Raw genomic sequence first — 72,089 nt, 5'->3', positions numbered from 1 at the left:
TTCGAAAATGGGAAGTAATGATTACTACTTTTTGGCCATACCTCGGTCCCCATAAATACCTTCTTCTTCTTCTTTATTAAATTTTTTCTTACCATCTTTGTCAAGAGTTTCAAGAACTTTGCCTTCAGAATACAGAGCTTCGAAACCAGTCAATCGTCTAGCCGACGATCTTTCCGACTCGAACTTTTTCATTCTCTCCCGAATCTCCATCTTCGCCCAGGTAATCACTCTGTCTTTTTAAACTTTTCATTATGCCATGCACGCCGTTTCTATGCTCTGTGATTTTTGTGTTCTTGAGTAGGGTTTTATGAGGATCTTTTTGTATAAACCCTCCATTGCTTGGCAAGAGAGCGTCTTTATGCTTTGTATAGGTTAGGACTTAGTTTGATAGTTAGGATCATAGGCTTGGGGCGTAAGGTCGACGAAAAATTCAACCTTTAAGCTAGGTGAAAAAACTGAGTTTTTTCCCGCCCTTCAGGAGTCGAAAAAGTTCTCTTTCAGAAAATAGTTTTTCTTCCCTTCTGATCCGTTTTTCAAACCATTAATGTCGAACTTAGTGTAGGAGTAGGATGCTGCTGGTTATGTAGACGCGAGCAACGTTATCCCCATCTTCCACACTACTTCGCAGACTGTGTCTTATCTCCTCCATTGTCTGTTTGTAGTTCATATGCAAGACCCTTGGGGAGGAGAAAGACTTATTGAAGACGACCTCTTGGCCCAACTACTTGAAGGCGAAGAGAATCCATCTACTTTGATACCAGAAATCCCTTTTTCTCGCCCTAGCTCAAACCATCCTCCAGTCCCCAATCAGAGAATGGCCTGAACGAAAACAAAAGCTCGAAAAAGAAAAAACCCTAACTCCTCAGGCCAGGCTTCTGCTGATGCCCCCTCGACCAGTGGTCGAGGCGAATTCGCTCCTGAGACCAATGTCCAGAGGCATGCCCGTCCTCGTCATGCTGACCAGCCAGCTGTTGAGTGGCACGTCGTCCCTCAAAGAAAGGTGATACTGCAGATGATTTCCAACTACTTGAACAGATACAATCTGACGGGGGTGACCCTGGTCAGACCTTCTATTGACCAGCGAACCAACCTGCCAGGCGGGGCTTACAGCGCCTTGTCGAGGTTCCACATCGAGGCAGGTGCTACCTTGTCTTTTCACTCATTTTTTCAAGGGGTGGTCAATTACTTCGACGTTGCCCCTTTCCAGATTACTCCAAACGGGTATAGAATGCTGGCCGCACTCTATATCCTTTACAAACTCAAAAAATGGCTAGTACCTTCTCCACACGAGGTCAATTTCCTTTTCGACCTTAAGTCCAACCCCAACCAAGATGGCACGGGGTTTTTTCATCTTTGCCACCAACAAACCGGGTGCACTTTTTTGTCCGACACTACTCATATCTCTAACGTGGGGAGATATCATCACGAATACTTCCTTACTCCTGACCTAGCCGCAGACAACCTGGCCTTTACTCGAGGAGGTAAAAATTCTTATGCCAGTAGCTTCTACACTTTAATGTCTTCTTGTCATAATGTCTCGACATTCCACTGTGTTCCAGGCCCATGGTTACGCCCAACCCCTACTCCACGAATGGAGTCAAGGGCAACACTCTTAGCCAGCATGCCAAATGTTGATAATAGTGTCAAAAACTTAGTCAACGAGGCTAACCTTAGGCTGGTCGGCCTTTAGGGCTCCCAATCTGCGACGAATGAACCCTTGGCGGGCGGTGTCCAAGACGACGCGGAACCTGAGCAGGAACCCGAGCAGCAACCCCAGGCACCCCCTCTACGGAGGAGGCCAACTAGGGTTACGATCAGGGAACCTGCCGTCCCCCATCGAGCGGAGAAAACCTCGGTCCCCGAGGACAAAGGAAAACAAAAGGCTGCCGAGCCTGCCGAACTTTCTGACGATTCGTCGGATGTAAATGGTACAATATTTTCGCTTTTAAATCATCTGCCAATTCCCTCTCATCTATTTAATGGGGATGGAAACTTTAGGAATGCTCCCTCTTTAAACTCATATTTCTTCCAGGAACTAGGTAGTTCAGTAAATAATGCTACGACCAGTAGTTGTAGCCCAGGTACTTTACTTTTATTGCTACAAGGGCAGCTTTTTTACTTATAACTGAACAATTACATCCGAGCAATACTGCTCGTGGTGCAAAAGCTTTTTACTTTTAATTAAACAATTACATCTAAGCAATACTGCTCACGGTGTAAAAGATTACCTTATTGATATTATAATGTTTCTTTTTATTATAATATATGTTCGCATGACCGAACTTAGCATAGTACTTTGGTTTGATTTAACAAAACATAAATTTTGAAAAATACTCTAAGTGTCGTAGCATGCTTTCACTCATTTTGTTCATGTGTTTACATACCCTTTGGTATGCTTTGCTATCGATGTATCTTATATGCGCCCCAAGTGATCAAGGAGCTTTAGGTCCTTGGTCACTTGCCTTGACCACGACCTGTGCGAACATTGTTGCTCGGTAGGAAACGTAACACTTATAATACAGCAAAACAACACACGTAATGAACAAATACTTGTAAAAATAAATTTACAAAGGTTGGCAAGAATGACTGGCTGCGCACAGTCCCTTATAATCTCGTATTAAAAATGGACTAAACATGTCTTTACGAGTGATCTTAAAAAGATCGTACACTTATAAGCGATTAGCCATACAATGTGGCTAACCCTTTTTCCGAAACTTGTAAAAAGTAAAAATTAATACAAGCCCGTTCTTTAAAAAGGAATGTTCATTGGTAATACTTGCGCAGGTGTTCACCGTTTCAATAGCGTGGAACGAGATCTCCATTTAAGCGTGCAAGTTTGTAGGTGCCCAGATGAAGGACTTCTTCAATCTTGTAAGGTCCTTCCCAGCTTGGTCCGAGTACTCCAGCAGTGGGGTCGCGGGTATTCAAGAAAACTCGTCGTAGCACTAGGTCGTCGACGTTGAATTGCCTTTCTTTCACCTTTGAGTTAAAATACCGGGCGACCTTTTGCTGGTACGCAGCAACTCGGAGTTGGGCCATTTCTCGTATTTCTTCAATTGAGTCTAGGGACTCCATCATCAGTTGGCTATTCTGGCTCTAGTCGTATGTAATGCGTCGGTATGAGGGGGGATCTAATTCGACAGGTAACATAGCTTCATACCATTATGCCAAGGAAAACGGGGTGTGACCTGTCGCTGTTCAATGAGAAGTTCTATACGACCAGAGGGCTTAAGGCAGCTGTTCTGGCCATGCTCTTTTAGCATCTTCAAGTCTTTTCTTCAGGGTGTCCTTAAGCGCTTTATTCACTACTTCGACCTGCCCGTTTGCTTGTGGATGCGCGACTGAAGAAAAGCTTTTAATAATCCCGTGCCTTTCGCAGAAGTCTGTGAATAAGTCACTGTCAAACTGGGTTTCGTTGTCTGAGACAATCTTTTGAGGTAAACCATATCGACAAACAATGTTCTTAATGACAAAGTCAAGAACTTTCTTGGTCGTTATGGTAGCGAGTGGTTCAGCTTCGGCCCATTTAGTGAAGTAGTCGACTGCTACAACTGCGTACTTCACTCCGCCCTTTCCCGTTGGCAGGGATCCAATCAAGTCTATACCCCATACTGCGAAAGACCACGGACTCTGCATCTATTTTAACTCGTTGGGAGCTGCGCGTGGAATCTTGGAAAATCTTTGACACTTATCGCATTTCCGCACGAACTCCATTGAATCTTCGTTTATAGTCGGCCTGAAATAGCCCTGCCTTAGAATCTTTTTCGCCAAACTTTGCCCCCCAGCATGATCCCCGCAGAACCCTTCATGTACTTCCCTCATCAGCTCCTTAGCTTTCTCTGGTGTAATACATCTGAGCAGTGGCATGGAATATCCCCTTCGGTACAGAACACCATCGACCAATATATACCTAGCAGCCTGCCTTTGAAGAGTTCTGGCTTTGTTCCTATCTGCCGGTAGTACTCCATTTGTAAGATACTCTAAGTAAGGCGCCATCCATGTGTCTTCCATCCGGATTTCCTGCCGGTTTCATTTGCTCGCATGCTCGGCTCGCTCAATCTTTCTACTAGCACAATATTCAAAGTGTCAGCATCTTTTGCACTTGCAAGTTTGGCTAAAGCATCTGCATTCAAATTCTGATCCCGAGGAATTTGCTGGAGGGTATACTTCTGGAACTGAGCCAACAGATCTCTAGTTTTGTTCAAGTAGGCCCCCATTTTAAGGCCCCGTGCTTGATATTCCCCTAGAACTTGATTCACTACTAACTGTGAATCACTGTAAATATCGAGCACATTTATATTCATGTCTTTTGCCAATCTCAATCCAGCGAGGAGGGCTTCATATTCTACTTCATTATTCGATGCTACGAAGTCGAACCTAATGGCGCAGTTAAATCGATTCCCTTCTGGTGTTAACAAAATTATTCCCGCTCCAGCGTGAGACTCATTAGACGATCCATCCATGAATAATTTTCATGAAGGAGCTCCATCTTGGGGCTCTGGCGCACTAGGCTTTTCGCATTGATCGTCGTTTGGGAGCTCAGTGAATTCCGCTATAAGATCGGCTAAGACTTGTCCCTTCATTGCTGCTCGCGGTGAATATGTGATATCGAACTGCCCTAGTTCGACTGCCCATTTTAATAAGCGTCCAGCCGCCTCTGGCTTTTGCAGAACTTGTCGAAGGGGTTGGTCAGTTAAAACTGTAATGGGATGGGCTTGGAAGTAAGGACGTAGCTTCCTCGAGGCCAAGATTAAACAGTAAGCTAACCTTTCAATGGGAGGATATCTCAGCTCTACTCTGATTAGCCTCTTGCTTACATAGTATACCGCCTTTTGTATGCCTTTTTCCTGTCGTACTAGTACCGCGTTAGCAGCAACTTCGGTGATCGCCAGGTAAATGAACACAGTTTCTCCTTCGATAGGCTTTGATAAAATAGGAGGCTGTGCCATATGGGCTTTTAAGGCCTGAAAAGCTTGCTCGCAGTCTCCTATCCATTCAAACTTCTTGTTGCCTCTAAGCAGATTAAAGAAAGGGACGCATTTATCCGTTGACTTGGAAATAAATCTACTTAGGGCTGCAATTCTCCCAGTCAAACTTTGTACATCCTTGATCTTCTCTGACGATTTCATGTCGATCAGGGCTTTTATCTTGTCGGAGTTGGCTTCGATTCCTCTTGAATTAACAATGAACCCCAAAAATTTCCCTGATCCAACTCTGAAGGAACATTTGAGAGGATTTAGTTTCATCTGGTACTTGTTCAATACATCGAAATACTCTTGTAAATCCTTCACATGTCCTTCTGCTTTTTTCAACTTTACCAGCATGTCGTCTACGTATACTGTTATATTATTTTATAATATAATGTTTTAGATTAAATAAATGTGACATGGAGTGTCACATATTGTAACATATAATAGAGAGTTACATTATTTGGATATATGTGAAATATCCAAACATGTAACATATTTGGTGTTACAAATTCATCACAAATTTGTAACTCCTAAATATCACCCATTATTGTGTAGATTTGTTGTTACACAATATTGAGATGAATTTCTTAAAGCCATATGAGAAATGGTTGATAGAGATGTGATTTTAACTCCCATATTGTGTATGGAAGTTACAAAATCAAGTGGGAATAAATTGGAACGTTTTGAAAAAACTTAAAAAATTAGTTGCTGAAACTGACCAAGGGCCGCGGCGCTTGAAACAAGCGCCGCGGCGCTAGTGGTTGACAGATTCATACTAAGTCGGTTTTTATCCAATTTTGAACGTTTCCAACAGCCAAGTAACTCCCAAATCTCTATTTTAATTCCATAAAACACCCAATTTATCATTGGTAACAGCCATTGGGGTTGGTGGAATTTGAAATTCAAAGGGTGTCTCTAAACTCTATAAATAGGAGCCTAATGCTCACTTGTAAGACACACCATTTCTATCCACTAGAGCACTTGGCTAGAAACACCTTGAGGCTTGATTATTCCAAAAAGCATTTCCAAAATCTGTGAGAGATCCCTTAGTGCTTGAGTTAGGGGGAAATAAGCTTTTGGACAAAGGTTTCAAACCTTGTTCAAGTTGGTGATCCCCAATACTCTTCACTTTGGTTGTGTGAGTGAGAGTTCTTTGTTCATTGTTCTTATTCTTGTTCTTTTATTATATTGCCTTTCTTTTCTTCTATTATTCACTCTTTTACATGTATCTTTTGTTTTAGAGTTGTAATCTCATCTATATCTTTTCATTATACTACTTCTAGTTTATTTGTATATTTTGTCTTAGAGTTGTATTTTCTATTTCTATCATCTTCTACCTCTTTCTCTATATTTACATGTACCTTTTGTCATAGAGTTGTAACACTTTTAATCAATCAATATTTATTTGTAATATATTGTTTAGAGATGTAATATTATCTTACCATTTCCATTGAGGCAATATTATTTTTCCTAACATTCAAAAGCTTATCCCTTTTTGTTTCAATGGAAAGGGAGACAATCAAAATCATGAACCAAGACTTAGTGAGATTGGATAGGTTTGATGGATCCAATTTTACTAGGTGGCAAGACAAGGTGAGGTTTCTTTTAACCACTCTTAAAATCGCCTACATCCTTGAGTCTTCCTTGGCACCTCTAGCCGAGCCATCCGAAAAAGACACTCCCGAGGAGGTGGAGAAGAAAAGGAAGAGGGAGGAGGACAATCTTCTTTGTAGGGGTCATATCCTCAACGCCCTATCCGATAGGCTCTATGACCTCTACACCGAGACCAAATCGGCAAAGGAGATATGGGATGCACTTGAGAAAAAGTTTAAGGCGGAAGAGGAAGGTACCAAAAAGTTTTTGATATCTCAATACTTCGATTTCAAATTTTTTGGTGATAAACCTATTCTTCCTCAAATTCATAAATTGCAAATTATTGTTAATAAATTGAAAGTGTTAAAGATTGAGCTTCCCGAGGCCTTTCAAGTTGGTGCTATAGTGGCTAAATTACCACCAACTTAGAAGAGCTATAGGAAAAGAATCCTTCATAAAAATGAGGATTATTCTTTGGAGGAGATCCAAAAGCATATTCGAATCGAAGAGGAATCGATATGTAGAGATAAATTTGTGGAGGGGTCTAATGGAGAGACTTCCAAAGCAAATGCGGTGTCACAACCAAAACATCCCAAAAACAAAGGGAAAAAGGGTAATGAGAAACCTTTGGGTCCAAAAACCAACCCAAACAAGTTTAAGGGCGAGAAAGGTCCTTGCTTTGTGTGTGGGAAAAAGGGTCACTATGCTAGAGAGTGTAGACATAGAAAAGACCAACAAGGACCTAAGGTGAACGCAACTCAAGAGGAAAACATAGTTGCTACCCTTAGTGAGGTGAATGCGGTCCAAGGCAAGGTGAAAGGGTGGTGGTATGACACATGTGCCACCGTCCATGTCACCTATGACAAATCATTGTTCAAGACCTTTGAAGAGTCAAAGGGCAACCATGAGATACAAATGGGCAATGAGGGCAAATCCAAGGTACTTGGCAAAGGTACTATTGATGTCTACTTCACCTCCGGCAAGAAAGTTACATTAGTGAATGTACTTTATGTTCCCGAAATGAGTAGAAACTTGGTAAGTGGTGATTTTCTTGGCAAGCCCAGCATTAAAGCCGTTTTTGAGTCCGGTAAACTTATACTTACCAAATCAAATGTATTTTTGGGAAAGGGGTACTCTTGTGAGGGTATGGTTAAATTGTGCACCAATGATGTAACTTTCAATGTTATCAATAAAAATGCTAATTCTGCCTATATTGTTGAGTATGATTCTTTATTTTTGTGGCATCTTAGACTATCACATATAGGTTTTTCAACCATGAAAAGAGTAGTAAAATGTGGTATGATTGCATGTAATATTAAAAACTATGGTAAATGTGAAACATGTGTTAAGGCAAAAATGATTAAGAAACAATTTCCTAATGTAGAAAGATCATCTAATTTACTAGATTTAATCCATAGTGATCTTTGTGAATTAAATGGTGTTTTAACTAGAGGTGGTAAAAGGTATTTTCTTACTTTTATAGATGATTTTAGTAGATATACCTATGTGTTTCTTTTAAAGCATAAAGATGAGACTTTTGATGCTTTTAAATTGTATAAATTAGAAGTTGAAAACCAACTAAATAAAAAGATTAAGGTGCTAAGAAGTGATAGAGGAGGAGAGTACTTCTCTAATGAATTCAATACATTTTGTGAAGAAAATGGTATAATTCATGAGTGCACTGCACCTTATACACCACAACACAATGGTGTAGCCGAAAGGAAAAATAGGACTTATCTAGAGATGATAAATTCTATGTTGGTGTTTTCTAAGTTGAACTTTAACTTATGGGGTGAAGCGCTTTTAACCGCTTGTCACATTCTTAATCGAATACCGATGAAGAAAAATGAGATATCTCCATATGAGTTATGGAAAGGAAGAAAACCCAACATAGGGTACTTCAAAGTGTGGGGGTGTCTTGCATATTGCAAGAAAACCGAACCTAATAGAACAAAGTTAGGTTCAAGAGCCATAAAGTGTGCTTTTGTTGGTTATGCCAACAATAGTAAAGCTTATAGGCTACTAGACTTAGAGTCTAATATTGTGATTGAATCTAGAGAAGTTGAATTCTTTGAGAATATGTTATGCGACAACAATTCTCAAGCTTCAACATCTCTAAAGGAGAATTTGTTATATGAGAACAATTCTCAAGTTTCTACATCCAAAGTTGATTCTCAAGAGGAGAATTCTCAAAAGGATGTAAAGCAACCCTTTGAACCTAGAAGAAGTCAAAGGCTTAAAATCATAAAAGTCTAGTAGTGGATGAGATAGATTCTCAACGAATTTCATTCTACATGGTAGAAGGAAATAGAGAGGAAGTCAGTAGGAAAATTCCTATTGTACTTCTCGTTGAGGATGATCCTAAGACTTATAGAGAAGCTATGCAATCAAGAGATAGTGCATTTTGGAAAGAAGCCATCAATGATGAGATGGATTCCATTCTTTCCAATAACACTTGGGAATTGGTAGACCTCCCATCGGGGTCTAAGCCAATTGGGTGTAAGTGGGTATTTAGGAGAAAATACCACACTGATGGCACTATCCAAACCTTTAAAGCTAGATTAGTAGCTAAAGGGTTTAGGCAAAAAGAGGGTATCGATTATTTCGATACCTATGCGCCTGTTGCAAGAACAACTTCTATAAGAATTTTGTTCGCTTTAGCTTCTATACACAACTTGTATGTTCATCAAATGGATGTCAAAACGGCATTCTTTAATGGTGACCTCAATGAGGAGGTCTATATGGAACAACCCGAAGGGTTTGTCCTACCAAAATATGAACATAAAGTTTGTAGACTTGTAAAATCCTTATATGGATTGAAACAAGCTCCTAAGCAATGGCATGAGAAATTTGATCAAGCCATCATGTCTAATGGGTTTAGACATAACAATGGAGACAAGTGTTTGTATTCCAAAACTTGTAAGGGATATGTGATCATTGTTTGCTTATATGTGGATGACATGCTTATTCTAAGTAATAGCATGAAAGGGATAGAAGAAACGAAGAGGTTTCTATCATCAACCTTCATGATGAAAGATCTTGGAGAAGTTGATACCATACTCGGTATCAAAGTAAAGAAACATAGTGGAGGTTTTGCGCTAGGGCAAGCCCACTACATTGAGAAAGTATTGAACAAATTTAACCATCTCAAGGTTAAAGATGCCAATACTCCATTCGATCATAGTGTAAAACTAGAGAAGAATGAAGGAAGAGCGGTGGCTCAATTGGAGTACGCTAGTGCTATAGGGAGTCTAATGTACGCTGCCCAGTGTACTAGACCTGATATAGCATTTGCGGTAAGTAAACTTAGTAGGTTTACAAGTAATCCAAGTGTGGATCACTGGAAGGCAATTGGAAGAGTCCTTGGTTATCTCAAGAAAACCAAAGGACTAAGCCTTCACTACTCCAAATTTCCTTCGATATTAGAAGGATATACAGATGCAAGTTGGATATCCAATATTGGGGACAACTTGTCCACAACTGGTTGGGTATTTACACTTGGTGGAGGTGCAATTTCTTGGGGTTCCAAGAAACAAACCTGTATATCTCATTCCACTATGGAAGCGGAGTTCATAGCTCTAGCTGCTACTGGCAAAGAGGCCGAATGGTTAAGGGATCTGTTGATAGAGATTCCCCTAATCAAAGATAATGTATCTACTATATCGATACATTGTGATAGCCAAGCAACATTGGCTAGAGCATACAGTGGAGTGTATAATGGGAAGTCTAGACATATTAGTCTAAGACATGGATATGTAAGAGAATTGATTCAAAGAGGAGTCATCTCAATATCCTATGTGAAAACAAGTGAAAATCTGGCGGATCCTTTCACTAAGCCACTAACGAGGGATTTAGTCGCTGCATCATCTCGAGGGATGGGACTTAAACTCCCTAAAGAGATTCACGATTGATGGCAACCTATCTTAACACTAGTTACTCAACTAGTGTTAGGTTCAATAGGTAAGAACAAGTCAATCAAGTGAATATTAGTTGTACTCAAAACAAGTCCCATCTGAGATATTGAGTACTTGTGTGTTACCAAGAGGAGGGTTAAAACCGAAAGGTTTTTTAATAGAATTCAGTCTTGTAAAGACAAGTATTTTTGGTAACAAAATACTGTAAGAATTCTACCTATATGGACCTAGGGGTGGTGCCGCCTCTCATGAGAATTGGGAGTATTCTCAAGAAAGTCCATGAATGGAAAGTGCACATGGGCATTAACGGTGCAAAGCGAGACATAGAGGTCTCAAGTGAACATCGCAAAGGTGTGTGTATTATCACCGATTTTTCATCATGAAAAGGTGGTTCAATGCCTAGTGCAACCAAATTTTCGACAAATTTTGTGACAATTACACTATAGTAAAGTTCAAGTTGAAAAACACTTTACTTTATGCATCAATGCAATGACTCCTATAAGAGAGAGTTCTTATTTAATCAAGTGGGGGATATGTTATATTTTAAATATAATGATTGATTAAATAAGTGTTACAATAGATGACTATTTAATCTAGTGAGGGAATGTTATATTATTTTATAATATAATGTAATATTATATTATTTTATAATATAATGTTTTAGATTAAATAAATGTGACATGGAGTGTCACATATTGTAACATATAATAGAGAGTTACATTATTTGGATATATGTGAAATATCCAAACATGTAACATATTTGGTGTTACAAATTCATCACAAATTTGTAACTCCTAAATATCACCCATTATTGTGTAGATTTGTTGTTACACAATATTGAGATGAATTTCTTAAAGCCATATGAGAAATGGCTGATAGAGATGTGATTTTAACTCCCATATTGTGTATGGAAGTTACAAAATCAAGTGGGAATAAATTGGAACGTTTTGAAAAAACTTAAAAAATTAGTTGCTGAAACTGACCAAGGGCCGCGGCGCTTGAAACAAGCGCCGCGGCGCTAGTGGTTGACAGATTCATACTAAGTCGGTTTTTATCCAATTTTGAACGTTTCCAACAGCCAAGTAACTCCCAAATCTCTATTTTAATTCCATAAAACACCCAATTTATCATTGGTAACAGCCATTGGGGTTGGTGGAATTTGAAATTCAAAGGGTGTCTCTAAACTCTATAAATAGGAGCCTAATGCTCACTTGTAAGACACACCATTTCTATCCACTAGAGCACTTGGCTAGAAACACCTTGAGGCTTGATTATTCCAAAAAACATTTCCAAAATCTGTGAGAGATCCCTTAGTGCTTGAGTTAGGGGGAAATAAGCTTTTGGACAAAGGTTTCAAACCTTGTTCAAGTTGGTGATCCCCAATACTCTTCACTTTGGTTGTGTGAGTGAGAGTTCTTTGTTCATTGTTCTTATTCTTGTTCTTTTATTATATTGCCTTTCTTTTCTTCTATTATTCACTCTTTTACATGTATCTTTTGTTTTAGAGTTGTAATCTCATCTATATCTTTTCATTATACTACTTCTAGTTTATTTGTATATTTTGTCTTAGAGTTGTATTTTCTATTTCTATCATCTTCTACCTCTTTCTCTATATTTACATGTACCTTTTGTCATAGAGTTGTAACACTTTTAATCAATCAATATTTATTTGTAATATATTGTCTAGAGTTGTAATATTATCTTACCATTTCCATTGAGGCAATATTATTTTTCCTAACATATACCTCCATGTTTACTCCTATCAACTCTTTAAACATGTGGTTAACCAATCACTGGTAAGTCGCACCTACGTTTTTCAGTCCAAAGGGCATCACTTTGTAACAGTATAATACCGTATCAGTCCGAAAGCTAGTGTGATCCTCGTCAGAGGGATGCATACTGATCTGATTGTAACCTGAGTATGCATCCATAAAGGAGAGGATCTCATGTCCTGCAGTCGCATCGACCAGCTGGTCGATCCTTGGGAGTGGGAAGCAATCTTTCGGGCAGGCTTTATTGAGGTCTGTAAAATCCACACAGGTTCACCATTTTCCATTGGGCTTGGGAACCAGCACTGGATTAGAGACCCACGACGGATAAAACGCCACCCTGATGAATCCATTCTCCTTTAATCTCTCAACTTCTTCTTTTAAGGCCCTTGACCGATCCTTATCGAGCAACCTTCTTTTTTGTTGCACTGGAGGAAAACTCTTGTCTATATTCAAGACATGGCTGATAACTGCACGATCTATCCCAGCCATATCCTTGTGCGACCAGGCAAAGACTTCTTGGCTCCTCCTCAAGAACTCCACCAGTGCATACTTCGTGGTTGGCTCTAAGTTTTTCCCGACCTTCACGACTCTGGTCGGGTCTTTTTTCGTCAAGTTAGACCTCTTCCAGGTCCTCAACGAGTCCAACATTTTCCTGAAAATCCCCAAAGTGAGGATCTAAATCCCTATCCTCACTTTGGGAAACACCCTATTTGGTGACTCCATCACCGGATTGGGCTTGTACATCAATAGCCATCTGCAACCAATCTAGGGGGGTGCTCTTTGATGTTCCCTTCTTCGCCTTCGTGACCGAGGTGTTGTAACACTCCCTGGCTTCTCTCTGATTTCCCAACACGTGTCCTACCCCTGCGTCTGTCAGGAATTTCATGGCTAAGTGCCATATAGAGGTGACGGCCCGTAGATCAACCAGTATAGGCCTTCCAATGATCGCATTGTACGCCGAGAGACAATCGACTACTATGAAAGTAGCGAGTAATGTCCTGGTAGCAGGCGCTGTACCAGCTATCACGGGAAGTCTGATTGACCCTGCGGGGGCGATTCCTCGTCAGAGAAGCCGTATATTGTTTGGTTGCAGGGCTCCAAGTCCTTGATGGACAACTCCATGCGTTGCAGAGAAGACTTATACAGGATGTTCACTGAACTTCCTGTGTCGACTAGCACTCTTTTCACCATCATATTGGCCATTTGGATATCTACGACCAGCGGATCAGAGTGTGGGAACCGGACATGCTGAGCGTCGCCATCAGAGAAGGTTATTTTGCCCTCCTCTGATCGAGCCTTTTTCTGTGCGCGGTCCTCCACAGTCATCATCTCGATGTCCTGGTCGTGGCGTAGAGTCCGAGCGTATCGTTCTCTGGCCTTTTCACTGTTTCCCGCAAGGTGCGGGCCTCCACAGATGGTTAATAAGGTGCCAGTTACGGGATCAGGCTGCAAAGGTGGCGAGCGTTGGCGCGTAGGCGCTTGCTCGTTGCCACCTGGAGCTTCTCATTGGGAACTTCCCGAGGCCCGTACGTACCTTCTTAAGTGTCCTTGTCTAATAAGGAACTCGATCTCATCCTTCAACTGGTTGCATTCATTGGTATCATGTCCGTAGTCGTTATGATAACGACAAAAATTGGTAGTGTCTCTTCTTGAAATATCCTTCCGAATAGGGGCAGGTTTCTTATAAGGCACACTGGAACTCGTGGCCTGATATACCTCTCCCCGAGACTCAATAAGGGCAGTATAGTTAGTGAACTGAGGTTCATAGCAATTACCCTTGGTTCTTTTATTGTCAGAGGTGGAAGGCTCGTTGTGTGGTCGTTTCCCACCATTCTTGCCACCGCCATTGCCGTTCCCGTTGCCTTTGCCATTGTCATTGGGTTTTGATCCATTGGCGGCTTTGGCGGGCTCGGCTGTCTTCTTATCTTTGCCCGGGGGCTTTCCCTCATTGGCAATGGCATCCTCGAGCTTGATATAGCGATCAGCTCGATCTAAAAACTCCTGGGTTGTTCTAACCCCATGCTTCCTGAGGCTCTCCCAGAGAGGCGTACGGCGCTTAACTCCTGCTGTTATGGTCATCATCTTGCCTTCGTCTCCCACCGTTTTTGCTCCGGCAGCTGCTCGCATGAAACGCTGAACGTAGTCTTTCAGCGATTCCCCTTCTTGCTGGCATATTTCGACCAGGTGATTCGCCTCAGTAGGGTGCACACGACCCGCATAGAATTGTCCGTAAAATTCCTTCACGAACATTTCCCAGGAAATTATACTTGCAGGAGGGAATTTGAAAAACCACTCCTGTGCAGCGTCAGAAAGTGTTGCAGGGAAGATCCTGCATCGAGCGTCTTCGGACACTTTCTGAATGTCCATTTGTATCTCAAATTTGTTGACATGAGATACCGGGTCACCATACCCGTCAAAGTTCGGAAGCGTAGGCATTTTGAACTTTCTAGGAGTTTCCGCCATGGCTATCCTCTGGATGAAAGGAATGCCTTTTCTCCTATCATGTTCGATATAAGATGTTCTTCCCCCGACCAGCTACTGCACAGCCTGGTTGAGGGCATCTATTTGGGCTTGCACGGCGCTAGGAACTACTGAGGCCTCTGCAGTTGCTGGGGGAATGTACTCATCATGTTGCTCCTGGCGATCATTGAGTACATCTCGCAAATCCTCATCTCTTCTCCTCAGCTCGCTAGCTCCGAGTCGATCAAAGACGTTGTTATGTCTGGGCTGCCCCCCAGCATCGCGTCTTTTAGGGTGGTCGTCCCTAAGTGGTGGGCTTCTACCCCCTCCTCTTTCTTCGTTCCTCCGACCGGCATTACCTCTGCCTGAGTCGGCTTCGTTATAATCATGACCATCCCTAAACCTCGACTGGCCACGATGGGATCGACTGTTCCCTCGGTTGCCTTCCCGGGCTGGTACCTCCTGAGCGTTAGAGGGTGGCCTGCACTGGTCGGTAGGACCCTGTGCATTATCATGCCGTGGGGGTCCCCAGACCGCAGAGCCTGTCTCTGAGTTCCTTCTGTTTCCAGAAGGACGCTGCCCTCTGTTCGGTAGATTTGGCTCCTCGCCCCTATGGCGTCTAGGACTGCAGGGATGCTGCCCGGTCGTATTCTGCCTTGGCCGCGGGGGATTGTCGCGACCAGCCTGGGAAATAGGCTGTGCTTCAGGATCCCTTGGTGGGAGATCATCCTGAGGCATTGTAGGCTGCTCGGGCCTTTGCGGACTCGAGGGCTGGATAGGCAGGCTAGGATTAGGACCTCTTTGGGGAGGTCCATTTGCAGCCTGATCAGGCTGCGAAGCAGGTATAACCTGACTCCTAGCCAACTGTAAAGCAGCTTCGAGGGCTGTCATGGCCTCCCTCTGACGGCGGTCCATCTCCGCCTACCTCTCACTTAGCTCCAGGCGCTGCCATTCGATTTCTTGTTGCTGCCGCGCCATGTTCTCAGCAGCGCTTTCTTGGCTGGCTCTTAGATTGGCCAATTCATCCTGCAATACCCCCAGGGTACTCCTTAGCGTCTCGGAGTCCAGTTCTTCTTCATCTAATTCCAGATGTGGCTCATTCTCTGCCACGTTGGGAGGAGGAGGAGGTGGTTGAGATTGTGCAGCGCCGGCCGCCTATCCAGTTTTTTTGGTAGTTTTCTCCATTGATCTTTCAACGATAATGTATCAAGCTCTCAATGAAAAGCACCAGAATGTTGACCCTGATTTTGGTCAACTGACACGGAGTCAAATACGCTTGATGTGGACAAATATATTGAAATGAATGTGATGACAAAAACAATAAAAACACAGGAATTTATAGTGGTTCGGCCCCAAAGTATGGTAATGACCTACGTCCACTTGAATTGTTATTGATGTGAGATTCAAATGAGTGATCAAAGAACTAGGGTTCAATGAGTTTCACTAATCTTTGAAGAAGAAAATACAATTATTCTAATGTAATCTCTCTAATCTCAAATAATTCGCTAGCCAAAAGAAAAGTCCCCCTCCCGTGAGCTCTCTTCCTCTATTTATAAGCTCAGGGAAGATTTACATTAATTTGTTACAGATATTATTTCCTAAATAATCGGATACTCAGGAAATCATGGGAGATAATTTCGGATACTATCATAACTGCATAAGATTTCCTCTGTGTATAGCGTGTATACGACTAGACTGGTCGTATGTAGTGATTGATCGTTGCGACAATAGATGTCTTCCTGGTCGATAGTCGAGCATGAATTCTGCCAGATGTCAGCCACGTGTATTTAATGTCTCCCATGTCATCCATGTCTGATTTTTGGGATAACACCATCATCAAGTATGAGCAGCTTACTGTTGTGCATAAGTTGTTATCTCCAAAACAACTTTCCGATTTTGTTGATTCTTGCTTTTGACATTTTTTTTCATTGTCGTCCTTTGTCATATAGTATTAACTCATTCATATATTTTTGCTTAGTGAGTTTAAACAACCAAACTCTCATGAGATTTGGGTTGGTGTAGTTAGTATGAAACTTCGTTTTGGGATAGAGGAATTTGCAATGGTCACTGGTATTCGCTGTGTTGGATCAATTGACAAGCAAGTATATGCTAGGCCATACAATAGTTTCCTTAAAACCTATTATGAAGGTATTAAAAAGGTACCTAAGAAAAAATTTCAAGAGACTTTTTTTAATAGAGAGTGGATAACTGATGAGGATGCAGTAAAGCTTGCCAACATGTATTTGTTGCACATCCTTTTGTTGAGCTCCTCTTCTTTAGATAATGTAATTCCTTAAGGTGATTTTGATATTGGTGAATTTGGTCGTCTCCTTGGGGTAAGGAAGTCTTTAAGGTCACTATTGATTCATTGAAGAACAATATTGGAAAGAAAAGTCAAGATTCTTATTATAGGCTCTATGGATTTCCATACGCCTTTCAAGTATGGTGTTTAACGCCCAAAATGTGACAACCACTAAGCGATGGTTGTAGTATAATCGGGCGGTCGATCCACAAGGAGGTAACCTAAAATCAAAAGATTAGTAGAAAATAACACAAAAAGTTAGTAACAAGAAATAAATAAAATTGTAAATGGAAAGAGGTTTGAGATTTTGGTATTGTATTTTTTTAATGCAATGATAAAGTGAGATATGTGAGAAAAATGTAAGATGTAATCAAGAGTTTGAGAAATGGAAAGGTTTCAAGAATCATCCATATGCTTGCTTAGTTACTTGGTTACTTGATTTACAAAAATACACAAGTTCACATCCCAACATTTACTTGGAAAATCTAACATTAAAGTCCATATTCTTTTTTAACAAAAGTCCATTTGAGTTATAAAGTTCTTTACTTTAAAAGCACAATGTTAATCTTATGAAAAATCTAAAAATGACAAAATACCCAAGGGTAATAATGCAATAGAAGATTAGACATAAAATTATGTATCAATATTACTTTTACTAATTAGAAGCGCATAAAAAGAGCATGACTAATCCTATATACTATTAGCATAAGTAAATAAAGATAACAAAATAAAGATAGAGATGAAAGAACATAAATAACTCAAATATATTACATTAAGAACATAGTAAATCAAAGTAGCAAAATAACATCACTTGCATATGGAATCATCCCTAACCTTCCTAGGAAGATTAGGCCATTATACTCATGATTATCACAAAATTCTAAGAAGAAAATATGAGAAGAAAGTGAGTGGAAATTTTGCTATAGTTTCTCTACTCTAAAAATTACATACAAAATGTGAAGAAGGAGTCCCTATTTATAGAAGGAAAAAAGGACCAAAAAGAAATTAAACAACAAAATGAGGTTTACAAAATAAATCTGAAATATTAATAATAAAATATGATTTTGAAAAATCAAATCTTATTATTAATATTAAGCTAGTTATTTTGGTGTATGGTCATTTCCCCCTTTTCTAAAATACCACAAAAACATGAGCTTTAAAGCTCAAAATAGCAATTTACAAAGCCCAATACCCACAAAACATGGCTGGTGACACAAGAGGGTTTTGACCCATTTCCAGCCAATGAGGGAGTGCCACGTAGGCACTGGCTAGGAGAGGAGAGAGTTGGGTCTGGTGGGCTTGATGCTTTGGGCGTGCATTTGGCTTGGACTCAAATTGGGTCTCGGCTGAAGGAAGCAAGGAATGAAGGTTGTTGGAATGAAGGCTAGGCCTGGAGATGCATTTGCATTTGGGCCTGGAGTGCTTAAGATGTTGAAGGAGTTTGAGGGAGGATTGCTTGCTGCGCTGGGCTTGGAGAGATGCTGAATTGGGTCGCACGCGGGTCAAGGGAGGCTGGCACGCGGGTCACGGGTCGGGTCACCCGGTGGGGCGCGGGCTGCCTGTGACGCGTGGCGCGAGGGAACGGCGACACCTGGTGCTGGAAGAGAGGGATGAGGAGGCTGGGCTTGAGCTTTTGGGCCGAATTCTTGGGCCTATTTTCTTCAAAAATGCCACAATTCCACTATATTTTCAGTTCTAATTCTTCTCTTCTTGCTTTCTTTTTTTTTTCTTTGTTTCCAAGTGCCAAAATACACTTTATTTTCTACAAAATATAAATAAATTAAATTAAAATCAAATATTTCCAGTGTAAGAATATATCACATTAATTTTATGAAAAAATTGATTAAAACTTAATTTATTTTGACTATTAAAATCAATAAATGTGTATTTTTCACCACTAATCATATGGCTTTACGAGTGTTGCCCGTACTTGAATGACAAATTTTGTCATCTCAATGATGGATTTATCACGCATATTATCAATTCGTCAAATGAAGAAAATATTAAGTTAGGTAAAACATATAATACTTTATCATTGAGTTGTGCTGAGGTATGGTTTAAAATTTTATTTTTTAATATTATTCTTGTTTTAAATATTATATATATAGATTTTGACAATTTTTTTGTCATTTTGAAGCTCCAACTGTGAAATTTAACTCCAACTGCTGAGGAGAGGGAAAACATCTCTTGGAACACGTATAATCCAAAGGCAAGCAGTTGGAAGTCAATGGAAACCATGTTGGTAATGTTGGTGCAACTGATGCTAAAGTTGCAACATTTGGTTCTGGGGTTGCAGCTCATTTTGCCAGAGTTGCGGCGATTGTTTGTCTAGTTGCTAATGTTAGCAATGATGACTTTGTGAACTTTCCTTCCCCATCATTTGTAGGTGCTTCCTCATCTTCTATGTCCCATATGCCTCAGTTCTCTCTAAGTGGAACACAAGCCCAGTTAAGATTAGAAACAAGTAACAAAGTTCTTGTATCTGAGGTTGCTTCTTTAAAGACAACCGTGAATGGATTAACTTTTTATTTGGACTCATCCTTTTCAAAGCTGCATGATCTTATTCTTTCCCATATTTTGGGGAAACGGGTACTTGTCTATCTTTTTTTGTTAGGTTTTTTGACATATTATTATTGTATATTTTCTTTTTTTTTAACTTGTTATTTTTCAAGTTGAATCTTCTAATGATCATCTTGAGAGAAGAATTAATAGGAGGCAAGATGAAACTAATGCTGTTGAGTTGGGTTTTGAGGAAGTTGGTGATAAAGAGGAAGAGGTTAGCACCGAATGTGTTATTAAGGAAAACTCTGATGATGATGAGGAGGAGTTTGATGAAGATAATGATGGTTTTGATAATGATGATGATGAAGATGATAATCCTAGTGGAGAAGCGAAAAATAGTAAAGACAAAGATGATACTTATATTGATGGTGGAGACGGTGGTCAAGGAGAATACACTAGTCATAAATGTGATGTTAATGTTGGATGCAAAAATGCTAGTAGTAGACATAATGAAGATGAAAATGTTGAGTGTTATTTTCTATTTTTTAGAATCAAAATATATAAAAATTGTTTATTTCCATGTATTATGTTTAAGATCTCATATCTTAGATGTTTTTTTTTCTTTCTAGGCTGTTGATATTTCACATCAAGTTCACCTGAGATTTCGGAGGTTGCAACCGAGATGGCAAATTGTCCAACAGTGGTTACAGTACTATTTCGTAGGTTGCAGATTTTGCAAATATTCTAACAGTAGTTGCGGCTCGATTCCAAAAGGTTGCACCTCATATTCCCAAGGTTGCAGAATTAACAAAAGAGGTTGCACCTCATCTTCCAGAGGTTGCAAATGTTCTAACAAAAGTTGCGCCTTAGATTCTGAAAGTTGCAAAATTAACATCAGAAGTTGCACCTCATGTTCCAATAGTTTCATATTTTGCAACAAAGGTTCTAATTGTTTCAATAGTTGTTGTAATTCAAGTTCAAAATGTTTTAGAGATTTCTAAAGAGGATGCACTTCAGATTACAAAGGTTATAAATGTGGCAACAGAGGTTGCAGAGGATGTCAGAGAGGTTGCTGAAACTATTGTATCTGAGTCTTTTTTTTTTTAATATATAGTTTGTTTGACATGGTATTGGAGGAGGCTATGCAAAATGCTATTAATGTTGTAAAAACAATCAAGGTCAGAGTGGTAGTGTTTTTTTTTTTTTTTGTTCAAACTATAGATTTATTTTTCTTTCGATAGTTTAATTTTCTTTTGTTTTTATTATTGTGTTCTTATGTTTTATATTTATTTTTTCTTTGTAGGAGTATCCTCCTAATTGCACTGCTATTATTCTATATGTTGGTGGTGATGAGAGTAACTTGGGATATGTTACTCATATTTTGCCAAGAAGAACAATCAAGCTCCCTTTCTACTTGCAATTTTCATTTGTGCAACATTTTGATTATATTTCTAGTTAAATTAGTGAGGCAGAATCTGTTGGAAAAATTAAGATTATTAAAGGTTTTTGTCAATTGTATAACAAAATTGGCCAATTCAGAAAATGAACTATCCCAAGATTTTAACCAATAGCTTGATTATGGAATGATAGCCAAGAACAAGTAAGTGTCTTCAAGTAACCGGTTGTTAGAGGAGAACGTATTTTTGAAGGAAAAAACTTAAATGTTATTTGTTCTTGGTTATCATTCCATAATCAAGTCATTGGTTGAAATCTTGGGATAGCTCATAGTCTGACAATTGGCCAATTTTGTCATCCAATGGACAAAAACCTTTGATAATCTTAATTTTTCCAACAGATTTTGCCTCACTACTTCGACTAGAAGTAGAATCAAAATGTGGCACAAACGAAGATTGCAATTAGAAAATGAGCTTGATTGTTCTTCTTGGCAAAATAAGAGTAACATATTCCAAGTTACTCTCACCACTACCAACATATAGAACAATAGCAGTGCAATCAGGAGGATATTCCTATGAAGAAAAAATAAATATAAAAATAAAAACACAGTAATAAAAATAAATATAAAAAATAAAAACATAGTAATAAAAATAAAATAAATTAAACTATCGAAAGAAAAAAAAAAACAATCTATAGTATGAACAAAAAAACACTACCACTCTGACATTGATTGCTTTTACAACATTAATAGTATTTTGCATAGCCTCCTCCAATGTCGCGTCAGACAAACTATATATAAAAAAGACTCAGATGCAATAGTTTCAAAAACCTGTGCAACCTCTCTGACATCCTCTGTTGCTGTAATGACCCACTACTCTAGACTATTTGGACCATTAGCGAAACTATACATGAAACTTACATTTTTACGAAAATACCATAATTTATTGAGTAACTTGCAAAATAAGAGTTATTTACAAAGAAACAGAATACTAAGAAGGATTATGGGATCCCATTGTCTTTTTAAAACAAAAGATGATTTAAAATAAAAGACATTACATCATTGGTGCGGAAAGTACACATAAAACCATAGAAAACATAAAATGAGACTACATCCTCGAATCAAATAACGCTCGGACCCTTGACTCCATTCATCATCGATACACATCCTCCAAGCATCACGAATCTTACCGCCTCTAAGCTTATTTTCCTGCACATAAACAGAAAGGAGTGAGCCTAATGCCCAGCAAGGAAAATCTAACACATAGTCATACACATAAATTTCATAATGAACGTAAAGACATATCATAACACATAATACACTTATTATAATGGCCATTATTACTTGGGGTCCCATAGACTAAACAAGCTTATGCCCATGAGATTAGTGGGGTCCTACCAGCTAAATAGGCTTATGCCCACAATCTTTTTGGGGTCTTGTTAGTCAAATAGGGCATATGCCCAAGCCTACAACATACACATCAATAACATATTCATAACATATGAAAACATAACACATAAGATAACATAAACATAAACATATAGATTCTAGCCTATTTTCCTTACCAAAGTTACCGGGATAAAATGGACTGAGTTGGGACTTTTTGGAACACTCCTAAAACCATAATGAACAAGAGTGAGTCTAAAGAAAGGAGATGAAATGAAAGAGAATAGGAAAACTAAACCATTAAAAGAAAATATGCTTACCACAACTTAAGTGCTTAAGAACTTGGATTTCCTAACCAAAATAAGAATGAGGTTAGGAAATTGAGTAGAAGACTAAGAGAAAGGAAACATAATACAGAAAGGAACTAGAGTTTTGGTTACCTCAAAGATTTGCAAGATCAATCTAACCTCCACCGAAATACTATAGAACTCACTTCCCAAAGTGTTTGATAAGCTTATGATGTTTAAGCTTATAGTTTTTCCCCAAACCATGTGTTTACACTCTCACACTCACTTAACACTAGCAGCTTCTGAACTTAGAGAAAATGGTGAATAATGGCTGGGTACTAGGTCCTATTTATAGAGTTTGGGAATGAAAATATCTTGATTTTACTTGAATAAAGATAATGGCTTTTTAGGTGAAAATCATTTGAATAATCGTTCAGCAGAGGCTGAAGACTCGTTCAAAAGATGCTGGACTGTTGAAGGAGTTTGAATGGCTGAAAGGAAATGAATTCAAAAACATTTGAAAACATACTGGAGGAGGCGATATATCGCCTGGGCCAGTATGCCCGAGGCGACCGTGCATCGTTTCGTGTTTTCCGTATCTACGTGCTGCGATATATCGCCCCCTATAGCTGTGATATATCAGCACATGCTGAATAATTAAACACGAAATTACACATTTTTAGCTAAGTTTGAATGGAGTAAACAGCCTTAACTAAGCCCTCAACGTATTCAAAGCTGCTGGCTGACCCTATAACATTCAAACTTTACCCTTATTTAATTTAATCCTCCAAAATACTTAATCCTTAATTACCATTCATAACATGTGCTTAAAATCCCATTGGTTGATGTCTAAACCTTATAATATAGTAAATATAATCCTTAATATCAGTCACATTAATCAAACCTTAGGTTATACTTAATATTCTTAAACTATAGGTTAAACTTAGAAAATCTATAAGTACTACTATGAGTGTCCAAATAATTCCCGGTCTGAACCAAAAATCCATAGTAACAAAGATAACACTAAACATACTATAATACTACTAAACAATTAGCTAAGTAAAGTTCTTGGACTCTACAGTTGCCACATCTGCAGCCTTTGTAATATGAATGACAACCTCTTTAGCAATCTCTAAAACAATTCGAACTTGAGGTACAACAACTATTGGAACCCCTGTTGCAAAATCTGTAACTATTGGAACGTAAGGTGCGACTTCTGATGTTAATTTTGCAACCTTAGGAATCTGAGGTGCAACCTCTTTTGTTAATTCTGCAACCTTGGGAATATGAGGTGCAACCTCTTTATCAATCTTCGCAACCTTTTGAAATTGAGCCGCAACTATTGTTAGAACATTTGCAATCTCGGTTGCAAAATTTGCAACCTACGAAATTGAACTGCAACCACTATTGGAACATTTGCAATCTCAGTTGCAAAATCTGCAACCTCTGAAATCTCTGGTGAACTTGATGTGAAATATCAACAGCCTAGAAAGAAGAAAAAAAAACATCTAGGATATGAGATCTTAAACATAATACATGGAAATAAACAATTTTTATATATTTTGATTCTGAAAAATAGAAAATAACACTCAACCTTTTCATCTTCATTATGCTCACTACTAGCATTTTTGCATCCAACATTAACATCACATTTATGACTAGTGTATTATGCTTTACCACCGTCTCCACCATCAATACAAATATCATCATTGTCTTTACTGTTTTTCTCTTCTCTACTAGGATTATCATCTGCATCTTCATCATCATCATTATCAAAACCATCATTATCTTCATCAGACTCTTCCTCATCATCAGAGTTTTCCTCAATAACACATTTAGTGCTAACCTCTCCTTCTTTATCACCAACTTCCTCAAAACCCAACTCAACAACATTAGTTTCATCTTGCCTCCTATTAGTTCTTATCTCAAGATGATCATCAGAAGATTCAACTTGAAAAATAATCAGTTAAAAAAAATTATACAATAATAATATGTCAAAAAAACCTAACAAAAAAAGATAGACAAGTACCCGTTTCTCCAAAATATGAGAAAGAATAAGATCATGCAGCTTTGAAAATGCTGAGTCGAAATAAAAAGTTAATTCATTCACGGTTGTCTTTAAAGAAGCAACCTCAGAAACAATTTCTTTGTTACTTGTTTCTAATCTTAACTGGGCTTGTGTGCCACTTAGAGAGAACTGAGGCATATGGGACATAGAAGACGAGGAGGCACCTGCGAATGATGGGGGAAGAGAGTTCACAAAATAATCATTGCTAACATTAGCAACTAGACAAACAGTCCCTGCAACTCTGGCAAAATGAGTTGCAACCCCATAACCAAATGTTGCAACTCCATCATCACTTGCACCAACATTACCAACAAAGTTTCCATTGATTTCCAACTGCTTGCCTTTGGATTATACATGTTCCAAGTGATGTTTTTTCCTCTCCTCAACAGTTGGAGTTAAATTTCGCAGTTGGAGCTACAAAATGACAAAAAAGATTGTCAAAATCTATATTTAAAGTATAATATTAAAAAAAAAATTAAACCATACCTCAACACAACTCAATGATAAAGTACTATATGTTTTACCTAACTTAATATTTTCTTCATTTGACCAATTGATAATATGCATGATAAATCCATCATTGAGATGACAAAATTTGTCATTCAAGTATGGGCAACACTCGTAAAGCCATACTTAAAAGGAGTATGGAAATCCATAGAGCCTATAATAAGAATCTTGACTTTTCTTTCTAATATTGTTCTTCAACGAATCATTAGTGACCTTAAAGACTTCCTTACCCCAAGCAAACGATCAAATTCCCCAATATCAAAGTCACCTTGGGGAATTACATTATCCAAAGAAGAGGAGCTCAGAAAAAAGATGTGCAACAATTACATGTTGGCAAGCTTCACTGCATCCTCATCAGTTTTCCACTTTCCATTAAAAAAAAGTCTCTTGCTGTTGCGAAAATTCAACACACAAGTATACGTATCATTTCTCAAGTAATAACTCACGTAAGTGAGATCGTTCCCACAAGGACTGTAGCTAATTACCAATTAAATTGAATCTATAGTTCTATTTGGCAAATAAAAATTTGTTTTGAGACTAATTTAATTAAGCAAGGAAATAAAACTAGACAAATAACAACATTCAATCAAGATATGAAAATTAGGGAAAAATAATTTCAATTGCTTCAATTATTTATTTCAATAATGCAAAATAATTTTCTTTCTTCTTCTTCTAATGTGATGGCAGATTATAAAATTACAAATATTCCTATTAAGACATAAAGGTACTAAATTGCAAGGTAAAATACTAGATTTCTTAGATAAATTACACAAGCAATCAGCATTAAGCAATAATCTAAAACAACACAAGCTACACAAATATTTTCGTTTTACATCAAAACTTATGTTTATTCAATTAAAGTATTCCTAATATTCACTTTTTAGATTTCATATTAGAATCATAGATCATGTAAAAAATGACCAATCTAAAACATGCATTAAGCACAAATATGAATAAATCACATATCAATAGAAGAAAAAAAAAACAAATAGCATTAATCCATAAATAATCTCAGACAATCTCCATTAAAATCCCTAAATTAGAATTTAGCTCATAATCTTCATTAACATGTTCTTAACTGATTCCTAAACAAACATAATCAAAAACAGAAAAATAAAGAGAGAAGAGAATAAAGTAGTTTGGGATTGTCACGATCTGCCAACGCCTGCTCCAATCTTCTCTTTGCTCTTTTTCTAAGGTTAGAGAAGTTTGAATCAATCCAAATCACGACTACCTCTCATTAAATCCGAAAACCTCCTCATTTTTCTCCTAAAATGACGAAATTACCCTTAAAAATTCTGACACGTACGGACAGCAGCGCCGCGGCTCCATAGCACGATTGAGAAATTTCGAACTTTCTATAAAGGGCTTGTCGCGGCCATAAGACACCCTAGCGCCGCAGCTCCAAAGGTTGAGTCGCAACGCTAATTCCTCCTGGGATCTCGACTCGCAAACTGAAATTTTGAACTCGTCGCAGTTGTAATGGATACCAGTGCCGCGACCCTAATTTGAAATTCAGGTTAACACGCTTTCGGCTCCGGTTTTGTACTAAATCTCCACTTTTTACTCCAATTATAGTGCATAAACCTGAAATCAAGAAAAACAAGCATAAATTCGCTCCAAAATCGTCCCCCCCCCCCAAAAATAAAACTTGATTCTTACTCGCCCTTGAGTAAGGAAACGACTCACAAAACTAAAACAAACACAACACGACAAATTAAGCCTCCACTATTATTCATAGCACGCCGCCATCACCTATAAAACTTAAACCATTAAACAACCAGAATTTCAACTCAATTACTCTAACAATTAATCCTAATGCCTTAATTGGAAATAAAAATATACTTTGCAAATTACAAATCAACAATTGGACAACATCATACATGCCTTACTATTTCCAACAATCCACAAACCAATATTCAATAAGCTTGCGCACTTACTTTTCTCCACTAATGTCAACAATTCAAGCTTTGGAATCAAAATGACTTTCAAGGTTATAACATTTTGGCTTAGGTAAAAGGTGGTTGAAAAGTCATTTAGGCTCCATTATATCACAAGCTTACTAAAACCAATCAAACCTTATAACTTTTACAACTATCCTTAATTCCCATCTTCCAATGATTGAGAAAAGTTTCACAAATGTAAACAATATTCCCTTTTTTTTTTAGATAATACTTTTCTCAATCAATAATTTACATTGTTTAACCATTCATACACAAACTTTTACTCAATTACAATTCCCTCTCCCAAACTTACTTTTACGCTTATGGTATAATTTTTAAGACAAAAGGAAAAGTAAATAATAATAAATATAATTTTTTTTTGGCTCAATAAAAGTGGTTTAACAACAATAAATAAGCTAGGCACAAAGGGACAACCGGGATAACACATGCATTGTCAAGAATTTCGTCTCAAAATGCAGATCATGCAAGTTCTATCCTATTCAACCATTCATACCTCAAACCAAAGTAAAACATGTATGACACAATCCAATTATTAAAATTTGCACATATACAAAAATTTCCAAAAGGCATCCAAAGTGTAATCAAGTCAAGCACACGGTTTATTTACAATTTCCTTCTTCCAAGTGACAACAACGACATTTATTCACATCATCGGATTAACTCTAAACACACAAACAACACTGAAAAACAATTAAAACAAATAGAAAAAATAAAAATAAGTCCCTCCCCCAAACTTAATTTCACACTGTCCCCAATGTGAACACTATAACCCAAGAGAGAGAAACTTACCTAACAACCCCCTCAGAAGGGTTTCGGTGGCGGTGGCTGATCATATGGAGTGAAATGCAGTGGTAGTGCAAAATAATTCTCATCCTCTTCATCCAAAGACCACCGAGATACCAAATTATTCAGCTGCTGAATATTGTTCGTATCATAAGCACTCCGCTGCCCCATATAAGTTTGCATATGCATGTTTTTCTGAATAAGGTAATTCAGCTAATAATGAGTGTACTGCATAGCAGGATCAATGGGACCACCTAAAGTTACGGGCTCATCCTCACCGTCATCGGTCATCTAACGACGTCGACCTCTTCCTCTCGGAACTTGCGGGGCGCCATATGGATGCGGAGGGAAGAGGCGATTCACCATGGCCACCCGACTGGCTTTTGCGGAAGCACTTTCATGTCAGTTAAGTATTGAGATGCGCTATACGTAACACACAATTTAGTAATGAAATTTCCATGTCCCAACCCGCCAATAGTGGTACCCTGAATGATATGATTGATACTATCCCGAATATACCTCCCAATGTTTAGATTATACCCTTTTAAGATAACATGTCACCTTGAGCCGATCAATCGGGATATCAGACAGATGGTTGTTGGGAATCAATCGGGCACTCACAAAATAACACCATGCTCGAGTCACTTGGTTAAGCTCACACCGATACATACAATTGGGTTCACCATCCTTCAAATGAAATCGGACTCCAAGAAAACCCAATGTCAACATAATCTAGATTGTCGTCCCCCAATACTTGAAGCTCTTCTTCTTCCAGGGAAAGTCAGACACCTCATACAACTGATTAAATGCTGCAAGAGTAACTGGTATTTTCTTGCCCCGCACAGTGACTACATTGTTGTCTCTTTCTGGCCAATTAGCAAGAAATTCATATGTCATCGTATGATTAGCTTTGCCATTACAATCAACAAACTGGTCCCAATGTCTGCGAGCAATCTTAGCTCGAATGGGCTCACATAGTGGATGGTCTTCCAAAGGTTCTGGACTAAATTTCATACCCCTTTCATCAAGTATAGGCTTTCTAGACAACACCACAAACCTTTCTTGAGTCTTTTTGCTCACAAACCTAGTGGTATCATAATCTGCCATTGTGGAAACACGAGGGGGACGAGTAGATGAAGCACCCGAAGCATTTACAGTACATTTCTTTGGTCCCATTATGCAAAATCACCCCCAAAATACACACTTTTAGGACCACTAAAATTTTGGGCAGCACCTCCATTTGTTTTTAGCACTTCCCAAAATCAGAAAAATTCACCACAAACCACAATTCACTAATCCAATTTTTCACAATATCAATAATATCCGAAATACACCACTTAACCCACAAAAATACCCAATTAACACTTGATTTCTTCAATAACCAAAGAAATCTCATTAACTTTGCAAAGATGAGAGGCAAAATTACTTACATTAGTGAGAAACCCATTGATAATCTACCATTGTTGTCCAAAGCTTGTAGAAATTGAAGAAAATTGAGGAAGAGATGGGGATTTTCAGATTAGGGTTAAAATGAGTGGAAAAATGGTATTATAGAAGAAATTAGGTGGAGAAAGGGAAAGAAAAGGATGGGAGAATTGATTTTTATGAAATGGGGTGAATAAATTATGAAAAGGAGTTAAATATTGGTGGTTATGGTGGTTTTGTGGTGTTTGGGCGGAGGAAAATCAGAGAAGATGAAGAGAGACGGATGGGGGTATTTTGGAGGGTTTGAAAAAAATAGGGAAAATTTTAGGTTATAAGTGGTGGCCCGCGCTAGCGCCGCGGCGCTAATGTATTTTTTTTTCCGCTCCAGGGGCCGTGGCGCTAGAACTGGGGTCACAGCACTAGGACAGAGTCTGAATTTTTGCTACTGGGGTAGTAGTTACTACTACTACAAGTTGAAATGCAAAGCAAAATACAAGTTGGGATGCCTCCCAATGGCGATGTCGTTAACGTCATTTAGCCGGACGCTGAACTCTTCTTGATTGTGACATCAAGAAGATGACGGACTTGGCCTGATCAAAATGACCACCCAAGTAGGGCTTCAATCTTTGTCCATTCATCTTAAAATTACTGGTCTTCTCGCTAGTCACCTCAACTGAGCCATAAGGGAACACTTTAACAACAGTGTAAGGTCCGGATCACCTCGATTTTGGCTTGCCTGGAAACAATTTCAACCTTGAATTGAATAGTAATACTTGCTGACCTGGTTGAAATTCTTTCCGAACCAGGTTCGTGTCATGCCACAACTTAGTCCGCTCCTTGTGAATTTTGGCATTCTCATATGCCTCATTCCTGAACTCCTCTAGCTCATTCATCTGCAACAATCTTTTCTCTCCCGCTGCTGCCATGTCCATATTCAGAGTTTTCATCGCCCAAAATACTCGATGCTCAAGTTCCACTGGTAGATGACACGTTTTACCAAAAACCAACCAGTATGGTGACATGCAATAGATGTCTTAAAAGCTGTCCTATATGCCCACAATGCATCATCGAGTTTCTTAGACCAATCTTTCCTAGATCGTTGCGCCGTTTTCTCCAAAATACTCTTTACCTCTCGGTTTGAAATTTCTGCTTGCCCATTACTTTGTGGATGATAAGGCAACGCAGTTCGGTGTATCACTCCATATCTTGCAAGCAAAGCCTCAAACTGGTTGTTAGAAAAATGACTCCCTTCATCGCTTATAATTGCTCGAGGAGTACCAAACCGAGTAAAGATATATTTTTTAAGAAAGTTAAGAACTGTTTTACCGTCATTTGCATGAGTTGTAGCTGCTTCCACCCATTTAGAGACATAGTCCACAGCTAGCAGTATGTACAAGTTGTTGTAAGATGACGGGAACAGGCCCATAAAGTTTATACCCCACACATCAAACAGCTCCACTTCTAGAATTCCAGTCAAAGGCATCTCGTTCCTTCTTGAAATATTTCCAATTCTCTGATAGCGATCACATGCCTTCACGAACTCATGAGTATCTTTAAACAAAGTTGGCCAGAAAAACCCACACTGAAGAACCTTTGCGACAGTTCTAGCACCGCCAAAATGACCACCACATTGCAAAGTATGGCAGTGAGTCAAAATGGAATGCATCTCCTCTCATCTTTGCAAAGCTAATGAGATTCCTTTGGTTATTGAAGAAATCAAGTGTTAATTGGGTATTATCGTGGATTAAGTGGTGTATTTTGGATATTATTGATATTGTGAAAAATTGGATTGGTGAATTGTGGTTTGTGGTGAATTTTTCTGATTTTGGGAAGTGCTAAAAACAAGTGGAGGTGCTGCCCAAAATTTTAGTGGTCCTAAAAGTGTGTATTTTGGGGGTGATTTTGCCCAATGAGTCCAAAGAAAGGTACTGTAAATGCTTCGGGTGCTTCATCTTCTCGTCCCCCTCGTGTTTCCACAAGGGCGGATTATGATACCACTAGGTTTGTGAGCAAAAAGGCTCAAGAAAGGTTTGTGGTGTTGTCTAGAAAGCCTATACTTGAATAAAGGGGTATGGAATTTAGTCCAGAGCCTTTGGAAGGCCAGCCACTATTTGAGCCTATTCGAGCTAAGATTGCTCACAGACATTGGGACCAGTTTGTTGATTGTAATGGCAAAGCTAATCATACGATGACATATGAATTTCTTGCTAATTGGCCAGAAAGAGACAACAATGTTGTCACTATGCGGGGCAAGAAAATACCACTTACTCTTGCAGCATTTAATCAGTTGTATGAGGTGCCTGAATTTCCCATGGAAGAAGAAGAGCTTCAGGTATTGGGGGACGACAATCTAGATTATGTTGACATTGGGTTTTCCTGGAGTCCGATTTCATTTGAAGGATGGTGAACCCAATTGTATGTATCGGTGTAAGCTTTAACCAAGTGGCTCGAGCATAGTGTTATTTTGTGAGTGCCCGATTGATTCCCAACAACCATCTGTCTGATATCCCGATTGATCGGCTCAAGGTGACATATGTTATCTTAAAAGGGTATAATCTAAACATTGGGAGGTATATTCGGGATAGTATCAATCATATCATTCAGGGTACCACTATTGGCGGGTTAAGACATGAAAATTTTATTACTAAATTGTGTGTTACGTATGGCGCACCTCAATACTTAACTCACATGAAAGTGCCTCTGCAAAAGCCAGTCGGGTGGCCATGGTGAATCGCCTCATCCCTCCGCATCCATATGGCGCCCCACAAGTTCCGAGAGGAAGAGGTCGACGCCGTCAGAGGACCGATGACAGTGAGGACGAGCCTGCAACTTTAGGTGGTCCCATTGATCCTACTATGCAGTACACTCATGATTAGCTGAATTACCTTATTCAGCAAAACATGCATATGCAAACTTATATAGGGTAGCGGAGTGCTTATGATACGAACAATATTCAGCAACTGAATAATTTGGTATCTCGGTGGTCTTTGGATAAAGAGGATGAGAATTATTTTGCACTACCACTACATTTCACTCCATATGATCAGCCACCGCCACCGAAACCCTTCTGAGGGGGTTGTTAGGTAAGTTTCTCTCTCTTGGGCTATAGTGTTCACATTGGGGACAGTGTGAAATTAAGTTTGGGGGAGGGACTTATTTTTATTTTTTATGTTTATTTTAGTTAGTTTTAATTGTTTTTCAGTGTTGTTTGTTGTGTTTGTGTGTTTAGAGTTAATCCGATGATGTGAATAAATGTCGTTGTTGTCACTTGTAAGAAGGAAATTGTAAATAAACCGTGTGCTTGACTTGATTACACTTTGGATGCCTTTTGGAAATTTTTGTATATGTGCAAATGATAATAATTGGATTGTGTCATACATGATTTACTTTGGTTTGAGGTATGAATGGTTGAATAGGATAGAACTTGCATGATCTGCATTTTGAGACAACATTCTTGACAATGCATGTTTTGGAAAATGATTTAGGCAATCTGTTTGGAACGTTTGGGCCTTTCAAGCTAACCTTTATTGTGTTATCCCTGGTTGTCCCTTTGTGCCTAGCTTATTTATTGTTGTTAAACCACTTTTATTGAGCCAAAAAAAAATTCTATTTATTATTATTTACTTTTCCTTTTGTCTTAAAAATTATACCATAAGCGTAAAAGTAAGTTTGGGAAAGGGAATTGTAATTGAGTAAAAGTTTGTGTATGAATGGTTAAACAATGTAAATTCTTGATTGAGAAAAGTATTATCTAAAAAAAAGGGATTATTGTTTACATTTGTGAAACTTTTCTCAATCATTGGAAGATGGGGGAATTAAGGATAGTTGTAAAAGTTATAAGGTTTGATTGATTTTAGTAAGCTTGTGGTATAATGGAGCCTAAATGACTTTTCAACTGCCCTTTACCTAAGCCAAAATGTTATAACCTTGAAAGTCATTTTGATTCCAAAGCTTGAATTGTTGACATTAGTGGAGAAAAGTAGGTGTGCAAGCTTATTGAATATTGGTTTGTGGATTGTTGGAAATAGTAAGGCATGTATGATGTTGTCTAATTGTTGATTTGTAATTTGCAAATATATTTTTATTTCCAATTAAGACATTAGGATTAATTGTTAGAGTAATTGAGTTGAAATTCTAGTTTAAGTTTTATAAGTGATGGCGGCGTGCTATAAATTATAATGGAGGCTTAATTTGTCGTGTTGTGTTTGTTTTAGTTTTGTGAGTCGGTTCCTTACTTGAGGGCGAGTAAGAAGCAAGTTTGGGGGGGGGGTTTGTTAGGCTAGTTTTAGCCTACGTTTTAAGTGTTTCGATCATTGTTTTCTTCTTTGGTTTGCACGATTTTGGAGCAGATTTATGCTTGTTTTTCTTTATTTCAGGTTTATGCACTATAATTGGGCAATTGGAGTGAAAAGTGGAGATTAGGTGCTAAACTGGAGCCAAAAGCGTGTTAACCTGAATTTCAAATTAGGGTTGCGGCGCTACTGATGGCGCTGGTATCCATTACAGCCGCGGCGAGGTCAAACTTTCAGTTTGCGAGTCGAGATCCCAGGAGGAATTAGCGCCGCGGTGCAGCCTTTGGAGCCGCGGCGCTAGGGTGTCTTACAGCCGCAGCGAGCCCTCTTTACAGAAAGTTCAAAATTTCTCAATCGTGCTATGGCGCCGCAGCGCTACTGTCCGTACGTGTCAGAATTTTTAAGGGTAATTTCATCATTTTAGGAGAAAAGTGAGGAGGTTTTCGTTTTTAATGAGAGGAAGTCGCGATTTGGATTGATTCAAACTTCTCTAACCTTAGAAAAAGAAGAAAGAGAAGATTGGAGCAGGTGTTGGCGGATCGTGACAAGATTGGAGAGGCGCTGTAATGGATACTAGCGCCACAGCGCCATCAGTAGCGCCGCGTCCCTAATTTGAATTTTAGGTTAACACGCTTTTGGCTCCGGTTTAGCACTAAATCTCCACTTTTCACGCCAATTGCCCAATTATAGTGCATAAACCTGAAATCAAGAAAAACAAGCATAAATCCGCTCCAAAATTGTGAACCAAATAAGAAAACAATGATCGAAACACTTAAAAAGTAGGCAAAAACTAGCCTAACACTTGCAAATTATTCTTACTTACCTTTTTAATACCTTCATAATGGGTGTTAAAGAAACTATTGCATGGCCTAACATATACTTTCTTGTCAACTGATCCAACACAGCGTATACTAGTGACCATTGCAAATTCCTCTATCCCAAAACGAAGTTTCATACCAACTACACCAATTCAAATCTCATGAGAGTTGGGTTGTTTCAACTCACTAAGCAAAAATATATGAATGAGTTGATACTGGATGACAAAGGACGACAAGGAATGTCAAAAGCAAGAATCAACAAAATCAGAAAGTTGTTTTGGAGATATCAACTCATGCACAAAAGTAAGCTGCTCATACTTGATGATGGCATAATATTTTGCTCGATGATATTTTTCAGGAGGAACAATGAATTGCATACCCTATAAAATAAGCACAAGAAAATAATAAAAAATAATACTATAGAATAATGAGCCCCAATAAATCAAATTAACCTGGTGCAACCACAATCAACTAGATACAATTACATACTACCGCAAATTAAAACATATAGTCATTTTAAAGCAACCGGAAGCAACCTTAAACACATAACAAATAAAAAGAAAAAAGGAAATATAAGCAACCAATATCAACCTAAATAACTTCACATTTAAACATAACAAAATAAAAAGAATATACAATGAATGAATAATGAAGTTGAAAATGTAGTAAAATTATATGATCGATAATAAGCTAAACACATGCACATGACCCACAAATACAAATGACAATACAAACAAAAAAAAATTGTAGCAGCAAATTCAACAAACTTCTGAATAGCTATAACTTGAATGAGTTAAGCTACTTTTAGTTATAACTTGAATGGATTGAGAACATTTTTATCATATGTAACACATATATGTGATATATAATATGTATAAAATTCATGACACTTGTATACATATAAACACAGAGTAAAATACAAGACACAGCACATATCACTAAAGGGTTGAACTCTATACTATTATGAACTCTGTAGGTTTTTATTTGTTCAACCCGATTCTCTTAATTTATTTCCCTCGGCTCACCAAGTAAACAAGACAAAGGGGGAACTTGGCAGATGATAAGTACTACTAGAATTCCACTACAGACTAATAACATTATTATACCACCAAAAACAAAAAGATCTATGCAATTGTGCCCAAAACAACTCAAACACACAATGTTATCTACTAAGACAATTCATCAAAAACCTGGTGGCCCATAAATAACAAACTAATTAGCATATTAGGATCATAAAACCAAAAGTTGTGTTTCAAAAATCAGCACATAGCAAACATGTTATCAACATTACAAATCCAAACTAAGCAACAAATAGGTTAAAGATGAACCTTCTACCCGACTTTCTACTGCAAAAGTAAAGTTGAACGCTGACATTGACGGAGGGTGACTGAGCATTGTTTGTGGCACATTATGGGTTCTCCAAAATCAAGTCGTTACGTTGGCAGAAGAGAAGATAGGAGAAAGTGAGTGTGTGGGTTGTTGGGTTCTCCAAAGTTGGGCGAAATGTGGGTTGCAGAGTTCAAGGTTCTCCAGAGAGTGGCGGTCGTGGGTGGTTGCTGATGAGAAAGAGGGTTTGGTTCTGGCGAAGAATGAGAGAAGGGTCTGGTTTTGCAAAGGTTAAGGGGAAGAATGAAAGCAGTAAAGATGAGCTTCAACAATATGGTGATTCCCCTCTAATTTTTCCATATTTTTATAAATTTCCTTATTTTAATTATTGGGCTCTAATATTGCTAAAAAAACTATTATTGGGCTCTAATAAGTTCGGGCTTATGGGCTCTAATAAGTTCGGGCTTATGGGCTCTGTAGTGACCCAAAACTTGTTAATTGATAATGCAGTTTTTTTTTTAAGAGGAAAGTTAACGAGTATCCTAGTATTTATAAAATACCAAATTCGTCCCTACAATCTCGTCTTTCTCCTTCCCATTAGTAAAAAAAATTGTCGTCTCCTTCCATGAGAAAATTCATTGTGTTATCTTGTAATTAGTTTGTGGAACCACTTTAATATCTTCGATAACCATCATCATCATGTATTCAGGTATGCATCTATTGAATTCTTAATTTGGTATATTGATCCTTGTGATGTTTATTCAATTTTATTATTTGATTTAACAATCTAATCAAGAATAAAAATCGGACCATTCTTCATCTTAAATTATTAAGAATCATGAATTTTGTTTTATCTCATAAAATTCTTCATATCTTGATCATTTGTACACACGATTTGGACTTTTTTGGCCACTCATTTGAATTTTTATAGGGTTTATATATATATTTTGGCATAATTGTTAGACATTTTAATTTTTCATATTTGCAGTATGATTTTGGAGTTTGATTTTCTCTGTAAGTCTTGATTTCTTTAACAATTGCATGAAATTTTTTTTTGATTATTTTTATGCCTTATTTTAGTTATTTATGGTCTAAGGATTCAGAAAATTAAGTTTTTTTTTTTTAGTATTTTTCTTAAAGAACCAATATAGAAATTCCAAATTCTCAAAAGCTACATTATAGCTACTCTTCCAATTTAAGATGAACCTTATAACTACTCTTCCAATAGCACAAGCATCACAATTAGAATGCGTATTTTCCTCGTAGAATCAAATTCTTTCAAGACCCTGTTTTGTTAGGATAGAGACGAATTAATCAGAATTGGAAAGAAAGATTTGTGAAACTATTTAGGAATGCATATTTTCTTCACATAATCAATCCTTGCAACATCTCACCCTGTTAGAGTAGTTATACGATGGTTTCCCGTTCCTTAATCATAATCGAAAAGGCAAGGGTAGAAACACTTCACATGGATGTACATTTTCTTCGCAGGATCAAATCCTTGCAAGACAGCGCCCTATTAGGATAGGGACGGGATAGTTTCCCGTCTTCTCTTGATGGAAGTTGAGGAGGTAAGGGTTGCGACACTTCTCGCCCCGCCCCACTCCACATGCACCCTTAGTTACAAGCACAATACTACATTGGCAATGCTGCAACATTGCTGAAGCGGAAGCCTAGCATTGTGCTATACATCAGTGCCACATCCACTCAAATTCTTTTATTATGCATAAATTATCTAATGTCTTAAAATAAATTAAATTAAGGAATATGCTGTCAAAGTAGCAACGGTTGTGTAGATTTATATGTTTGGGTATAATAAGCTGTGCAGACAATGATTGGCCTAAAAGGAAGTTATTGTTTGTTAAATAATATGCATATTTGCGAAAATAAAATTGTGAAGGTTATCAAGTTTCTATATGAACAATAGTCAGTCTAAATAAAAGCTAATACTTTCACTTGATCTCTTATCACAAATAATTATTGCATGTTGAGTGTCCCTTACAAGTTGTTCTTTTTGTTGAAAGACTAAAACATCAATGTTGTGTAGGTCTCTTACATTGAGGCCCCAATATTGTTTGTTTGTTTATATTATATTATATACTATATATTATAAGTGTATAAATATGTAATCGTGTGTTGTAGTTTTGTTTTAACCTTTAACATGATATTTTGGATTATGAGCTTTTGTTTCAATTTTTGTTTTCTATTTAGGAACTACTTTCGCTCCCATTAATGTTTCAAACATTAATTTTATTCCTATGCTTAATGGCACAAACTTTAAGACTTGGAAAGATAAGATGTTACTTTTTCTCGGGTTAATGAATCTTGACCTTGCTCTATTAAAAGAACAACCTTCACCTCTCAATAATGAAAGTTCTTCTGAGATTAAAGAGGAATATGAGAGGTGGGAGCGTTCTAATCGGTTAAGTCTTCTAATAATGAAAAACAGAATTCCAGAAGCATACTGGAGCACTTTATCTCATGAGAAAAATGCTAAGAAGTTTCTTGAGGAACTAGAGAAACTTTTTGCAACGAACGAAAAGGTGGAGATAAGTGCACTTGTAGCTAAACTTATGTCAATGAAGTATAAAGGAAGAGGACATATATGGAAGTACATTATGGAAATGTGTAATGTCATTTCCAAGCTAAATGCACTAAAGATAAACCTGCCTGAGGAATTTCTCATGCATCTTATACTCATTTCACTTCCTGTCCAATATAATCAATTTAGAATGAGATATTGTCAAAAGGATAAATGGACTTTTAATGAGCTCGTTTATGACTGTGTGCAAGAAGAAGAAAGATTAAATGCTCTAAATATGTCGCGTGGCGCGTGAAAAAGGTACGTATCTCATTTTTGGTTTTTTTTTTTTTTAAATTTAATGTAGCTTATGCAAGTTCGACATTGAATATAGACAAACTAGCTTATGCTTGTGATCTTACCAAGAGTTCTACAAAACCCAAGGTAACAAAAATTATAGATACCAAATATGGATATAAAACCCTTATTTGCAGCTGCATCACACACTTCTTATAGGTACTAGGGGAAGCTGAAGTTGCTCTGCTAGTTGTTCTAGAGGCTAAGCCATGGAATGTCACTTGAAGACCTTTGAAGCTTTTTTGGGTTGTTCTTTTAATTCATGTTGTTGGAGATTGTAATAGTCTAGCTCATAATTTAGCAAATTGGGCTTGGAACTATCAAGTTTTTGGAAACTTATCTTAGATCATTGTCTAGTGCACATACTATTTCTATTAATGAATGAACAATCTTATACTTGGGCTCTTTCCCAGCTCTCTTTTATGCTTTTTTTTTTCTTTACCTATAATAATCTTTTGTGGTGTTTTATGTAAAGTGGTTGGTCTACTTTATTAGAAAAAAGTTTACTTTACAACCAAATAATGCTTAAAGATAAATAGTGTTTTAGGTTTTTTTTAAAATTTATTTTAAGAGGGACATTTGTTGTACAAATGAAGTGTTTATTTTTACTTAGGATAAATTTGACTTTTCTTTATTTTTTTAAATAATAAATTTAGTTTTTATTTTATTTTCAATATTCAAATATTATTACAACTACTTCTTTGATTATAATCTACTTATTGGACTTGTATCATATAATTTGAAACATTGTGAACTTACAAAATGGAAATCAACTAATGAGCATTAAGAGACTTGAATTTAGCTTAACTCTTGAACCCTTGTGTCTAAAGTTTTAACTTAAAATAGGCAAAGAAACTCTTTTTTATTAATTAAAATAGGAGGGTTTTTTTTTACATTAATTTAAAAGTTTAGAGTTAAACTTAGTAATAGGTTTAAACCTTTTTTTCTATTTTCACTTAGGTTAGAAGGTGGATGCTTGATTATTATAATAGTAAAAATCAAATTTTAAAAATAAAGATCACTATCAACTTTTTGACTTATATTTTGTCTTGGAACCCTTTTTTGTTGTTTTGATTGTAGAAAAGTGTTTTACAATCATTGTATTCACATAGCTTGATTCATGTCCGAAAATATCAGAACAATTTTTCTTATTACCTCATTTCACTATTAAAAGAATTCAATTTTAATAGTTTAAGCTATCATCGGGTAAAAATTTTAATCTTGAAGTTTTAAATATTAATTACCAACATGCGTTAAAAGTATTTATTCTTATCATTATCCTTGTCTTTTCACCAAATTTGAATATTCTAAAATAATTTGACCCACAATTAACATCAAATGTACAAATTTCTATTGAATTCTATAAGAATAATACTTAATTAGTCAAAATTTATGTCCAAACATTACCTATAATTGCTTTGACTGAAAATAAGATTTAATTTTATTTAGAAATAAGAAAAGCACTAATTCAAAGCTACTTTTTGTAAAATTATTATTATTTAACAATATTCTTTTGCTAGAGAAATAGCTTTAGAATAGTTAGTTGGTTAAATTTTTTGTTTCGGTTAAATATACACACACACACACACACACACACACACACACACACACACACACACACACACACACACACGTTTGTTTAATTTTATTTTTAGAATTTATTAATTATTATTATTAAATTTGTATAATTATTATATAAATTTCAAATAAATAAACAATATACATACAAATGACATAAACATATTAAATGAAAAATTAAATCAAAATATTATTTATAATTTTTTTAAAATATATATATATAATATGATAATTTTGTAAACATAAATGATAATTTTTTAATAAAAATTAAATGTCTGTAGTAAATATTATTATTATAATAATATTTTATAATATTTGAATTCATATTAATATAATTAGTAAAAAATTAATATTATATATTATTATCATAATAATATTATATAAAATTTAAATTTATATTAATATAATTATTAAATATCTATATTTGTATTATATATTTTTATAATAATGATATTTTATAACATTTGAATTTATATTTAAATTTTTATTATAATATTTAAATTTATATTATAATATTTAAATTTATATTAATATAATTAATAAATATCTATTTTTAATTAGTTTTAATAGTATATTTCGTTAAATATGTATAATATTCCATTAAAGTTAACAAAACAAACCGTTAAAATAAAAAATTTCTATTATGTATACACTTTTTATATAGAAATATATGAATAATTTATATATTTTATTTGATTTTCAAGTATTTCATTGGTTATTTGAGCGAAATCTCTTTCTATGAGTGAGAGTTGATTGAGTTCAAGTTCTCAGATTTTTAATATATAATTTTAGGGAAATAATGCAGTCACTTTTTTGGCTGCACTGGGTGTTTTCTATACCTTAATAATTTTTTTTCAATTTTTATATAACGGTGTACATTGTAGTAACTTAAGACATTCTGCAAACTATCAAGAAATTTTGAATAATTTACAGTGTAAAAAACAATGTTCAAACAACTTGTTGCACACATGCTTATTTATTTTGTATACACGTATAAAACTCAACTATTTGAACTTTATTTTTTGTATTTTAAATTATTCGTAATTTTTTGAAAATTTGCAAGACGTTATAATGTACACCATCATATAAATTTTTTTATTGAGGTATAGAAAATAACCCACTAAATGTTCCAATGCAGCCGAAAAAGTAGCTGCAATTTAGTCTTACCCTATAATTTTATATCATTTTAAACTTATGAATTTTTGCGACATCTCTATATGATGTAATCAAAATATTTTAAAAATGAATCATATGGTACAATTGTGCATTGTGCATTGTGCATTGTGCATTGTGCATGTTCTTTCACTAGATTTATCTTATATTTTCTTTATTATGTTTTTTTTTAATAATAATAAAATAAAAAACCAAAAAAACTGAAAGTATCTAATGAGTTTTGGTTGGAGTCACTTTTCCACCTCACCGACGCATCTTTCTTTGTTAAGACAAATATAAATAGAGAGAGAAAGGGCTCAGAATTGATGAGATTCTGCAAAATCTATTGAAATGTATACATTCAAAGACAAAGTAACAGAGAAACTCTCTCGTTTTCTTCCTCATTCCACAAACTCACCCACTTCTTCTCAATCTCAACCTCAAGATCGCCACCCTCAGCCTCAGGTATCAATATATGATTGTGTTTTAAATTCAAAGTTTGAGCTTCATGGGTTAGCTTAGAAATGTTGATTCCTTTTTTATTGCACAGCGTATTTTTGAGATCTGACTCTTTTAGACGACGTTGTTATCAGATGTCATTTGTTCATTGAGTACTCTTTTTGGTTGGATTTTGCGTTTTTCTTTGATCACAATAACACAGATGGATTTTTTTTTTTTTTTAATAAGAACTCTTTTTCAATGCTAAAAGGATAAAACAACTCAAGGGTTGTTCATTTTTAGAGCTGTATGAGTCCGTGCTCTTATTCAATAAGGTTGTTGTGGTCTCTTTGAGGAGAATATTCAACTTCTGTATGGTTACTTGTTCGATTTTAGTGTAATTATGTTTTGGGTATGAATAGTATGTCTCTATTATCCTATGCAGCATGTGAAAAGCAACTGAATTTGATCTCAAATGAATATTCATGTCTTTTGACTTAAGTTTCAAGTTTTTGATGTGGGGCCTTGTATTGTGAATGTGTAGACCAGATCGTATCCTAAAGTGGGGAAATCATTTTCTTCATACATTTCCAACATTATCCCATCAGTAAGCTTTAATGGATCAGGATCGGATAAGCATCAACATGAATTCAAGCTAATTCCATCCCTCCCTGTTAGATACAATAACAGAAACTCTAAACGCCACGATGAACCGTTGGGCGGTGATGTATCATGTAATGCAGCAAATGACAGAAGGGGAACTCATAATGATCATGAAAAAGACGAAATCATCGACAGCATTGGCAAGGTCTCGGGAGGTAGCACAAGTAGTTCTGAAGTATTTGAAGAAGCAATGGAAGAGCACAGTCCTCAGAAGCCTTTAGCTTATCTCATGGAAGACTCTGCTTTCATTTCCACAGACTTGTATGAGTTCTTGTTTTCATCAATCCCAAACATTGTTAGGGGGTGCCAATGGGTCTTGCTTTACAGGTAAATCTCCTAAGAAATTTTATGACTGCTGCTAAAGTTGCCTTATTCTTTTGTATTTTGGGCATTTGGCTCTTATTCAGTATTTGATTTATTTAAAATGAAGGGCAGTACGTTGAAACATGGCATATCACTTCGCACACTTATCCGCAGAAGTGCTGAACTTCCTGGTCCTTGTTTGCTGGTATGGTTACGACTCTTGATTTGAGTGCATTCATAAAATTATAATTTATCAAGAAATTTGAGATAATGTAGAGAGTCTATATGTGTTCTAGATTGTCGGAGATAAGCAAGGGGCCATTTTTGGTGGGCTTCTTGATTGTCCATTAAGACCTACTGCAAAGAGAAAATACCAAGTAAGTCAACCTACTATTTTATGGATACGAACTCCATAAACATGTTTTTCACCAGATGTCTTCTCACAATTCTGAAAAATATAATTCTTTTCTCTTTTTTATGTTATCAGTGTGAGAATAAGTTTTTCTTTCTCTATTGGTTTTAGGGAACGAACCAAACATTTGTTTTTACAACCATATATGGTGAGCCGAGGCTGTTCAGACCAACTGGTAAGCACTTTTATGTATCTTTTTTATGAATATTCTCTTTAACATGATTTCCCTATAAAATTCACAAGTTGGCATTATTTCTTGCTCGTAGAGAAGGATAACTGGGGGAGTACGTATTTGATTGCTGAATTTGTTTGATAACAAGATTTGAACAGCTCATTTTAACCAGAATTGAATTCTTGTGCGTCTGTTGGTAGAATTTTAAAATTCAAATCTAACTATTTGCTTCATTCTTCATATTTGTCTAGGGTGGTTTGACATTTGTTAAGATTCTAATCTATTCAGATTCCTTTGCCAAATTGACCTTTCAAAAGTTATTTTTAGTAAAAGCTCTTGTTTTCAAACTCTTTAAAAGTAGTCTTTACCAACCACATTCAATACCATATTGATCCCTGGTCATGCAAAAGTACTATTTTGCAAAAATAAATAAATTAAATAGACATTTTTTTGAATTTTTTTTAGCATTGAGCATGTAGGGCTGAAAAATATTCAAGATATAAAAGAATATATAGTACATGTGCATCTGTGAATTTAGTGAACAATTTAGATTACTGAACATCAGTATATTCAAATACCTACAAATAATCTTCTAAGACTCTGATTTGTCCAAATAGGAGCCAACAGATATTATTACTTGTGCCTAGACAACTTGCTTGCACTTGGAGGTGGTGGCAACTTTGCATTGTATTTGGATGGAGATCTGTAAGTTGCTTTCCCAAATTACACATTCTGAATTAATTTGCAGTCTCTGATCAATTTGAATTACTTGAACTTCCTTACTCATGGTTGTGAACTTTTATTTGAATAGTTTAAATGGAACCAGTGGACCATGTGAAACATTTGGAAACATGTGCTTGGCTCATAACCCAGAGTTTGAGTTAAAGAATGTTGAGGTACTACACACGTAGCTAGCTACACCATAATATTAGTCATAAAATTCATATGATGCAATGTCATTTATGTCTTGTGGCTTAAATTTTTGGTCGTAACTCTCTAATGCTTATCTTCACCTATGCAGCTATGGGGTTTCACGCATGCATCGCAGTACCTTCATTGACAGGAACTCTGAGATCACTCTGTTCATCTCCATTTTTCTAATTTCATGATATTCATTCTTTATTCCTTTTCTTCACCCTTCTTTACCATTTAGATGTTGGAGGGATTTAGTATTACTACATGGGTGAATGAATTGTTATATATAGTTTTTGTTGTAGCTAATTGTATTTATTGGTATTTGTTATTCTTATTTATACCCTTAGCAACAAGCTGTTTTTCTTTCTTTGTATTAATCATTCTTTTAAAGGTTGAGATTTCATTGAGGTTCACTATTGTCTAAAAAGCTGCCTGTATTTTTCATTCTGTGCTTTTAGAGACTGCTTATATAACTTTATTGCGTAACAATTCCGTCAAAATATTCCTTATTACAGTTGGAAAAATATACTCATAAAAGATGACGATTCTACGTGCATTTGACTGAAAAATGTCTTCCAAAAGATTTCAAATAATGACCTGTTTGTATGGGGCTCATTCCAAGTGGGTCGATCAATAAACTATTTCATTAAATTACATGCGGGCAGTTCTCAATCAATGATCATAATAACTCCATTTTCACCATTCAGAAACCGCAGTATATTTCAAGAGAAAAAAAATCACATAAAGAAAAAAAATAGTACAAAAGAAGGAGAGATCATATGCCTAAGTTCTAACCACTGGCTATTAAGAATGTCACAACTCAGATGAGCAGAGGATGAAGTAGCCGCATAATATGCTCAAATGTAGGAATTGCCTCCAGCTCTGTTCCAGTTCTTTATTTCGAAACTGGGAGCACACACGGCCACAACCTACTAATCATCAGTATTCAGTCCCAACAAAAATGAATCAGCAAGTAGAGGTACAACAGTAATTTTCTAGCTAGATTGACTTTATGTTGGTTTAAGACTCCATTGCTTCGCTATCCCCTGGTAGGCCAAAAATCCGGAGGTTTCGGTCCATTGATCCAACTGCAAGGTACTTCGCATCCGGACCAAATTTTACACAAGTTGCTTTACCTAAAATAAAAAATTAGTGTGAGAAAAATCAAGTCAAATTTGGATTTAAGGCGTCGCTGGTAATAAAGTGTGCATACCTGTGCCAGACAAATCAGGGAAAGTTTTGATACAGTTCCATTCTGATTTAACATTGGCAACCTGGTAAACTCTGCAGAAGTACAATCCTAATTGTTAGTCCTAGAAAATGTTGAAAACTGACATAATTTTATAAAAAGATAAATCTTTTTTCTTTGTATTTCAAGGTAGAAGAGCTACTTATTCTATAAGGTGATGAGTTCAACATAAAAATATGGTATCCACTAGTTATGAATTCTATCTCATAAAATTTAGAAGGAAATAAAAATTCAGAAGCCAGCTAGATTCAGATTTCAAATATTATATTGTTAAAAAATATAGCAAAATACAAATAAAGTTTTCAATGCACACCTTATATCAGCACCCGCAAGTGCAAGGTAACTTCCACTATGGTCAAATTCAACTGCAACAAAAACAGCTCTCATCATACAAAGGTTGGTTTAGAATAATAGAGAATAACTAAACATATATGGAAAATATTTGTCATAGCAAAACTTTGACAACTGAGAACTTGCAAGAAACGGGAAAACATATAAATATATGTGCATGTGTCACCACCAGATCGTCAACGTCATCATTTAAGAAATACGAGAATGCCAATGTACATACCAGAGCTTGTTGGCGTCTCTGAACCATAAGGAGCAAATGTCCTGAAGTTCCTCAATTTACGTAAATCCCAGAGCTTAACACCATCACTTGCTGCAGTCTGTTCATTTCAGACTCGATGTCAAAACATGGTACGTCTAATAAACCAATCAACTGCATTTTACTACAAAAGCACATACCGCAAGGAAGTAACCATTTTCAGAGAAAGATATAGCAGTTACTGCTCCAACATGTCCATCAAATCTGGCAACATTCGTCTACAAACCAATAAAGTAAATCAAGTCAAGATTATTTAAAAATAAAACATAGACAGAGAGAAATTATGGTTGAGATTACAAATAACTCTATACCTGACTTTTCACATCCCAAATTTTAACAAGAGCTTCTGAGGTTCCTGTTCCGAGGATAAGACCATCAGGATGAAATGCTGCGGATGTGTAGCCACCATCTGATCCTGTAGAGTCCTCCACCTGTAAGAATGAGAGAGTTACATTTAGTCTTCTACTCACCCAGATATAATAAAATTCAACCTCATTCCCAAGAAAAGCTTTACAAACTTCATGATGCAGAAAATAATAACATACACCAGACAATTTATTAGCTTAAATACAAAAGTGACTTTACGAAGATTTCTGCAACAATGATAAGCAATTTAGAATGTGTAAATTCTTATATGATTTTGAAGGGGATAGTCCATAACTTGTGCAATGTTCAAAAGAGATATTCAGATTAAAACCTGAGTGAGGCACAATCCAGAAGAAAGCTCATAAAAGCACCATGTGTTGTCAAGAGAAGCAGTCACGAAATAATTATTTGTGGCATGAACTGTAACTGCTTGCACCTGAAACCAAAACACAATATTAGTGAGGAAAACAAACGAAACTCAAAATTTGGCAAGATAAAAAGACTAAAGATAACAGACCAGAGGCATGAAGCCCTCCAATAAGTAAATATAGGTCCCCGATGGCACTAGACATACCCCATAGAATCGTTAGTTCAACCTTAAGTAAAAATCTTTATTGCACTCTACAGAATAATAAGGCTAAACTTTTCAGAAAAGCTTAAAGCAGCGTCACAGAGACATCATATTAGGTGAAAGGCCCTGTTATTGACAATTTAATTTAATTACTTCCATTACTTGGCCATCCATAAAATATGGAAATATTATTGTTGTGAATTTGAGTACAATGTGAAAGGTTTGGAGGAATCAACCGCTCGCTGTTGCTGCATTCCCATTCCAAAAAGCGCCATGTATGATCCCTTTTTGGGGTGAAAACCATTTCTAATACTTGTCTACACAGTGCAACCGACTTGGTAGCCAGAATAGGCCATTTGAGTGTAAACTTCAAACTTTCTTGTGTGTAGTGTGCATGTGTGTTTACATAATTTGCAACATAGTTACCTCAGCATTATGATCTTTCAAAACGTGGTTGCAATTATAGTTTCCATCATCTGACCCTTGCCATATCCGCACTGTCTGCAACATCAAGATAGGCATAATTTGATGTCAATTTCTACCCAAAATCATAGAAAATAGTAAACTCTATATTTTGAAGATATGCAGGGAATGTTCAACACCTGTGTGAAAATTGAAGGCTTCTAGAAAACTCCTACAGGAATTTTATCTAAATATATAAAATTATCATTTAGTAATTTTCTTTGTTGAAACCATATTCTTTTCTTTTAAGATAAAAGATCAAAGTAACAAGAAATCCCAACTTCTAACTTACTAAGTTTGCAAGTCTAAATTCTAGTACTTCTGACCCATGAAATGAAAATATCAGACTCCGGACTAACAAGGTTTTGAAAAAATTGTAAAAAAACATGAAGACAGCATGAACCCACTGACATCCATGTCTACAAAAGTTGAGTTGAAACTGAAAAGGATGAATGTAGCTTACCTTGTCTGCTGAACTGCTCAAGAATAAGTCATCACGTGCTACAAATTTTACACTCGTAACCTACCAAAGGAGCAGTTAACTTTATATAAGGTTTAATAAAAAAGTTTAAAAAAAAATGTAAGAAAAATTATAAGAAAAAATAACATGAAAAATATACAAAACTATACATAAAAAATCAAACAATAGAATATACTTAAAATAAAAATAAACCTTCTTTGAGTGACCACTAAGAGTAGATAAGATTTCTCCTGAAGATCGATCAAAAATAACAGCATTTGTATCAAAACCCCCAGTTGCAATGATGTCCTGATATCAAAAATGAAAAATAAAATAAAAACTATTGATCAGAGAACTAAGCCAGATTCAAATAAACTATATGTACTATCTGCCTTGATCGTCCACATAAAACAAATATGCTTGAAAATAACAAAAGCAACAAACTCCGTACCTTGTTATAATGTATATCAATAGATGCAATGCCTGGTTTGCTTGTTTTCTGAAGTGGATGACTAGATATCTGGGTATACCTTTCTAGATCATCAACAGGAGCCAATGTTGATGGTATCTAAGTATGCCAAGTTAAAACAAACAATTGAAAATTAAAATTAAAAATTGGTCTCAGATAATAAATGATGAAAAGAAAAGACTCCATTAAGACCAAATATAGGAATATAACTGACAACGTCATAAATGCTTTACAAATTCTCAGACCAAAGCAACCTGTAAAATGAAATATCCATGGACAGTACCTGCCGCTTTTTCCGCTGCTGTGAGAGAGCAGCATTACATTCTGTAAGCTCATCAAATATGCTAGCAGATATTCCGGGACAGATTTTCTTTCCACCAGGTCCCACTTCATCAGGAGTAACTGTAGACAGAAATTAATGGGGTCAAGTATATGCTCAACTGAAATTAATTCAAGTGTCCAATTACAGTAAATGTGCCACAGCATGTATAAAAAAAAAGAACCTGTTCTTCCATTGCTAACTGCAGAGGCATTTACTGTAATTGGTGTTGATGATGGTATGTGTCTCTCAGCCTGAGCAAGTAGTGATCTAGCTTCATCTCTTTCTTTCTTTAGTCTTGCAATCACACGGCATGCAGCATCATGCTGCCACCAATGACAAATAAACAACAAACTTAGGCATTTCAACATCAATTTCATATTCTAGCCTGGAAAGGTTTTGGGAAGAAAAAATAAATAAGTGAAGTGGAATTAGAAACAAACATCCAGAATTAAAAAAAAATAGAAAAAATATGTACAGACTTAGAAATATGATGATTCACCGACAAAAATTGAAATGACTGGCAGAACCAGAGTATAAAAAGAGCCTTTAATATTTGTTTAAAATTAAAGTAAAAAAAGCTAGTAGGGTCATTTGTCAGAGACTATTTCAGAGTACAATCAGTATAAACTCTAATTGAAGTTCTCTAAAGCGTTAGGAAAATCATAAATTGCAGCAAGCAAATTGAGTAGTATTGCTTTATTAATTTAGGGTAACAACTGAAACTGTAAACGAATGCACAGTCAGAAAATGGCTTGATAACAATAATTCTCAGTAAAACTTCATTGCACCAAAACTATAAGGAATAAAAGATTTAAAAAAAAAACAACAAAACAAAATAAAACATACAGAACAAATATGATCCGAATCAAGAAATATAACAGAAATGAATAATATGAAAGCCCCGGCAAAAGAAGCATGCAAAATTCAACAGCTTAATCACTTTTAACTTAACAATACCTGGTATAGAGCATGACTTAACTCCTGTCGTGCAGTATGAAGCTGTTGTTCCAATGCAAAATTGGATAGCATCAAACTATCCCATTCCTATTTTCATTGAAAATGGGAGAAGTATATTAGAAGCATGAACTTGATATAAGATATACAATAGGAGAGTCGCTCTATTTCCTTTAAGGAAAAAAAAAACATATGTCAATAACACAAGCTGCATGACAATCATAAAATTACATGGGCAAGTTTAATAATCAAGTGACGCAGTAACAGATTAGTCATAAACATAAAGTTGCATCCTGTGGTGAATATCTACCATTACTCGAGATTTCATATTAAGATTTCTAAAGCATTTTCAACAAACTTATTGGTAGTGAAAACTCAATTTCTTCAGACTGTGACACTAATAATTGAATTTGGCCCTTCCAATACCTGCCTAACATTCTATCTCATAGCCACTTGCTCAGCCATAGAAATATTTTAAGACTAACTAGTCCTGCCAACAACTTCCCATAGGCCAGCCCATGACAACACCATTATTTCACCAATCATTGATAACCTACAATAGGCAACTACTTATAGTAGCTAAGACCCAAGATAGATCATCATCTACTGCATACCCCTATTTCTATTCATTTTCCCAATCAGAGTGCTGAAACCCATTCTCAAATCAGCACTATATCATGAGAACTATCAGGATGTCAACTATAGAAGTGTTTCACAAGAAGGAAAGGAACATGAAGTGTAAGAAGCAAAAAAAAATCTAAATGACAAAGGTTCCCATTGCACAACATGACCCATGTCCAATACTCCAATCCATAATTTCAATCCAGTGAGTACATAGAGCAAAAATGTAAAGAAGCCATTTACAAAGACAGAGAAGATACCCAGAAGTCTAACTTTCTAATTGACTAGAAGCACAAAATATATGGCATATTGGAATATTTATATCACACGTAGTATGACTAAATTAATAACAAAAAATAAATGAAAATTGATCATCCACTGAGTCCAGCAGAAAAAGTTATGTTTTTAGCAAGCATTATTCTACATTAAATGGAGTAAAATATAGTAATTCTTATGCGTAAAACTACATACAGTCTGGAACATTCCAAGCATTCCAGGGATGCTAGCAGCTTGTACAGGCCTTGGCCGAACTATCTGCATTACAAACCACTAAAGTTAACACGCAAAGTTTATAGCAAAAACAGGTTTTTAATATTCTGAACAGTTGAATCGAAGCATCATATCATAATGGAAATCCAAATTCAACATTGTAAGAAACGGATCTCTATCCTCCACTGTAATGTGTGGTCCCAACAAGTTATCCAAAGATCCGGCACATCCAACATGATTCGTGAATTAAACAAAAGTTCCAAGAAGAACAATGAGCACGAGGAAAAGAAGAAAAATGGAAAACTGCAAAAGCAAAAGCAATATAAGCATACCTTTCCAGTTTTAACAGGAACAATATCGTCCATAGTAAGGGGTTCACCTGTTATTGGGCATTTTCCATAATCCTGGTGGCATGAAAAGATGTATCAAAGTGTTTTCTTATCAACCATTTATGCAAAATGCATACTGAAATAATGCAATGACAAGTGTAGAAGAAAGAACATCTAGTCATTGGCCCCTGTGCAAAAAAGCCATACATATAATGATACCCAAAAATCTCTCAAACTTGCTAATTTGAGTTGGGTCCTCTTGTTGAACCTAAATATATATGCCTAAACAAGGCATACTGCTAAGTAGGTCCCCACGAGGAGTCGAATCCAAATCTCATTGGAAATTCAAACGAGAAACTCAAATCAGAGGAAGAATTAGCATACATTATAGACATAAAAGACAAAAAAGATCCTTGCTTTAAAATTTGAATAATCCTTTCTAAATGAGAGGGAAAAAAAAAACAGTGAACTTTCTCAATTCCTATACAACTAAAACCTCAGGCATTCAAATTACTAAATACTGATATACCCTTCATCCCCACCACTACTTTTCCAAAAGACTATATCCCACTTCATAAAAAATGAACCATTTCATCATTTTACTAGTATACCTTTAATTTCAAAGAAGATCTCAACATAATTAAAATAGAAATAACAATAATCCATGATTTTTCGTTCACATACTTTACAACATTCTCATCTGCCCATAGCCAAAAAGTAAACAAAAACCCTAAAAAGCACAGTGAAAACACATGATATATATCAACAAACACGAAAAAACCTACCGATATGTGCCTTTCGATTAAACGCTTCTCGAAGAGCAAGCCAGAGTTCTTTGAGACGACGGGCTCTTCCGGCACCTCGCCGGAGACTGTACGGAAGAATGAAAAACAGAGATCAGAGAATTGTGAAAAGGAGAACTGAGTGAAAGAGAAGAGGAAGGCAACTTACTTGCGCAGTTCATTGTGGCAGAGATTTTTGGGGATTTAGGGTTTTGGCTGAGAGTGAAGCTGGCTCTGGTTTCAGCAGCAGCAGAAGCGAGCGAAGAGAGGGAGTTTTTGTGTTTGTTAGAGAGAATATACAAAAAAAAAAAATCCTAACCTTGCTAGCTAACCCACTCAACTTTTCTTACACCGAATTTTAGTGAGTTGGACTCATGTGGGCCCAAGTTTTTTGAAGCCCATACCATTTGTTTCGCTCTTGGGTCAAAGTTCTAAAGGCCCATTTTGTTTATAACACTATGTTTTTAGAGAATTTAATTAAGGCTTTTTTTTTAAGGATTTATGCTTACCGAATTATGATCTATACATTATTGTGTTCCCTGATTGTTTTAAGTCGTTTAAAATTTCCTTCAAATTATTCACAGTGATATAAAGTGAGACTTCTGTTAAGTTTTATCCTATGTAGCTAACGGAAGACGGAGATGACTATTTACTCGCTGATGTATCATTGCCACATCAGCGACACGAGTGTAATTTAAAATAAACAATAATTAAAATTAAAAAAATATATTTTCTTGTTAACTTAAAATAAAAAAAAAATCTTATAAATTCTAAATATATACAATTTAATTAAACATTATCATTTAGATTATTAAAATAAACCTAAATAATTAAAATTCCTAAAAATAAACTAAAATTAATATTAAGTCCAAGTTTTACATACAAAAATTTATATAAAAAAACAAAACAATTTTTTTATAAAAAAAAACATTCAACCGTTATATTACTATTATTAAAACTTAAATCATATTTTAATTAATTTAAAAAACTAAATTTGAACAAAAAAATGAAGCACACGTAAAAACATTCAACCAATTCAAAAAAATACATTCATCATTTTCTTCCAATAAATTATGAATGAACAAAAATCTAGATCCATTCAAAATGTTAAACAATAAACTCAAATATATTGATTTTCATTCAAAATCTCTCAAATCTGGGCATACAATAGTAAAAAAATCTACAAATCTCACTAAAATACAAAAACCAAATCCACAAATCTATAAACAAAACCCAGATCTGAAGAGAAAAAATCCATATTTGAAAAATAAAAACTCAAATCTTTTAACAACACATATCACCATCTTCGTAAAAGCCATCTTCCTGACCTGCTACCTTCCTGAAAATTGCCTTTTCCAAGCCATCTTCTCATCTTCGTCGCCCAGCAAGAACTAAGTGCTTTCATACCCAAATCTCCTAACCTCGTCACGCCGAAGCCCACTCGTCATCTTTGCCCAGAACTCAAGCCCTCCACCTGCCTCTCCTGTGACCCCCAAGCCCAGATCTGACCCTCTATTTGAAAACAAAAGCCCCAAATGTGACCACCACCTTCGTCCGCAAGCATAGCCCAAGATTCGACCATTCCGTTGATGTCACTTGCGAAGAAGAAGAGAGGAGATTGGGAGGAGAAAAAGAAGAAGAAGAAGAAGAAAATAGAAGAGATAGAAAATAATTAGGGTTTTTTAGTTTTGTTTTTAATGTTTTTATTTTTTATTTTTTTTAAGTTTAAGTTTCAAATTGAAATATATTGTAAAGGTTTTTTTTTTGTTTTGTCATTTTTCATTTATTAATTTATAATAAGAAAATATTTTTAAAAAATGAATTACACATGTGGCGTTGATATGGCAATGACACATCAGCGAGTGAATAGCCATGTTAGCCTTCTGTTAACCATATGAGATAAAACTTAACAGAAATCTCACTTTACATCACTGTGAATAGTTCGGGGGGAATTTTCAACAGCTTAAAAAAATCAAGGGGCACAATAATGTATAGTTCATAGTTCGGGGGGCAAAAATCCTAAATAGCATTTAATTAATATGGAAATTGAAAATTATTATGGAAAAATATGGTATCACTCATTATTGTAAATGTAGTATATTGCAAAAGAATGTAATATATAGAAGAGTAATGATTGGGACATAGTTAAATTGTATACACTATCTACACACAATGATTATCTACACACAATGATGTGTAATTAATCTCAACCACACAATTAAAAATGATGTGGTCCTTAAAATTTAACATACATCATTGTGTGTAAAAAGTGTGTGCAATTTGAGTGTGTGTCGTTTACTTTTCTATATCTATAGAAACGAAACCCATAACATTATATTTGTAAAATTGAAAGGAAATCTAAAAAAATTTATCTTGTTTTTTATAAAGAAACTGAAGAAAAAAAATTATATATACCTCAAATAAAAGTATTTAAAAAAATACGAGGAAGTCGAAAAAGTAAATTTTTTGTGACAACAGTTTTTTTATTTATTTATTTTGGTAAATAATAATTACAAAACCAAATTATTTTTTTTCCTCTTTGATTTAGTAAGATAATGAGAGACAGAGAGAGGTTGCAGTGTAAGAGGGGAGAGAGACTTAGAGATTGTTAGGATGGGACGATTGACCCTAACGAGCACTAAATTAATAAATAAAATTAGTTAAGACACATGTATTGTGATTGGTGTGTAACTGAATACATGACTCAGTCTTTGGCTATTTTATTATTTTGAATATCATCTTAATAATTATAATATTTTGAATTTGATTTAATTCATTAATATAAATAATAAGTTAGAAAAAGTTTCTAGCAGCTTTTCTCATATTTTTCACATAAAGAAAAAAATATCGTATTATTTTCTCTAAACCTAAAAACCTATTTTCTCAAAACCTATTTTCTCCAAAACTATTCCAAGATCTCGTGTGTTGATAACATCTTGCGAATCACAAAAATCATTCATAATTTCTCTACTTGCCCACACACATCTTAAGGTGTAAAGAACGGTTCACAAGATCTTGGTTTGAGTTTTTATCAAAGCTTTTGGATTGGATGTTCGTTTAATTATACGAGAAATAAGCAAGGACATTTGATAAGCTTCAACTGGTAGGTTCCATCTTCTTCTTCTATATGTGTTTGAATTAATGTATGTATATTAGTTGATTTATTGCTTAAAAGTTGTTTTAAATAAAATAAATTTTTGTTATTCATTGGTCCCACCACCATGCATTATGTTGCGCACTTAGTAATCTGTTACCAACACATAGGTAAGTAGTACTATTTTGGCGCCAAAAAAAAAACCTAAATACGTTACCTACTTGCTCCATAAAACATAGTGAACTTATGCTCAAAGAAACTATGAAGAGTAAGACCCTTTAATGAGGCTTTAAACTAGCACTACTATAAAAATACCATTTCACGTCTTATGTCTGCATTAGTTAGGTGTTGATGGATAAGCGAGATTTAATGGCATCGAGCATTGTTTGATTCTATAGAACATCAAGTTTTGCTCTATGGAATTGGGGTAATTGGGTATTGCCCAATTCCATTGAAGATGTTTTCTTTATTTATTCTTTTTTTAAAACAACAACAACATTAACCCAATATCCACCTGCTCTTCGCTAATCTAGTAATCTTCCTAAAATCCTCATCCTAACTCTATTTCTCAATCCCAAATCCAGCCAACCTAAGAAGGATCTCCATGTTTTCTTTACTCTATTTCTGAGCACATTCTCTTTTTCTCTCTTTGTTTCTTCATCTCTATCTGTTTTTCTCACGCACAATAGTTTTCTTTAATGTCGTGGTGCACCAATTTTTTTTATTTTATTAATTTGTGTGCTTTATTTTATTATTAATTGTTAATTGTATTTGAATTGTTTGGTATAAAATAAATGATTTGTATTTTGGTTAATTGATTTATTTAATTAATTGTAAATGTGAGTTCTTGAGATTCAATTGTGTGCAAGGAGATGCATGCTTAGTAGTGATGGACTAAAGCACTTGGGTGTGTACATGTGCATGGTATGCATGGTGAGCATGTAATAGACTACCGTGTATTTTTCTATTGTTAGTTAATCATTTATTTTTAAAATTTAAAAGAGAAAATAAGAAAAATAAAGAGGTAAGTTTTATTTGTAGACTTATACCTGTTATCCCTCAAAATTCAAGAGATGACGTGACGAATGAGAAAGAAGCATGTGGCATCACAAGTCATGGAAAAATGATAAAGTATTGAAAAAAGACTGATGAACAAAAATGGATAGGTCCAGGACCTATAGGAAAGTCGAACATGCCTAAACCCCCTAGGGGTGGTCGGCCTGACCCCAACCCCTAGGGGTGGTCGGCATGACATGCTCAAAGAGCCACATGGATGGTCGGCCCACCCTATTCTTCATAGGGTGGTTGGCCTAAACTCCCAAATACACTTCTCTAAAAACTTCAAGCTCGTTCAAACAGAAGATCAACAAGCCTAGCACCCAGAGGGTTATCAGGCCTAGTGTAATGCCCCAGATTCCCTAATATGGTTAATGGCTGGATTAGTAGGCCGGGAGGGCCATAACTGTTTAATTATGCCATTAAATGAATTTATGCTTGTTTATGAGAATTATATTATAATATGATGTTAAATGCATGCATGTGGGTCCACATTTGCTTACAGGGGTGTTTTGGTAATTTAGCCCGTTGAAGGCATAATTGTATATTTGTTTGCATGTCAATGATATATTGTGAGGCCACATTATAATGTCGATTGGTTCGAGTTATTCGGCATGAGACGATCTTTAAGTATAATTTATCGGTTTGGTCATAAAAGGCTTAAGCTCAGGGCTCGGGGTGAGTCTCGGGGTGTTTTTAATGATTAGAGCGTTACCGGGAATTATAGGGTAACGGGATATGAATTATTGGTGTTTGAGATTGTTGAGGTTAGCAGGAATTGGAGAGCGTTAATTATAATTAACGGTATAGGTTTGAAAGTACCAATTTTGCCCTTGGGAAGGTTTTAGAAACTTTTAACGATTTAGGGGCATTTAGGTCATTTGGGTGGATGTACATGACCTTTAGATGGCTGTAGAAAAATAGAGCAAAAACAAGGTTTTCCTTCTTCATCCCGTACATCATTTCCTTACATTTCTCCTTTGGAGTTTTTGAGCTCAAAGTGAGGTTTCAAGCTAGGAAATCAAGGGGCTGGGTTTGTAGACTTGGTTCAGCCATTGAAGGAGGTCTAATCTCGGATTTGAGGTGAGTTTTAGCCATTGGTTTCTGGTTGTACTCTGTTTTAGCTTTGAGTTTTTAGTTTGTAACTCTCTTGATGGATAGTTGAATTGATGGAAGTTTAATTGATGTTTAACTTGGGTTTTGATGAGGGTTTGATATAGGTGATGTTTAGGGGTTGGTTTGAGTGTTTGGAAGAGGTTTGGAACTGGTTTGAAGGGTTGGTTCTGAGGGAAACCGCAAGGGAAAGCAAGCTGGTGCTTGCTGATTATGGTAAAGGGCCGCGGCATGGCTATGGTGAGCCGCGGCCTACGGTTGTTTTTGTGGGGGAAATGGCCCTGTCAGATGGGTGAGCCGCGGCATGGCTCTGGTGAGCCACGGCCCATCAGGGAAATTTTGACCAGAATTGAGTTTTTAGCTTGGGGATTCAAACCTTAGGCCTCGGGATCGATCCTACTACCCGGTTTAGTGGGAATCGATGTCTCGGAGGCTAGGTTTTGGTCTGGGAACCCTTTGTTTTCATTTTCATTGATGAATCCTATATTTTGGTTATGACCATGTGACCGTCAAGGAATTAAAAGATTGATCATTCTCAGGGGTCATTCTTATAATAATTCTCACTCGAACCAGAGGTAAGAAAACATTGTATGAGTACAGTTGCACCCTGTATATGTATATGACATGCGTGGTTTGTTATTGAAGCATGTTGGTTGATATATGTGGACATGGATTGCATATTAAATGCTAGTGAATGTTGATTACTTGTGTATGGCACTGACTAGTCAGGGACACTGACCTAAAGGTCAGAAACGGCATAAGCATTCTAAACGCAGGGCCGAATAAAGATTAGATCTAATCGATATCAGCATTGAATGGCTCTATGGCATTAATGCTAGACCGACCCTAAAGTCGATGAACTTATAAGCGCTTGGCTAGTCTAAGACTAGTACTCAAAGCCAGGGCATAAGGCCCTGGTGACTGTTGTCACATGGCTAGGGAACGATGTTCCAAGGTTATGACCCTATGGTCATGAGGAAGGTTATGTTGGTGACTATTCACCATACACCTATCCTGATCAAACTTATGAAAGGATAACTTATCAGTTAAGCCCTGGTGACCCTATCGTCACATGGCTAAAGGAAGTTGTACCCACTTTTGTGACTTTTGCTACTGTCACCTATCTATTTTGGATTATTAGTCCTGGATGATTATTATGATCATTGTTGATATTATATCATGCTTTATTGTGTTTTCTTGCTGGGCCTTGGCTCATGGGTGCTATGTGGTGCAGGTAAAGGGAAAGAGAGGCTCACCCAACCTTGAGTGGAGAGCTTAGGTGGTGTCGTGTACATATTTGGCCGCTTGACCACCACGGTCAGGGAGTTCTCAGAGGGACTAGGGATTTACCCTATTTTTGCCTCTTAGGTCGGCGGGGATTGTAAATTTGAAACAGTAGTGACCATTTTGTACTGTAAACAACTTGTAAACATTTTGAATGGCTCATGAGCAGTTTATATACTTAATGAAATGTATCCTTTCTATTTTTACTGGTTTTTCACCTTAACCTAATAATAACACTTATATTACGTTTTTAACCAAAGGACTCGGGTAGCGGGTCAAATTTCCGGTTCACTGTTCACCGTAACTGTTATGGGGTAACCAGGGCGTTACACCTAGCACCCAAAAGATCAACAGGCCTAGCACCCAGAAGGTCATCAGGCCTAGCACCCATGCTCTAAAGGGTCATCGGGCCTAGCACCCAAATCTCATAGACCAACCGAGACTTAGTGTTTTCCTCGAAGGTTTCAATCGTGCATTGTCAACCACGATCCAGAGAAACAACGAGAAGACCCATGATCTCATAATCATGGGGAGGTGGACACGTATCTCCACTACCCAATAATCGTGTATCAAACCACAATCCACAATCTTGCTGATCATGTAATAGCCCCGGGGTACTATAAATAAAGGACCTAGAGCTTCACTTAAGGGGGGTTTGGAGATCGATTTTTAGACGGATATTTTATGGGGAGAAACTCTGGGCAAATTGGTGACGAGTGAACTCTTCAGTTCATTTGTGTAATTGTCTATCGAGTGATTCAATACTAAAGATTAAGTGGATTAGGTTATTAATGTTCATTAGAATAGGGCTGAACCACTATAAATTTCTGTGTGTTTGTTTAGATATTTGTACTCTGTCGTATATTATATTTATTTCATTCAAAAGGTGTCATATACTGTACATACGATCGTTTTCCAATTTCACAGGTCAACATTTTGGTGCTTTCATTGAGAGTACGAAATCAAGAAACACACTTTCATCAGTTTTACGATGCCTCCAAAACCCAGTCAGACAAAGAAGACGACTCTCAGGGATTCCACTACTTAGGATCCCATCGATCCCGTTAATGAACCTCAGGTGGAGGTTGGAGATCAACTTGATGTGGAAGATCCACAGGATGTTCACCAGGAATAGATGGCGCAATTTCTGGCGAGGCAGGAGGCCTTTGCTGCAGAAATTTCCCTCTAGAGGGCGACTATGGAACGACAACGGTGGAGATAGATGAGCAGGTCCAGGGGATGATCCAGAGGGAACAGGAAGCTGACCGGAGGCATCAGGAGGCTACTGTGGCCCTGGAGGCGGCTACCTAGTTAGCCTGAGCTAACACTAAAGCTGCTGCTCAAGCGATGAGGGAGACTCAGACCAAATCATCAAGAATGCGAGACAGCAGTAACAGGGAGTCCCAAGGGAGGAGTCGAACCCCAAGGACGCTCTCAGAGCCACTTTCCCAGAGACAGGATGAAGAGGCGCAGTCCAAGACTACCTCTTCCATGACTAAGAAGAATAACACTTCATCTCGGAGTAAGAGTGTTACCAACCCGAAGGCCCCCTCCTAGGGGGACAGAAAAAATGGCATAGGAGAGGAAGGTCAGACATCTGAGAGGCGTGATAGGAATGGAAATGGTCACTCAAAGTCTCATAGTCATGTAGGTGGAGAGGCTCAGGGGCAGGATCGCACTGGAAAGAGCAAGGCAGACCTACCATCCTTACACCCTCAGTCTCACAAGGGAAAGGAACCGATGAACAACACCAATACAGTGTTCGATAGGCTCGGGAAAGATGAACAACCTCAAGATCTGAAGGAGGTCATCAACAGGAGAACCAGCGCTCAATAGGGGGTACCAGGGACGTTTACCCCACCTGGAGCAGCGATCCCACCAGTAGTGGAGGCTCAAATAGATTGACTCACCATGGCTGTTCAGGGCTTGACAAAGAAACCTTCCGATATCGAGCTAGCTCATAGAAGTGGGAGTCCCTTCAGTGCCAAGATCCAATGTAATATCTGTCTTTTCGTTTCATGGATATATTGGTAATTTTGTCTTGTGAGGGCAATTCAGTAATTTAATACTCTTGAGGGGTATTTTTGTAATTTTGTGAAATTACGTATTATTTGATTATATGAATATGTATATGTTATATTATATCAGTGTAAGATATTTTACGTTGGAAAATACCAAAAGTGCTAAAGATATGTGTTAAATTGACGAATCATGATGATTCATTCAAGTGCTAGGGGCCTTATTGTCAAGAATTGTTGAAAGAGGGGTCATAATTGAGTAAATATAACTTATGGGAAATAAATTAATTATGGATTGTGAAAACTAATAGTCTAAAAAGGGTTTAGTGAAATTGTTAGAATGGCTTAGATGAAGGGTAAGATGGTAATTTGGCGATAATGAATAATTATAAATAGAAAGTGAGAGATTATGTTAGGTTAGACTCACAATTTGAATTTGGTGGCTACTCAACACATGATCAAAAGAGAGAACTCTCTCTCACTCTCTCTCTAGACTAAGGTTCAAGATTTAAGGAAGAAGAAGGATGAGAATCTCTTCATATGTGTATGGATCACTAGGCACTTGTGTGGGGATCAATCAGGATGCTTTTGGAGGAGATTTTCATGGCTTAGGTTGCTCCACATGATCTTGGTAAGAACTTTTCACACTTATTAAGTTTTTTTTATTGTTCTTGAAGGTTTGGGTTATGTTAATGGTGGTGATTAGTGCAAAAAAAAATACACATTTATTGATTTTAATAGCCAAAATAAATTAAGTTTTAATTAATATTTTCATGGAATTGATACGATTTAATTTATAAATGAAAATATCTAATTTTAATTTAGTTTATTTTATTTTGTAGGATTTTGTAGCAACAGCCCTTCCCTCCTTGCCAGCCACCAGGTGTCATCGTCACAGCCCGCCACGCGTCACCTAGGATGCCCAGATGTTGGCTCCAGCATGCGCCACCTGTCCGCATGCGCCACCTGTCAGTTGCCCAGCAGCTTGCCTCCTTCAGCCCTTCACGCCAATGCATCTCCCATGGCCCAAACAACTCCAACGTGACCACTAGCCTAATAAATGCCAAGCTTCCCCAAACGCAGCAACTCCCCAGCTGGCCCAATACAAAGGCCCAACCGTCCACACCTTATCCCTTCGGCCCAAAGAGCCTAGCTGCCCAACATCTCAGCAGCCTGCCTACGTGTCACGTTTTTATTGGCTGGGAGTGGGTCAAAACCAATATCTGCCACCAACCAACTTCAACCCATATTTTGTGGGTATTGGGCTTTGCAAAATTGCCATTTTGAGCTTTAAAGCTCATCTTTTTTTGGTGCTTTAGGAAAAGGGCATTTTGACCATACACCAAAATAGTTAGGTTAATATTAATAATAGGATTTGATTTTTCAAAATCATATTTTATTATTAATATTTCAGATTTATTTTGTAAACCCCATTTTGTTGTTTAATTTCTTTTTAGTCATTTTCTCCCTCTATAAATAGTGACTCCTTCTTCACACTTAATGTGTAATTTTTAGAGCAAAAAAACTATAGCAAAATTTCTACTCACTTTCTTCTCATATTCTCTTCTTAGAATTTTGTGAGAATCATGAGCATAATGGCCTAATCTTCCTAGGAAGGTTAGGGATGATTCTGTAACGCCCTGGTTACCCCAGAATAGTTACGGTGAACGGTGAACCAGAAATTTGACTCATTGCCTGAGTCCTTTGGTTAAAAACGTGTTCTAAGTGTTATTAATAGGTTAAGGTGAAAACCAATAAAAAGGAAATGATATATTTTATTGATACATAAAACTGTTCATGGGCCCATAAGAACATTTACAAGTTATTTACAACTCAAAAAGGTCATTACAGTTCCAAAGTTTCAAACCCCGTCGACCTAAGCGGCAAAAATAGGGTAAACCCCCTAGTTCCTCTGAGAACTCCTTGACCGTGGTGGTCAAGCGGCCGCATATGTACACATCACCACCTAAGCTCTCCACTCAAGGTTGGGTGAGCTTTTCTTTCCCTTTACTTGCACCACATAGCACCCATGAGCCAAAGCCCAGCAAGAAAACATAGCATTATATGTAAACATCATCAAATGATTATCATTATAATCACACAGAGCTCATAGCTTTCAAACAAATGAGTGAATATCACTTGAGGTTCCGATAAACCATACTGAGTGACTGAAAAATAAGTCACTAATTCAAGTGGAAGAGTGGCTGATAGGTAAGCCACTAGCCTTCAACAGGTTCTGGTAAACCATACTGAGTGACTAACAAGCAGGTCACTTATTCAAATGGAAGAGTGGCTGATGGGTAAGCCACTAGCCTTCAAGCACTTATAATATTCATCGAACTTGAGGTCGGTCCGACATTAATGCTCTTTGAGTCATTCAATGCAGAAAGTCGATTAGATCTAATCTTTATTGGCTTGCGTTGAACACGCTAAGGCCATCCTGACTAATGAGTCAGCACAATGTGACCAGTGCCCAGTACCACTGCCGAACCTAACTAATAAGTCACAGCTTCACAGTTGATACCAGCACCTTTGCCAAATCTGACTAATGAGTCAGTACCATGCACAAGTGAGCAACATTTGCTAAGTATTCCATAATCAACTCATGTCCACATTTATACAACCAACATGCTTCATGAACAACCATGCATGTCACATTTGGGGTGCAGTTTTCTTACCTCTGGTTCGAGCTAGAATGAATAAAAGAACGACCCTTGAGAACGATCAACCTTTTGGTCCTTTAGCGGTTACCTGGTCATAACCAAACATGGGGTTCCATCAATAAAATGAATAACAAAAGGTTCCCAAACCAAAACCTAGCCTCCGAGACATCAAACACTACTAAATCGGGTAGTAGGATCGACCCCGAGGCTTAAGGCTTGAATCCCTAAGCTAAAAATCCATTTCTGGCCAAAAATGCCCTTATGGGCCGCGGCTCACCCTCCTGACAGAGGCGTTTCCACCCCTGAAAACAACATAGGCCGCGGCACACCATAGCCATGCCGCGACCCTTTACCCAAATCAGCAAACACCAGCTCGATTTCCCCTGTGTTTTCCCTCAAAACCAAACCTTCAAACCAGTTCCAAACATCGACCTAACACCCAATTTAACCCCTAAACTTCATCTAAAACTCACCCTCATCAAAACCCAAGTTAAACATCAACCTAACTTCCATTAATTCCAACTATCCACCAAAGAATTACAAGCTGAAATCTTAAACCAAAACAGAGTTAAACCAGAAAGTTAATGGCTGAAACTCACCTCAAACTTGGAATTAAACCCCTTCAATGGATGAACCAACCCTATAAACTCAGCTCCTTGATTTTCTAGCTTGATTCTTCACTTTGAGCTCAAAAACTCCAAAGGGAAAATGAGAGAAAATGATGTACGGGAAGGGAAATTATTGCTCTGTTTTTGTTCTGTTTTCTACAGCCATCTAAAGCTTCATATACATCCAAACCAAATGACCTAAATGCCCTTAGGTCATTTAAGGCTTCTAAAGTCATTCCAAGGGTAAAATCGGTATTTTCCACCTATCTCGTTAATCATAATTAACGCTCTCCAATTCCTGCTAATCTCAATAATCTCAAACACCAATAATTCATATCATGTTACCCTATAACTCCCAGTAACGCTCTAATCATTAAAACACCCCGAGACTCACCCCGAGCCTCGAACTCAAACCTGTTATGACCAGACTGCTAATTAATCATACCATGATCGTCTCATGCCGAATGGCTCGAGCAATCCCACATTATAATGTGGTCTCAAAATATATCACCAACATGCATACAAATAAACAATTTACCCTCAACGGGCCAAATTACCATCACACCCCTGTAATTAGAAATATGGACACACATGCATGCATTTAACATCATATTATAATATAATCCACATATACATGCATTTTATCATTTAATGGCATAATTAAACAAGTATGGCCCTCCCGGTCTACTATTCTCGCCATTAAACCATATTGGAGAATTCGGGGCATTACAAATTCCATATGTTAGTGATGTTATTTTGCTACTTTGATTTACTATGTTCTTAATGTAAAATATTTTAGTTATTTATGTTCTTTCATCTCCATCTCTATTTTGTTATCTTTATTTACTTATGCTAATAGTATATAGGATTAGTCATGCTCTTTATATGTGCTTCTAATTAGTAAAAGTAATATTGATACATAATTTTATGTCTAATCTTTTATTGCATTATTGCCCTTGGGTATTTTGTCATTTTTAGATTTTTCATAAGATTAACATTGTGCTTTTAAAGTAAAGAACTTTATAACTCAAATGGACTTTTGTTATAAAAGAATATGGAGTTTAATGTTAGATTTTCCAAGTAAATGTTGGGATGTGAACTATTTACTTGTGTATTTTTGTAAATCAAGTAACCAAGTAACTAAACAAGCATATGGGTGATTCTTAAAACCTTTCCATTTCTCAAACTCTTGATTACATCATACCCCTATTTCATTTATCTCATTTATCACTTTATCAAAAATACAATACCAAAATCTCAAACATCTTTTTATTTCCATTTCTTATTTATTTCTTGTTACTAATTTTTTTTGTGTTATTTTCCACTAATCTTTTGATTTTAGGTTACCTCCTTGTGGATCGACCGCCCGATCTTACTACAACTACCGCTTAGTGGTAGTCACGATTTGGGTGTTAAATAGGTGGTTTTGATTAGAAAGCATGATAGGTTGGGTTGATTAATTTATATGCATGTTAGAGACTACGATATCAATCTATAATGATTAGAAACATGCTAGGGATGAATTAATGATGATATTAGATCTAGTTTTGTGATATATGTTCATAGCTTGGGGAAGAAGAAGTTTTGTTCATGAGATTTGTTAGGGTTATAGAGTTAAGAGCTTCTCATGAAGTTTTGGCATTTTATTTATCTCTAAAAATTATATAATGATATAGAGGGATTCGAGATGAGAAAAACCCAAAAAGAATCATTAATATCAGATTTTTATTGAAAGAGTTATGACATTTCGAAGTTTGGTTGGCGTTTGATTTATAGAATTAGCGCCTAGGCGTCAAGAGTGCCCAGAATCTGTGAAAATTAAAGGGTTGCGGTGCTAAATGCTAGGGCTGCGATGCTTGACTGCGACAGAGTCATTTTTGGTTGTATTTAGGTCGTTTTGAAGCCGTTTCATATGGGGTTCATTGGGGACTTCCTCCTTAACTTATTGGAGACATTTTTAGGACTATCCTAAGGACAATATAAGGTTGATTGGGTCTTAGGAAGGGTAAAGTTTGGTTCATGGCCTTTGATTTGAGTTATTAGTCTCTAAATGATATATGGTGTATGTTTTGGATTTAGGACTCGGCAAGACACTCGAAGGGAGGTGATTGCGTCGTTGTTGGACCTAAGGTAAGAAAAGTGGACACCTGCACGTAGGGTGTACGCTTGACGCACTTAATTGTGGTAAACTTTGTATGCTATAAATTTTATTATGAATTATGTTGTGAACTTTGCTAAGAATTATGTTATGACTGTTTTGTGATATGTTATGTTATGCTATGGTATGTAAGGTTATGCTATGAGAATGATACAATACAATATGAATTATTGTTGAATGTTATAATGTATGTAAGGGTATAAGTTAGGAGTAGTATAAGTTTTAGGTTGTGATTATATAAATTAGTTTATGTCTATGTTTGTGTTTTATAACTCATATTGTTGGGCTTGGGGATTCTGTCCTATATAGCTCTTCTTGCTGGGCATTAACTCACGGGTACTCTATTTTGCAGGTAAAGGCATAAGCGTAGTTGATGAGGCGATGAGTTGGAGCAAGCTTGGTCATATGTGTGCATGTCATGATTGGTTGACCTAAGGACCAAGGGGTTGTTACTAATGTATTATTGTTTTACAGGTCTTTAACCTTTTGTTTTATGTTGTATCTAAAACGTGTATTTTAACTTACATCGTGCATGTAAAACATGTTTTATTTTAAAAATCGAGATCTCGACTTGCATGTTTTGTAAAGGTGTTAATTCATGTTTGTTTCAATAAAAGTTTTGTTTTTCTTAAAGACATTCATGTAAATATTAATTTACTTAAATATGGAGTATTTAGTAAATTAATGCGTTTTAAGTTGGGTCGTTACATTTGGTATCAGAGAAATAGTTTTAACGTTCCTGTAGACCCTCATGATATGCACATGAAGACCGAGAAGACTCGACTCATCGCACTATAAGTTTTAATTCTTAAGTTTGTTGATTTTCTTTAGTTTTTTTTACACTTTGCTGTTGCCAGTCAACACAGATTTAGTAAGGGTATATTCAATAAGTTGTGTGTTTCTATGATGGTCCGGGTTAGTGTGATTGGAGGCCTCATGTGAGAAAGAATGGGTATCTTTATTGGTGGAATAAGGATGAATGGAGTTGCGCTTAACGCATCGCGCTACATTTAACACAACACTTTATGTTTAATGTGTTGCGCTACTTTCAACGCATCATGTTATGCTTAACGTGCCACGTTATGTTCAACGCACTGCGTTGTGTGTTATTTTTTAGGCATGACCATGATGGTTTGTGTTGACCCTCGAATTGATCAATGACACGGAGTCAGATAAACAGTATAAAATAAGATGAAAATGAGAATAAATCCAGATGAAAAAATAAACGACACAAATAATTTATAGTGGTCCGGCCCCAATAGAATGGTAATAACCTACGCCCACTTAGTGTTCTTATTGATGTAGTATTCCAAGAACAGTGATCAATGAACTAGGGTTCACGAGTTTCACTAAATCTCAGATAAATACAATTATGATGGATAACAACACTCTTATCCTCTCTTAGAATCTCTCAGCTCAAGCGTTCTCAAGCCAAATGTTCGAAAGTCAAAAGTCCCCTCTCTTGAGCCCTTTGATTCTTATTTATAGGCTCAAGGAGGTCTACATGGGCCAATGGGCCTTAATTACACTTAATGCATGCATATCTAAATAATAATGAAAATTACCATTAATACATAATTACAAGATTGCATATTTGAAGGAAATAACTGAGTATATGCGACCAGGCTGGTAACGTTAGGTGACGTTAAGAAGAAGTTAGGTGTGTGTATTTGTGTAGTGAGGCCACTAGGTTCCCTGTTGACCAAAATCATTTTTCTGTAGCATCTACAAGCAACAATTGTGCTAGCACATCTTTAACATGCATACAACAATCAAGGGCCAGGCCCTATCAGAATAGCTCATACTTCCTAATTAGACAGGCAAGTAAGGCATATATATTTCATTTAAGCCATTAGACGCATAACTATATTAATAATTATCGAACCCTGAGTCGAGTTTGTCTTTAGCGGTGAGTGTACATGCCCAGTTCATCATCAGTAACCCTTAAACCTTGGTAGCTTTGATACCAAGTTGTAGAGCCCTACTAATCAGGGAACGTTACGACGTGTGTTTAAAATAGTGCTGGACTCGCTAAACGAGTCATTTTGACTAAAATATGTGATTAAGTAACTAATAGCTCGGGTATTAAAAATTTTGGCCAAAGGAATAAACATGTCCATCAAAAAGCTTTAGTCTTTACATGAGATCCCAAAATAGAAGTTTAAAAGTCGTTTACAACTCAAGGATTACAAAATAAGCCGACCTAAGCGGCAAAATAGGGTCCAACCCTAGTTCCTCTGTGATATCTCGGTTGTGGCGATCAAACAGACTGCATATGTACACGTCACCCCTAATGCTCTCCAACTTATGGCTGGCCAAGCTTCTCCTTACCCTTACTTGCACCACATAGCACCCATGAGCCAAGGCTCAGCAAGAAAACTTAATTACGCAGATTCAGATAGTCAACATGATACAATACCATGCTTAGCAGTAATAACTGTAACCAAGCAAATACATTATACAAGTATGCAACCACAGAGTCACACAAATGCATATCACACTTCCATTTATTCAAGTGGCATCCGAGCCAGACAAGTGCATACTACACTCCCATGGTGGCCTAGCCATAGCGGCCTGCATTTTGTACACATAGTGCCGACCACGGCTTATAAGCCGAGCTTTCCAATAAGAAATAATCATGATATAACATATTCATTATATAACCAGATGCAGTGCATTCCAATATGCTTAATCAAATATTCACAGACATAATTATAATCATGCTCATTAATAGAGGCCCGAGCCATAATCATATCTACATTTAATAACCAGGCCAAGCCCTAATCACGTATCTCACATATTGGATGCAGTTTTCTTACCTTGAGCTTTATGTGAATAAAGAAATGACCCCGAGTGCTATCCCTGACCTGAGCCATGCGGAAACCCTAGTCATAATACAAGTATACATTCATCAGGAATCAACCCCAGATCCCGAGCTCCAATTAGGACTCTAACTCTCAGAACTACTGTTCTCAGTTAACGAGGCACTTAAAACATCCCTCAGGTCTCTAAGTGGACTCCCAAATCGGATTCCCGAGTCTCTCGGCCCTTACTCTAAAAAATTCAAGAAAATAGCTTTTCGGGGCACCTGGCACGGTCGCGCCCACAGAAAAATTGGGCTTTCCAGGGCATTGGCGCAGTCACACTCCTTAACAATTTACCTGAAATCCAACCATATATGGAGTAAGTAGCTCAATATGAATTCATTAAAATAAATTCATATCCAACTATTATCTTGCCTTCCTTCTTGTGCTCTACAGTGAATGCCTTCGAGAAAATCCAAACATAAATCTTCAAAAAGATTTTCCTAGCTAGTTTAAAATAAAGGTAAATGATCGAAACTAGACATCTTATGAAATTCCAACTGATTAATACTCATCTCATTGTGTATTCATTTTTTTATGTTCAACTATATAGATGTGTCGTCTGCGACAAGTTGAGTCAATTGAGTGAACCGATGAATTATTTGCTTTAGCAAACGGGTCGAATCAGCATGCATACTCCTACACTACTTGCATTGTTAATAGTGTGAAGTTTTTCGTGCATAGTCATGACCAAGGACGTACCACTCAAAGCAGTGGATTTTCGGTGCCAAAAACCGATGGTTTCACTTTCTATGGCCAGCTTGACGAGATTGTAGAGTTATGTTATTCTCATGGTTACTCAGTAGTATTGTTTCGATGTAAATGGTTAAACACCGATGTAAGCAAGGGTCAGAATGTGACTGAGAATTTCATCACTAATATCATGGTTAATTATGAATGGTACAAGAACGAGCAGTTTATTCTCACCACTCAAGCAAAACAAGTTTTCTACTTAGAAGATCCTTCAAGAAACTAAAATTGGAGGGTAGTAGAAGAAGTTAATCATCGAAAGATCTGGGATCATCCAAGTATCGATGATGATAATGAGGTTGATGTGGTGCATAATAGTACTTCATCAAATTTTGTACTGACTGTGGAATTAGGAGAGTTGGAGGTTATGACTTTCAATCATCCTGGTCACACTAGCATAATTGGCGAAACGTCTCGATCTGTTCCAGATGTGGATGATGATTTCATCAATGACGATGAAGATGACGAAATTAGTGAAGATGACGTAGAAAATACAGGTGATGATGTAGGAATCAACGTTGATGAGGAATAATATTTTCTTCTGAACATTCTAATTGTAACTTTAATGTGGATGTTTTCATTTCAAGACTTTCTAATCAATATTTGACTTTAATGGTGGTGTTTGTTTTTCAATAGTTTCCAATGCATGATAGACGATTTAACGTGGATGTTTTCATTTCAATATTTTCCAATCAATATTTGAATTTAATGTAGATGTTTACATTTTATTACTATTATTTTATGGCTGATTTTAAAATAATAACTATATGAACTATAAAGATATGTCTGCTACTGTTGCTCGTTCTCATGGCGGTGATGGAGCGGGTGATCCTCCTCCAGTTCCTTTGCGGGTACCTACTTTCTGTGAGATAGGTAATATAATATAATTAGTCTATGTTTTATCAATAAATGATAAATTTCTATTATTTTATTTAATCTAATTTTATTGTTGACCTAAAATATGCAGCACCTGCCAGAAGAAAGAGAGGTCCATCTCGATCAAAAAATTTGGAGCAGCTCATGCAAGACAATAAAGGCCCATTGAAACTAGATTTCAATCTGAAGGAGGGAACCTACAAAGCAGTTGGTGATTGTGGGACATTGTTCACAAGACTTATTGACAACCTTATTGGTCACCATGTGCCATTATATTATGACTCATGGCAGACCGTTCCGGATGCAGACAAGATAGTATTTGTAACGCCCTAAACTCTAGGGATCGTTACGGTGTGCATTTTAAACAGTGATAAACTCGCTAATCGAGTCATTTGGCTATAATTGTGTAACTAAGTATGATTAGCTGTTTAGGGTTAAATTTTTTGGTTAAGATACAACATTTCACTAAAACGTTTACCATATACATTGGGATCCCAAAAAAATAATTTAAAGGTTAATTACAACAAAATATTTACAACCAGCTAACCTAAGCGGCAAAATAGGGTTTAACCCTAGTTCCTCTTTAAACCCTCGGCCGTGACATTCGAGCAGCCACATATGTACACATCGTCACCTAAGCTCTCCAATTCAAGGATGATCTAGCTTTCATTTGCCTTTTCCTGCACCACATAGCACCTGTGAGCCGAAGCTCAACAAGAAAACTTAATATGCTCATGAACAAGTAATAACATGTTACTAAGTCATAACAGGCATGCCTAGCAGTAATAACCCTACTCATGCATGCAAGCAGGTACAAATAAATGTTTGTGGAGTCCTGCGCTCTGAGTAGATGACTAATAAGTCTCTCGCTCGGAGGTAGATGACTAATAAGTCATTCTTTAAATAGATAACTGATAAGTCTATCTCGATTAGATGACTGATAAGTCTATTTCGGTCAGATGACTGATAAGTTTATCTCTGAGGTCCCATACCCTCCTAGCCATGTGACGTGTAGGTCACCTTAGCCTTTCTGGCTCAGGCTCTAAATAACTAGTCTTTAGACTAGACAAGCGCTTTTGTTTTTCATCAAACTTAAGGTCGGTTAAGCATTTCATGCTCAGGACGATAATGCTTATGTCGATTATATCTAATCTTTTCGACTTGCGTTAAACACACTAATACCGTTCTTGACTCATAAGCCAATACCATACGACCAGTGCTCAATACTACTGCCGAACCTCACTAATGAGTCACAACTTCACAGTTAATACTAACACCACTACCGATTCTGACTAATAAGTCAGTACCATTCACAGATATACAAATAGAGCACTCAACATGCTACATAAAAAACCATGCATGTCACATATGGGGTGCAGTTTTCTTACCTCTGGTTCGAGCGAGAAATACGTTAAGAACGACCCTTGAGAACGATCAATCCTTTAATCCCTTAGCGGTCACCTAGTCATAACCAAATATGGAATCCAATTAATGAAATCAACAATAAAAGGTTCTTGATCTAAACCTCACTCCCGGAACCTCAAATCATACTCAAACGGTTAGTAGATTCGATCCTGAACCTTAGGAATTGAAACCTCGAGCCAAAAACCCTCAAAAATGCCCAAAATATGCATCAAGAAATACAGGTAGC

General features: G+C 36.7%; 3 protein-coding genes and 1 long non-coding RNA gene across 7 annotated transcripts; 2 read left to right on the top strand and 2 right to left on the bottom strand.

Annotated features, from left to right (window-relative positions):
- Positions 1-34,527: 34,527 nt before the first annotated feature.
- LOC133819668 (uncharacterized) lies at positions 34,528-35,899 on the bottom strand. The gene is made up of 2 exons (XR_009886413.1): positions 35,765-35,899; positions 34,528-34,816 (listed from the first exon to the last, which is right to left on the bottom strand). It is a non-coding gene; the product is annotated as an uncharacterized LOC133819668 (long non-coding RNA).
- A 411-nt stretch (positions 35,900-36,310) lies between these two features.
- Positions 36,311-39,045, top strand: LOC133819667 (uncharacterized). Of its 4 annotated transcripts, none has more exons than XM_062252968.1 (3): positions 36,311-36,471; positions 37,974-38,604; positions 38,800-39,045. In XM_062252968.1, the coding sequence occupies exons 1-2, from the start codon at positions 36,462-36,464 to the stop codon at positions 38,597-38,599; spliced, it is 636 nt and encodes a 211-aa protein (XP_062108952.1). In that variant the 5' UTR covers positions 36,311-36,461; the 3' UTR covers positions 38,600-38,604; positions 38,800-39,045. The 4 variants fall into 4 exon arrangements, 3 of the variants coding, with proteins under 3 accessions (XP_062108952.1, XP_062108953.1, XP_062108951.1); XM_062252969.1 differs by having other exon boundaries at positions 38,778-39,045; XM_062252967.1 differs by having other exon boundaries at positions 37,974-39,045.
- A 2,590-nt stretch (positions 39,046-41,635) lies between these two features.
- Positions 41,636-44,686, top strand: LOC133819666 (uncharacterized). The gene is made up of 8 exons (XM_062252966.1): positions 41,636-41,835; positions 42,353-42,798; positions 42,907-42,979; positions 43,071-43,151; positions 43,298-43,361; positions 43,976-44,063; positions 44,170-44,254; positions 44,380-44,686. Exons 1-8 carry the CDS (start codon positions 41,722-41,724, stop codon positions 44,416-44,418), a joined length of 990 nt encoding a protein of 329 aa, XP_062108950.1. The 5' UTR covers positions 41,636-41,721; the 3' UTR covers positions 44,419-44,686.
- A 209-nt stretch (positions 44,687-44,895) lies between these two features.
- LOC133819664 (pre-mRNA-processing factor 19-like) lies at positions 44,896-52,271 on the bottom strand. Its single transcript, XM_062252965.1, has 18 exons — positions 52,124-52,271; positions 51,958-52,043; positions 51,176-51,247; positions 50,826-50,888; positions 49,737-49,823; positions 48,961-49,102; positions 48,741-48,859; positions 48,440-48,556; positions 48,202-48,297; positions 47,992-48,051; positions 47,493-47,567; positions 46,827-46,931; positions 46,441-46,560; positions 46,270-46,347; positions 46,094-46,190; positions 45,836-45,887; positions 45,487-45,557; positions 44,896-45,409 (listed from the first exon to the last, which is right to left on the bottom strand). The coding sequence occupies exons 1-18, from the start codon at positions 52,134-52,136 to the stop codon at positions 45,294-45,296; spliced, it is 1,569 nt and encodes a 522-aa protein (XP_062108949.1). The 5' UTR covers positions 52,137-52,271; the 3' UTR covers positions 44,896-45,293.
- Positions 52,272-72,089: the final 19,818 nt, after the last annotated feature.

The sequence above is a fragment of the Humulus lupulus genome, chromosome 2 (genome assembly GCF_963169125.1).
Source record: "Humulus lupulus chromosome 2, drHumLupu1.1, whole genome shotgun sequence".
Lineage (NCBI taxonomy): Eukaryota > Viridiplantae > Streptophyta > Magnoliopsida > Rosales > Cannabaceae > Humulus > Humulus lupulus.
The sequence above is the reverse complement of the archived record's forward strand: the minus strand, read 5'-3'. Positions and strand labels throughout refer to the sequence as shown.

What these genes read in the sequence shown, in the direction of transcription:
- LOC133819666 (XM_062252966.1), top strand. Translation starts at nt 41,722, where the DNA reads ATGTATACATTCAAAGACAAAGTAACAGAGAAACTCTCTCGTTTTCTT. An exon ending in CAATGGGTCTTGCTTTACAG is followed by an intron (nt 42,799 to 42,906) that starts GTAAATCTCCTA and finishes AATGAAGGGCAG; the next exon opens with TACGTTGAAACATGGCATAT. An exon ending in TTGAGTTAAAGAATGTTGAG is followed by an intron (nt 44,255 to 44,379) that starts GTACTACACACG and finishes TCACCTATGCAG; the next exon opens with CTATGGGGTTTCACGCATGC.
- LOC133819664 (XM_062252965.1), bottom strand. An exon ending in TTCCTGTTAAAACTGGAAAG is followed by an intron (nt 50,889 to 51,175) that starts GTATGCTTATAT and finishes TTTGTAATGCAG; the next exon opens with ATAGTTCGGCCAAGGCCTGT. An exon ending in CTTGCGGGTGCTGATATAAG is followed by an intron (nt 45,558 to 45,835) that starts GTGTGCATTGAA and finishes GTACTTCTGCAG; the next exon opens with AGTTTACCAGGTTGCCAATG.